This window comes from Quercus robur, chromosome 4 (assembly GCF_932294415.1).
Source record: "Quercus robur chromosome 4, dhQueRobu3.1, whole genome shotgun sequence".
NCBI lineage: Eukaryota > Viridiplantae > Streptophyta > Magnoliopsida > Fagales > Fagaceae > Quercus > Quercus robur.
The window spans coordinates 59,451,659-59,523,747 of record NC_065537.1 but is presented as its reverse complement, the minus strand read 5'-3'; the positions used below and the strand labels follow the sequence as shown (position 1 = coordinate 59,523,747).

At 36.5% G+C, this 72,089-nt stretch overlaps 3 protein-coding genes across 3 annotated transcripts; all 3 read left to right on the top strand.

Moving 5' to 3' along the window:
- Window positions 1–9,162: 9,162 nt before the first annotated feature.
- LOC126722280 (UPF0481 protein At3g47200-like) lies at window positions 9,163–9,750 on the top strand. Its single transcript, XM_050425438.1, has one exon. It carries the CDS (start codon window positions 9,163–9,165, stop codon window positions 9,748–9,750), a length of 588 nt encoding a protein of 195 aa, XP_050281395.1.
- Window positions 9,751–20,473: 10,723 nt separating this feature from the next.
- On the top strand, window positions 20,474–23,338 carry LOC126723166 (uncharacterized). Its single transcript, XM_050426459.1, has 2 exons — window positions 20,474–20,818; window positions 23,115–23,338. Exons 1-2 carry the CDS (start codon window positions 20,579–20,581, stop codon window positions 23,187–23,189), a joined length of 315 nt encoding a protein of 104 aa, XP_050282416.1. The 5' UTR covers window positions 20,474–20,578; the 3' UTR covers window positions 23,190–23,338.
- A 6,598-nt stretch (window positions 23,339–29,936) lies between these two features.
- On the top strand, window positions 29,937–40,847 carry LOC126723165 (UPF0481 protein At3g47200-like). Its single transcript, XM_050426458.1, has 2 exons — window positions 29,937–30,084; window positions 39,265–40,847. Exon 2 carries the CDS (start codon window positions 39,291–39,293, stop codon window positions 40,656–40,658), a length of 1,368 nt encoding a protein of 455 aa, XP_050282415.1. The 5' UTR covers window positions 29,937–30,084; window positions 39,265–39,290; the 3' UTR covers window positions 40,659–40,847.
- The last annotated feature ends 31,242 nt before the right edge of the window (window positions 40,848–72,089 follow it).

Below are 72,089 nucleotides of genomic sequence, written 5' to 3'. Positions count from 1 at the left end.
TCACCCTACACAGCGATAGTGGCCAGGCCATGGATCCACGCCTTGGAAGCCGTATCCTCCACACTTCACCAAAAAGTAAAATACCCATCTAGAGGCCAAGTAGAAGAGATTCGTGGAGATCAGGCCATGGCCAGGCAGTGTATGGTGGCCGCTATCTCACATCGGTCCCATGCCGAGTCCTCGGCCCCGGGGAACTTATAGCAACCAGCCACCTTGGCAGGACAAGACAATGAGCCAGCCGAGGAGATAAGGTGTGAAAGTTTAGAAAAATTCATTGTCGACAACGACCCGGAGAGATTTTTCCAGGTCGGCTCCGAGTTGCCTTCTCAAGAAAAAGAGGAACTGGTCGGATTTCTGAGAAGAAATGTCGATGTGTTTGCATGGGACGCTTACAACGTCTCGGGGGTTGATCTTGGCCTTATTTGTCACCACCTGAACGTCAACCCATCTTCCATTCCAAAGAAGCAACCACCCCGACGCCCCTCAAAGGAACATGCTAGTGCTGTTAGAGACGAAGTGGCAAAACTGAAAAGAGCAGGGGCTATTAAAGAGGTCTTTTACCCCGAATGGCTGGCAAACACGGTGGTGGTAAAAAAGAAAACAGGGAAATGGCGAGTCTGCGTAGATTTCACAGACCTAAATAAGGCGTGCCCGAAGGATCCATTCCCCTTACCGCGAATCGACCGATTGGTGGATGCAACCGTAGGTCACCCTCGAATGAGTTTCCTGGACACCTTCCAGGGCTATCATCAGATACCCCTTGCACTAGAGGACCAGGAGAAGACGGCGTTCATGACACCCATCGGAAACTATCACTATAAGGTGATGCCGTTCGGACTAAAGAACGCAGGGTCAACCTACCAAAGGATGATGACCAGGATGTTCGAGCCACAACTGGGCAAAGTCATTGAGGTTTACATAGACGATATGGTTGTAAAAAGTAAAATGGTGTCCGAGCACGTGAAAGACCTTGAAATCGTCTTTGCTATCTTAAGGGAGCACAAGTTGCGACTCAATGCTTCCAAGTGTTCATTCGGGGTCGGGTCTGGAAAATTCTTAGGTTATATGGTAACCCACAGGGGAATAGAAGTAAGTCCCGTTCAAATCAAAGCAATTAACAGCCTACAGGCTCCTCGGAATCCAAAAGAAGTACAGAAGCTCACTAGCATGATCGCAGCATTAAACCAGTTCATATCACGATCTGCAGATCAATGTCGACCTTTCTACCTCTTGATAAATAAGTGGAAAGGGTTTGAATGGTTGGAGGATTGTGTCCGGGCCTTCCAGCAACTTAAGGAATACTTGTTGTAACCACCCATCATGTCCAGCCTTGAGGCAGACGAGGTACTGTTTGCGTACATAGCTGTAACTCCCCATGCTGTAAGCTTGGTACTGGTACGGGATGATAATGGGGTGCAGCGACCGATTTACTACGTAAGCAAATCATTGCATGAGGCCGAAGTGCGATACTTACCTTTGGAAAAAGCAATCCTGGTGATAGTACATGCCACACAAAAGCTCCCTCACTACTTTTAGGCGCATACGGTCATCGTTTTAACCCAGCTTCCCCTTCGAGCGGTGCTTCGAAGCGCCGACTACACAGGAAGGATCGCCATGTGGAGTACGCTTTTGGGGGCCTTTGATATTAAATATATGCCCAGATCATCCATCAAAGGTCAAGTCCTCGCAGACTTAGTTGCGGAATTTGCTGAACCCTCTGTAGAAACAGTAACCGAGAAGAAAGACATGGATGGAAAATCGGTTGGTACAATTTCAGCAGGGGGGACCTCGCGTTGGAAGGTCTACGTGGATGGCGCGGCCAACCAGAGAGGATCTGGAGTTGGGATAGTTTTAATATCGCCAGACGGTGCTGCCATCGAGAAATCACTGAGACTCGGGTTCTCGACTACGAACAACGAAGCCGAGTACGAAGCCTTACTTCAAGGGATGGCGATGGTTCAAAAACTGGGCGGAAGGGTAATGGAAGCATTCTCGGACTCTAAATTGGTCGTTGGCCAAGTGATGGGTGAGTTGGAAGCTAGAGATACTAGAATGTAAGAATGCCTCGGACGAGTTAAACGCCTACAATCGAATTTTGAATCCTTCAATCTGACACACGTTTCCAGGAGTGCGAACACCCATGCAAACTCGCTGGCTACTCTCGCCACGTCTTCGGCGCACGATCTGCCTCAAATGATCATTGTCGAAGATCTAGTCCAGGCGAGTCCCATTATAAGAGACTCGGCTCAGGTCCATCAGATTAGAAGGAATCCCAGCTAGATGGATCCTATAAAGAACTTCCTCAAAGACAACACCCTACCAGAGGGAAAACTAGAGGCCGAGAAAATACGGAGGAATGCTCCTCGGTTCTGGTTATCGGAAGACCACAAACTATATCGGGGCTCCTACTTAGGGCCGTACCTTCTTTGTATACATCGAGAAGAGTCCGAGTCCTTACTTGAGGAGTTACATGAGAGGATTTGTGGAAGTCACACCGGAGGGAGGTTGCTAGCGCACCGGGCGCTCACCCAAGGATACTGGTGGCCGAACATGCAAAGAGAGGCCCAAGAATACGCCAAGAAGTGTGATCAGTGCCAGAGATTCGCTCCAAATATCCACCAACCCGAAGGGGTCCTCAACCCCCTCTCCAGCCCCTGGCCGTTCGCTCAGTGGGGTCTTGATATTGTCGGTCCTTTTCCTAAAGCTGCAGGGAACAAGCGATACATAATAGTTGGTACCGATTACTTAACCAAATGGGTGGAGGCTGAACCTTTGGCCAACATTAGGGACGTGGATGCCCAGAAATTCATCTGGAAGAACATTATTACCTGCTTCGGAACTCCACACACACTCATTTTGGACAACGGTCTTCAATTTGATAGCAAGAACTTTAGGGAGTATTGCCGCGAGTTTGGGATCATTAACCGATACTCCACTCTTGCCTATCCCCAAGAAAATGGACAAGTCGAGGCCGTGAACAAGGTCATAGTGAATGGACTGAAAAAGAGGCTGGATGAGGCAAAGGGGAGATGGGTGGAAGAGCTCCCACACGCCTTATGAACCTATCGGACAACGCCGCGACGGTCAACCGGTGAAACACCCTTTTCGATGATCTATGGGGCTGAGGCCGTGCTCCCAATCGAGAACAACTTTCCCACACTGAGGTCTAACTCCTTTACCCCAAATAATAACGACGAGTTATTGGGAAGAAATCTAGACTTAGCCGAGGAAAGAAGGGAAAAAGCAACGATCCATATGGCCTATTATCATCAGAAGCTGAGACAAGGATATGATGCTAATGTTAAACTGCGACCTTTAGGTCCGGGTGATCTCGTGATGAGAAAGATTCTCGGCAACGCAAAAAACCCCTCTTAGGGCAAGCTGGGGCCCAATTGGGAAGGACCGTATCGCATTACATCTGTGGCCGGGATAGGTGCTTATTATCCAGAAGATTTGGATGAAAAAACTGTACCTCGCCCGTGAAATGTAAATAACCTAAGAAAATACTATTATTAATGAAAATGGCTTTGCCCATGTTTTGTTCCATGACCATCCTGTACCCACCGGTCTATTTCCATCTAATCAAAGTTTAAACAGAACCTAAGTCCTGCATGGCTCCTCGGACCACAGACTTAGGGGAAATTATTATTTATGCAATTTATCAAAGTTTTAAACAGAACCTAAGTCCTGCATGGCTCCTCGGACCACAGACTTAGGGGAAATTATCACTTATGGCAACTGTTCAAAGTTTTAAACAAAACCTAAGTTCTGCATGGCTCCTCGGACCACAGACTTAGAGGAAATTATCACTTATGGCAACTGTTCAAAGTTTTAAACAGAACCTAAGTCCTACATGGCTCTTCGGACCACAGACTTAGAGGAAATTATCACTTATGGCAACTGTTCAAAGTTTTAAATAGAACCTAAGTCCTGCATGGCTCCTCGGACCACAGACTTAGGGGAAATTATCACTTATGGCAACTGTTCAAAGTTTTAAACAGAACCTAAGTCCTACATGGCTCCTCGGGCCACAGACTTAGGGGAAATTATCACTTATGACAACTGTTCAAAGTTTTAAACAGAACCTAAGTCCTGCATGGCTCATCGGACCACGGACTTAGGGGAAATTATCACTTATGGCAACTATTCAAAGTCTTAAACAGAACCTAAGTCCTACATGGCTCCTCGGACCACAGACTTAGGGGAAATTATCACTTATGCAATTTATACAATTTATCCAAGTTTTAAATAGAACCTAAGTCCTGCATGGCTCCTTGGACCACATGCTCAGGGGAAATTAATACTTAGGGGAAATTATTACTTAGAAGTCTTGTGCAATTTCAAGGTACGTGCGTAGTCAAGCGTCATTGCAACCCTTATTCAAATTCGCTGCCCGGCATCCTTCTTTCTCATCTGTTTATATTTATTTATATCATTGCGAACGTTAAATACAGGGATAGTATTAGTAAACATCCGTAGAAAACAAAGAGAACATTCTATATTAATATTCCAAAGTCAATACAAAGAGAGGTCCTTACAAAAGAACAAAAACAAGACAACTCTCATTCAAAAAAAAAAAAAAAAAAAAAAAAAAAAGAGTACAAAAATTAAAAACTTAAAAGCTAAGCCTTAGCAGGAGGATCCTTTTCCTGCTCTGGCTGAGGAGAAGGAGCCTTGGAGATAGAGTCCATGGCAGGATCCTTGGCTTTATCAAGCAGAAGGATGGCATCAGGCACAACCAAGCCCTGCTCAGAAGCTGCTTGGGCGCCATCAGGATTCTCTCGGATCTCCTGAGGATAGAAGATATTCTCAGGCAATCTCAGCGCCGAATCCACAGGAATTTCTGCAGCATCAAGGGCATGAGCCCATGAGATGCTGCAGTAGTCCCTACACACCTCGGGAATCTCCTCGGATAGCTTGGCCTCCGTTTCTTGAATCCCGAGTTGATGAGCAGCTTTCTTTTCAGCCTCTGCAGCCTCTCGGATCAGCTGGGCCTCTTCTTTAACCTGCCGTATCTCGTCCCCAGCTTTCTGCAGAGCGGCCTTAAGTTCCAGTACATTCTGCTTCTCAGTAGCAAGACTGGTTTCGGTTACGAACAATTTCTGGCACTGATCCTCCGCTTGGGTTTCAGCACTCTTCAGGCCAGCCTCCGCGCTCTTGCGCTGTTTCTCCGACTCTTTGAACTTCTTCGTAAGTTCAAAGTTCTCTTGCTTAAGGGACCCCACGGTCTTCTCCACCTCTGTCCGAGACTGGACCTCAGCTTCAGCCAAGCTGCGGTTACTGCGACAGAACTCTTCAGCCACAAACACCTGCTGAGTGATCTGCCAACAAAACAAAACCGAAATTAGGATAGAATGCAACAATGTTGATGGCTTAATAAAAGGGTACAAGAATGACTTACCATCGCAAGGTCCCTCTTAAGGGACAGAAAAAGCTCGGGCTAGGAGAATCGCCTGTCGGCCTCCATGTCCCGAGGAAGGAGCACTCGCTGCTCCAGGGCCTCAGCTATGTAACCTGCTCTGCCCCTGTTGTATTCCCGAACTGAGGCAGTATAGGGGATAGCGACCCCGTCTAGCTCCATCTTCGGACTCCATACACGTGGATTAACACGCACTTCAACCCGATTCTCCTCATCCCGGCTCTCCACAGAGTTAGCCCTTTTACTCCTCTGCCCTCGAGTGGCTTTTTGCTGCTTGGCCGGGCAGGGGGCCACTTCACCTTCCTCAGGAACGTCAACCAGCCTTTTCTTTTTTAGGTCCGGGTTAACCTTGAGGCCAGGGTCGGAAGGAACCTAAGGGGCGGTTGGGGGAGGGTCCTGGGCTTGTGACTTAGCAGGCGCTTTTGAAGATTGACCCTTTCCTCAGTTGGACATCAGTTCTCGTAAAGATTTTCCCTTGCCAGCCATGTTATCCACTTCCTCGTCTGAAGAGTCATCCGAGCAGGCTATAATAATTGGAGCGCCAGCCATGGAGTTTCAATCCTGCTCTCCTTCAAGGTCTGAGAGCTCAATTAAGGGGGCTTTATCAACCTCCTCTTCAAAATAAAACTCGTCTATTTCCTCCTCAAGGGAAAGATGAGATGATTCGGCCTCTCCTTCAATTGGCGCGGCGGCTTCAAGGTCATCTGGAGGCAGTTGCACGGCCGGTGGAGGATCCCGAACACCAGGTAGCACGACTGGCTTAAGATCTTCTTGGGCCAGAAACTTAGGCTTGGACACGTCAATCCTAGCCAATCGGGGACTACCAGCTCTGATGGCATGGCCAATGGCTTGGAAAGCACGGGTTAGTGGTCGATAGCCCAAAACCAAATGACACGCGCGTAGCTGCCCGTCCTCGGTGACGTAGATTTCTGATCTTACAAGATAATTCAGGGCCGGAACGTTCACGTGGCTCAGCCTGGGAGCAACTAAACCTCTATTTGCAATATAGCCGAGAAGGAAATTAGAATTAAACTACAAAATTTATGACAAGTAAAAAAGAGAGTAAATCCGAGGAGCTAAGCCCCTTCCCTAAAGGATTGGGCCTAAAGGCGCCGCACTTGGATTTCCTGCCCGAGTTGGACAATGAAAACCATCGTTCCATTCTCCTGAGGCAATGAGGAAGTCATCCTTCATAGTCTTATTGGATATGGGGAGACAGAAGATTAGCCTAACCACCTCGGATCGAGATTTAAGGTAATACCCTCCCTTCTCGACGTAGTGGCACTCGTACATGTGTACCACATCATGCCAGGTCAGGCCCAAACCCATTCGCTCGTTCAAGACATCTATGCAGCCTAATACCCTGAACATGTTTGGAGCGCACTGGTGTGGTGTCAACCTATGATGGAACAAGTAGTCCCAGGTAATCCTACGCATGGGAAGTGTCATTCCCCCTTGTATAAAGGCAATCATAGGAATGACCACTTCACCCCCGTCTCTATCTAACAGTACTCCTTCGGGGGGACAGTACCGCAGAACCACCCCCTGCGGGATATGGTATTTTGCCCTAAAGGCCTCCATGGCAGCCGGAGTGTCTACTAGGTCTTTGAATCTACCCATCTAAGCTGAACTGGAGGAATGGAAATAAAGACCGAGGAGAAAAGTAAAATCCGAGGAGAAATTCGAAGTGACGAAACGAACGGAACTTACGGGTATCTTCACAAATGACCGGTGAGGTGATCGAAAATCTCTTCTAGGAAGGACGCTTCGCGGAAACAATTATGGAGATGTGAAGAACGGAGGTGTTCGTGGACTTCTGGGCGCTGGAGTTCTCTGGAGTTCTCTGAACTTCTAATGTGCGGATAAAAAAGAAAAATGAGCCTCTCTGGCGCTTTATATAGCAGGAGGGAGAGAGAAAAAAATCCCTCCCGCTCAAAAATTCAAGGAACAATCCTGGCCGTCAGATCTACACCCCGTCGTTGGATGAAGGAGATATAAAGCTGCCTGGAGTAAATGGCTGCGCCTCGTAAATTGTGGCGCGTCAAAAGTAACCGCCCACACGCGCGGACCAAGATTTCATTAATTCCATCCTCTATAAATGTCAAAACCCCGCTTTTCTCCTCAGAAGGAGATCAAAACCGGAGTTTTGAGGGACTATTATGGGGACCGGCCCAGAATAACAAGTTGGCTGGGCCTTGGGCCCGTTCAAGGACCATTCTGTCCGAGGAGACGTCACGGCCCAGAATCCTTGCTCAGGCCCATTGGTGCGAAGAAAACACGTCCGAGGAGTAATTCCTCCTCGGACATTCCAAAGTCCAGGTCAATGATGCATCCCAGTTACTGTAGCCCTCACTCCAAACACGTAAAAAGAAAGAGGACTCAAAATATCCCAGCAAAGGCTGTCACCACCACATTAAATGCACCACAACTACTCTCCTGACCGCATTAATAAGGAGAAGACCCTTGAACAGTGCTACCTTGGTCACTGCAACTCACAAAGAACTGGTCAGGGCGTCTGATGGGATAGGTGCTCAAGTAGGGGTTTGGATGATCAACAAGTGTAAGATCCAGATGATAAAAGAGGGCCTATATAATATGTAAGAGTCCCTCAAGAGAAGGGGACGGAAAAAAAAGAGGAGAGAGGAGACAGAGGAGCAGGGGTTCATTGTATGAACGCATAACCATGAATAAAACTCCCACTTTCACATCCATTTTCTTCATTCAGATTTCTATATCTACTAAGGACATGCAACGAACTGTTTAAGCCAACTGGAACCAAGTTCTTCAGCCCATACTCTACAAAATTCATTGTGTGGGACCTTTTGGACCAAGGCCTGACCATCTAGGATCGGGTTAACTAAAATCGTGTCCCTACAATAATGATTTCCATTTGGGGAATTAAAAGAAAATATTGAAAGGAAAATTAATTTAAAAATATTAATTGATAATAATAAAAACAATAAAATTTATATGCTAATATATTTGTTATACACAAGCTAATAAATGTAAAATTTAATTTATTTCTTTCATAATTTCAATTATTAACTATATATATAATATCATTAAAATAAATAAATAAAAACATATAATAATCAATTTATGGTTCATGTATAACAATCAAATTAAGAAACTAGTGTAAATGCATAAAGTTTAAACATAAATTTTTTTCAAAATAAATTAAGAAAATAAAGCAATGTAAAAGTATTAAAATATAACATTATACTTGTAAAGTTGAATGCGTTATCTAAATGATTTTGAAAATTTTTGAAGCCTCCTTTTTGATAAGTTGATAATTATAATTATGGGCATTTAAACCTTAAATGTCTTATTAAAACACTTAAAAATGTCAAAAAATACTAATTGAAATACTATAATCCTAACAAATTAAATATAAAGTACTTATAATACATTATAAAAGGAATTAAAAATAACAATTTTCTACTATTATTATGAGATCCACCATTTTGGTCATTAATTGACTTGGGAAAGTTAAATTTTGTAGACCCACTAATTAACGGACCCATATGGGAAGTTTTTACAAACTCCTAATATGACTTTAGTATATTTCAAATAATTATTGATAAATAAAAATAAAATGTTAATGATAAATTCAAATTAAAACTAATAAAAATTTGATATATTAATAATTTGTAAAAATATTGTAAAATAATTTATGAACAAAGCATTTTATTTTTCTGATCCCGGCAGCCAAACACCAAGACTTTAAACTTTTATAGTTCTACATGGAGCCTGACAACCACTTGGAAGAGTTTACTATTATAGCCATTCCACAAGCCTGGGACCTGGAACCTGACAAACAACCCGAGTGTTGTATCTACAGGGTTCCCCGAAATCTCAGCAATGTAAATGAAGATGCCTACACTCCAAAAGAAATTTCAATAGGCCATTTCCATCATGGCAAAGAAAATTTGAAGAAAAAGGAAGAACTGAAATTGAGGTGTTTCCTGAACGCCTGTTATCGAACTAAAAAGACCCAGGGAGAACTTGCAAGATGCGTCCAAGAAAAAGAATTAAAGATCCGTCACTGTTATGCAGAGAAATTTCATGAAATCGTCAAGGAAGATTTCGTGAAGATGACTCTTTTGGATTCTATTTTTATCATTGAGCACTTGTGGTGGACTAAGCAATACCCAGAAGAAAACAACATCCACGAGAACGTCTCTGATATTTTACATGACTTGATACTACTGGAGAATCAGGTTCCATTTTCTGTCCTCGAGGAATTATATAATTTTGCCTACTTGGATCTCCCTAATCATCATAATGAGGATAAGTCCTTTCATAAGCTTGCCCTTGATTACTTTCTATGATTACCTAAAAAATGGCTCTTCTGATGATTACAACAATATATTGGATGTTACTAGGGTGAAGCAACCCAAACATTTGATTGATTTCCTAAGATATTTTCTCCTTCCGTTGAATCTGGAGAGTGGAGAAAGAATTAAACGTCGACTACCTTGTAGAACAAAGTTGGCTGAGGAATGAGTGGAATTCAGAGAAGACAAAAAGAAACGCTTACTTGACATTAAGTTTCAGAAGAGTCGGTTATTGGAATGCTTACCATTTTTAACTGTCATTGCTGGGAAAAAAAATCCAAATCCCCTCTATGTCTATATGTGAATTAAAATATATAATTACCAAGCAATAGTAATATTATGGAAACAAAAAAATTCCAACAAACATCACATAAATACAACCACACAAGAACACCAAATCTTACATGGAAAACCTTCCAGTGTAAAGGAAAAAACCACAGGGTAGCTTCGAAAAATATTCACTATGAAATAGAGATTACAACTATCAAGGTTATGCTAAACTTGAGTCCACAATAAATTGAATATACAATAAATAAATCTCAAAGAGTAAATACAATCTCGCTTTGAAATACAATCTCACCACAAAGCTAGTAGCAAAATCTTCCTCTGAATACTTTAACTCTCCATGGTTGTAGCACTCAAGAACTCCATGAGAACTCCACCAATTTATCTTCCTTGTGTGCAACTTGAGTAAAGAAAAATGTCTCATTTTTCTTTTTCACTCTCTCACACTCTCACTGTGTTTCTCTCTATCTCTTCAGACTGCACCTCTTGAAGCTCTCACTTGTGTTTTTCTCACAATGGCCGAATGGCTCTCTTTTTTCAACTCTTCACTCAATGTGTTTCTCTCTCAAATCTCACAGCATGGCCGAATGGCCTTTCTTTTCTTTTCCTTCTTTTCTCTCAATGTGTCTCACATGCTTGCTCAGCTTTGCATTAAACCAAAAGCTGACTTTGGAAGCTTGAGGAAGCAAGCTCATTAATTGAGCTTTGACTAATGTGGCAAGCAAGTGGACTAGACCCCCTAGGTGCCATGCACCCAACAATCTCCCCCTCTAGCCCACTACAAAGGAGATCTTCAACCCAACTCTTCAATTAGAATTCATGCCGGCCAACTCGGCACAAAGCTTTAGCATTTCTCTAGACATAACCTTGGTTAACATGTCATTTGGAATTTCATCTGTGTGAATCTTCTCTAATTCAAATGACTGTTGTTCAACAACTAGTCTCAACCAATGGTATTTCACTTCAATGTGCTTCGAGCATGAATGGTACATAGAATTCTTGCTCAAGTCTAAAGCACTCTGACTATCACAATTAACTACAAACCCATCTTGTTTCAAACCCAATTCTTGGAGAAACTATTTCAACTAGAGCATCTCTTTACTTGCTTCATTAGCTGTAATGTACTCAGCTTCAGTTGTAGATAAGGCAACACACTTCTGCAATCTTGACTAAAATGATACAGCTCCACCTACAAAAGTAAATAAATACCCCAATGTAGATTTCCTACCATCAAGGTCACCTACCCAATATACATCTACATAATCCTCCAAAATTGGTTTAGAATCATCAAAAGTCAAGCACAATTTAGAGCTACCTCTCAAATATCTAAAGATCTGCTTCACTGCTTCCTAGTGATCTTTACCAAGATTAATTATAAACCTACTAACAACACCAATTGCATGAGCAATTTCTGGTTGTGTGCAAACTATAGCATACATCAAACTCCCAACTACTAAGGAATAAATGGTTAATACTACATCTTTTTTCTCTTTCTTGGATGAAGAACAAGATTTCTTTCTTAGCTTGAAATGAGCACCAAGACGTGTACTAACTGGCTTGGCATGTTTCATATTGAACCTTTAAAGAACCCGCTCAATATATTTCTCTTATGATAACCATAGTTACTTAGCTTTCCTATCAAGTAGAATCTGCATACCCGAAATTTGTCTTGCTGAACTCAAGTCTTTCATATCAAATGACTTGAACAAGTCCTTCTTCAAATTTCCAATCACACCTACATCTTGTCCTACTATCAACATATCATCTACATATAGCAAAAAAATAACAAATTTATCAATGGGAAATTTTCTATCATACACACAATGATCTGCATTTGTCCTCATGTACCCATAACCCACCATGAATGAGTCAAACTTCTTGTATCACTGTCTTGGAGCTTGCTTCAAGCCATACAAACTAATCTTTAACTTGTAAACCATATGTTCTTTCCCTTCCACTTTGAATCCCTTTGGCTGATCCATGTAGATTTCTTCTTTCAAATCACCATAAAGAAATGCTATCTTCACATCAAGATGCTCAAGCTCAAGATCCAAGCTAGCTAGTAATCCTAGAACTACTCAAATGGAACTCATCTTGACTACTAGAGGAAATATCTCATCAAAGTCAATCCCTTGTTTTTTACTGAAACCCTTAACCACAAATCAAGCTTTATACTTTACGAACTTGTCACCATCTTTCTTTAGCTTGAACGCCTATTTGATTTTCAATGCCTTCTTGCCTTTAGGAAGTTCCACTAAGTCATAAGTCTTATTCTTGTTCAAAGAATTCATCTCTTCATGCATAGCCTTCAGCCGACTTTGCTTATCCTTATAAGACTGTACTTCCTAAAAACTTTCTGACTTCCCCTCTTCAGTAATCATAATATACTCAGAAGTGGGATATCTAGTCGATGGACGACGCTCTCTAGTAGACCTTCTCACTTGAGGTTCTACCATCTCTAGTGGAGGAGGCTGCTCTCCCTACTCAACACCATCTGTATATGTCACATCATCACCATCAACACCTGCTGGCTCATTAGCATCAAATTCAGTTGATTCATCACTATAATTCTCATCTTGTACCTCTTCCCTATTTGGGGCATTATCTAAGGAAGAAGAGGTAGGTCTAAAATCAAGAACACCTTCAACTGCAACTTTAGGTTTCTCAGTTTTCTTAAAGTCTGCTAAGTTTTCATTCTCTTGAAAAACTATATCTTGACTTTTGATCATATTTTTTTCTTTTGGATCCCATAACTTGTAGCCAAATTTTACATCTCCATATCCAACAAATATACAAGGAGTGGATTTGCTATCAAGCTTCAATCTTTGTTCCTTAGGCACATGTACAAATGCCTTGCACCCAAATACCTTCAAGTGAGAGTAAGAAACATCTTTTCTATCCGTACTCTTTCTGGAGTGTCAAAACCCAAAGGAACTAATGTAGATCTATTAATTAGGTAGCATGCAGTCACAACAGCTTCACACCAAAATGACTTAGGCAGATTAGTCATTCTTAATATACATATAATTTTCTCAACAATAGTGCGGTTCATCCTTTCTACCACACCATTTTGTGTGGGGTAACATGAACTGTCTTTTCATGTCTAAAACCTTTCTCGGAGCAGTAACTTTTGAATTCATTAGATATGTATTCACCTTCGTTATTATTACGGAGACACTTCAAAGGCTTCCCTTTCTCTCTTTCCACCATGGCATGGAATTTCTTGAAGTACTCAAATACCTGGTCTTTTATTTTCAAAACATAAACCCATACCTTTCGTGAAGTATCATCAATAAATGTAACAAAATATTTATAACCACCTAAAGTCTCAACATCAATGAGACCACATAAATCAGAATAAACAAGATCTAATACATTGGGTTTTCTAGTAGAGGGTATATTAAATGAAACTCTATGTTGTTTACCAAATAAACAAAAGTCACAAGGATTTAGTAACGTACCTTTGGCCAAGGGAATGAGAGATTTCTTTGCCAAAATCTACAACCCTTTTTCACTCATGTGAGCCAATCGCTTATGCCACAAGTTAGGCGAAGAATCCTCCTGAGTTTCACTAACAACATCCTTGCACAACTTTACTTGTGTCTTGTAAAGTGTACAACAAATCTTCCTAGCAAACATCAATGATCATTTGCTAAGCCTCCATTTTCCATAACAAAAATAATTGCCATAACCTTCTTTATCAAGAACATGAATGGAAATCAAATTCAAGCGAATATCCAAAACATGTCTCACATCCTTCAAAGTCAGGGTGTATCCAGTGTTAGCCTTAACACAAATATCGCCAATTCCCATAATGTCGGCATAACTATCATTACTCATCTTCACTTTCCCAAAGTTTCCCGCTTTGTATGAAGTGAATAACTCATTTCTAGGAGTGATATGGAAGGAAGCAGCTGAATCAATCACCCATTCAACATAAGGATTTGAAACTGTACAACAATCATCTTGTCCTATGGCTAGGACCTCATCTTCCAACACTATAACAACAACGGTATTCTCATCATCCGCCTTTTTCTGATTTTTATCCTTTTTCTGTTTGTTCTTCCAAGCCTTGCAATTCCTTTTTATGTGATCTTCTTTATCATAGTAAAAGCACTTGAATTTTCCATTTGATTCTGACCAACTTTTGGATTCACTTCGCCCTTTAGAACTTCTACTCTTACTTCTCCCCTTGTTCTTTGTGACAAGAGCATGTGCAATATCTTTGCCCATATCCTTTCTTCTAGTTTCTTCATTAAGCAAACTATCTTTAATCATGACAAGTTGTAACACACCATTTAGAGCAGAATTACTAAGTGACACTACCAAAGTCTCCCAACTGTCAGGTAAAGAACTCAGAAGTAATAAAGCTGGCAACTCATCATCTATTACTAGGTTTATTGTAACCATCTGATTAACTAAGTCTTGGAACTCACTAAGGTACTCGGCAATGGACTTACCCTCCTTAAGCTTCAAATTCACAAGTTTTATAGCAATAAAAGCTTTATTTTGAGCTGTCTTTCTTTCATAAAAAATCCTTAATTTTTCCCAAAGAGCCTCTGCATTTATTTCTTGAGACACATAGTGAAAAACACTGACATTGATGCATTGTCTAATACACTCGATAGTTTTTCTATTTAATTTATCCCAATCTTTATCTGGCATATCACTAGGCTTGGCACTATCACCCTTAATAGGGTCATGCAAATCCTTGCAATAAAGAACATCCTTCATCATCGGCCTCCATATCGAATAATTCGATGTCGAGGGTTTAACCATAGTATTCATAATCATATTCTCCATTTAATCCAACACAAGACTGTCAAACCTAAGCAACCAATAGCTTTAATACCACTTGTTGGGGAAAAATCCTAATCCCTTCTATGTCTATGTGTGAATTAAAATATATAACTACCAAGCAATAACAATATTATGGGGAAAAAAAAATTCAGCAAACACCACATAAATACAATCACAGAAGAACACCAAATCTTACATGGAAAACCCTTCAGTGTAGAGGGAAAAATCACGGGGCAGCTCCGAAAAATATACACTATGAAATAGAGATTACAACTATCAAATTTATGCTAAACTTGAGTCTACAATAAATTGAATATGCAATAAATAAAACTCAAGGAGTAAATACAATCTCACCACAAAGCCAGTAACAAAATATTTTTCTGAATACTCCACCTTTCCATGGTTGTAGTACTCAAAAACTCCATGAAAACTCCACCAATTTATCTTCCTTGTATATAACTTGAGTAAAGAAAAGTGTCTACTTTTTCTTTTTCACTCTCTCACACTCTCAGTGCATCTCCTAAAGCTCTCGCTTGTGTTTTTCTCACAATGGCCGAATGGCCCTCTTGTTTCAGCTCTTCACTCACTGTGTTTCTCTCTTAAATCACACGGCATGGCCAAATGGCCTTTCTTTTCTTTTCCTTCCTTTCTCCTCAGCATGTCTTACACGCTTGCTCAGCTTTGCATTAAACCAAAAGCTGACTTTGGAAGCTTGAGCAAGCAAGCTCATTAATTGAGCTTTTACTAATGTGACAAGCGAGTGGGCTGGACCCCTAGGTGCCACGCACCTAACAGTGTCATTATCCACATGAAACTTATATCTGTAATTACATTGTGTTATTAGATCATCTTATTAAAACTGAAAAAGATGTGGATCTGCTTGTTGAGAAAAAGGTCCTCGATAACTGGCTAGGCAGAGATGAGGCAGTGGTTAATCTGATCAACGAACTTTGCCATCAAATTGTGGAAGGTAATCGTTCTTGTTACCATGATATCAGTGAACGGATTAATGAGCACTATATGGGTTATTGGAGCAAACTCATGGCATCCCTTAAAAGTCAATATTTCCGCGATTTTTGGAGAGGCAGTATACCTGTTGCTGGAATTCTGGCCCTGTTTTTTGCTTTCTGGAGTTTCCTTAGGCCTTTAGTCTCTCTTCGCTGAACATCTGTGGTTCAGTGTGTGTTTGTTGGAGACTTGGTGTGCTTTGCTTTTGGTTGCTTTAGATCAGACGCATCTGAAGTTTGTAATAATATGCTTGGCTTCTAGTTTACCAAATGTATGCCATGTTGTAAGATTGTGATTGTTGTTTCAAAACATTATGGACTAGAGAATCTATATTTTCATTTTTCAGCAAATAAACCTCTATGCTCGTGAGTTATCACATGGAATCCTATGACATGTACGCTACTATCATTATTCTTGTCTGCTTCAAAAATCTTTCCATTTCATATATAGCTGTAAGGTTGAATTTATTCAACCATCTAATTGGCTTTATTCCGTGCCAAATTTTCTTGTAATTCAGCATTTAGTAACCCTGTATTTAGGTGGGATTGTTGTAAGGGTAGTGAGTGAGATAGTGTGAAGATTGCTCAAGAGTGTGCAAGAAAACAGAGTGTCGCGGCTGGGACTCGCGGGTGGACTCGCGGCTTCAACCCGCCAGAAGATGCACACGTGCCAAGCATGCTGGAAGATGAACAGTCATGCTAGCTGGAGCACTACAGGACAAAACAGGACAACTGGCCATACGGTTAACTCGCGACTGGAACTCGCGACTTAGTCAAGCCGCGAGGTCAAGCCGCGAGCCACCCCTGTTTTGGAAAAACCTGACGTTTCACATTCCTCTTCACTCCAGTATAAATACCCTTTTAACCCACGATTGAAAGAGAGCTTCCAGAGAGAATTTTGAGAGAGAAACCCTAAAGAAAAACAAGATTGTTTCACACACAATCCCTACCTTAGAGTCTCATCAAAATCCCTCACTCTCTTCCTCTCCATTGTCAAACCTTGAGAGGCATTATACCAAACTTGGTTTTCACCATTATCATCTCTGTGAGACAGTCGTTTGGAGTTCTGGGAAGCAGTTAGGAAGGAGCCAATCTTCATTGGTTGATGCTACGGTGTAGTAGCGGAATCCGGGAAGCTAGAAAAGAAAAAGGTTCGGCGCAACCTCGTTGGAGCAAGAAGCTTGGAGGGCTTAGGTGCACTGGGTAGATTAGGCTTGGAGGGTCTATTGCTGTCCTTGTATCCCAACTGTATTTTCTAGTGGATTGATTACCGCTTGGAGGGCGGCGGAGAGGTTTTTCGCCGAGGTCTTCGGTTTCCTCTTCGATAACACATCGGGTGTTATCTGTGTGTATGCATCTTCCTTCCTCTCTATCTCTGCCTTTATATTATCTGCTGTGATTTTATTATGTTATGGCTTAGATAGTTTTTATCCTATTTCACATTATAGCATATGTTAAGTTTCCGCACACTTGTTGTTTAACATATTGCTTGTGTTGGTTAAGATAATTTTTGGGGGTCTAAACGTTCAAAAGTGTATTGGTACACGTTTTTGAACTTTCAATAGCCAATTCGCTGGGCTGTTTGGTTCATGGAATGTTGTGAACATTACAACAAAGATTATGAAAATGTGGCATATTACTCCATTTAGTTTGTTCATTTGTGCATAACATTTCGGTAATATAAGATTATCTAGAGATTAACATTACTATGATTAGCTCATGGTGAAAATCCTATAGTACAATGTAATAATTTATCTAAATGACAAGAACGTTCATGCCATAGCTTGTAATTATATTATTAGATAAAATGACTGCATTACACTCGATACTTCAAAATATGATCAAAATATCATTAGATAAAATGACCAAAATATTACACCAAATATAAGAAAAATTATCAAAATATTCAAACCTTCAACACGATTGTAGTACCCCAATACCTCTTAGATGACAAAAAAATCCTGAAATCTCTGGAATGACAAAAAAAAAAAAAATAATAATAATAAATAAAATCTAAATTCTCCAAAATGATCAAATATCCAAATACTTCCAAAAATAGCATCAAAACCTCCAAAATACCCTTAAGACCTCTAAATTGATTGAATATCTCCAATACCTCCAAAAATGATTTAAATGCCCCTAAAATCTCCAAAATGACAAAATTGCCTCTAAAGTCTAAACTCTTCAAATTGACCAAATCTAAATTTAACCAAAATACCCTCAAAATCTCCAAAATGGCCAAAAGTACCATCTCTCCAAATCACCAAAATTAACCTGAAACTCCCAAATTGACTAAAGTTCCCACCCAAATGTCTCAAAAAAAAACCATTATACTCTCAAAACCTCCAAAATTATCAAAATATCACCCCCCCCCCACGTGTGAAACATCCAAAATGAACTAATAACCCTAAAAAAAAAAAAATAAATAAAAACCTTTAAAGTGACTGAAATCCACCTCCCATACCTCTAAAATAGCCAAGCACCTCGTAAATCTCTAATATGAAAGTAAGTACCCTTAAAATCTCCAAAATACCCATTGTACCTCGTTGTGTTTTAGCCTCATCAATTTCATGTTAGCCTTTAGCCTAAGCTTGTTGATTAGTGTGAATCTTTTGTTAGATTGAATTTAAGAGTTTAGGTGTGCAGTCTACATTATTATTAGATTAAGATTAAGGATAAATAATAGTAGGTCAACAATTTGGTAATCTAAATGTAAAAGGGTTGTCATCTCATTTTCTAATAATCACATTCAAGGCATGTGACTACTAAAGTTAACATCAAGATGAACTATGGGGTGCAAATAGTTAGGTTTGTTTCTACTAGGGAATTGATCATGAGCTTTTATAGCTTGTGTTGCAAACAAGTACCCCCAATGGTTTAGGGTGAATTTCTATAGTTAACCCAAATTTAAATTATATTCAACATTTAAAAAAACAATTCTATTAAATTCAAGTGTAAAATGCAATTAGACTTTCTAAACTTTTATAGGGCTGCACTTCTTGGGAAATTGCCTCAAATTCTTATTGTGACTTGGAAAATTAATTCGGTTTTCTACTTGAAAAAGGAAATATTAATTTGGTTATTTTTTGGGTTTCCTTTGTGTGGAAGGAAAGGCGGCTATTCCTTGGAATAGAATGTAAGCCTCTTCCTTGTCAAAGATATAATGTATTTTTGCTTGTCTACCATGTTTAGGAATTAAAGTCTTATAAATAGATAGTGTAGCAAATGATTTGATAACATTGGCCCAAGGACCCTCCCCTATGGGAAGAGGAGAAAATCTTTAAAATTGACCATGAAACCAAAAGAAAGGAAGATAAATTTTAGGTTTTCTTGAGGGAAATATTTTTGGGGTGCTACAACCATAAAAGTAGTTCTATCCAAGGTGAGTGAAAATCATAGGTGAGTTCTATTATTTTCTAAACAGAAGATGCATTGTATTTGGCGTAGATCTCAAGTTAGGCATAATCTTAAGAAGATATTATAATATATTTTATAATAGTAAATTTATTCAATGTTTGTCCTATGGTTTTTCCTTTAAAGAATAAATGCTTTTCCTAAATCTGTGATTATGTGTGTGATTAATATCTTGATACAGTAATTGTGTTGTGATAAAGTTTTTGATTGATTAAATTTGTTAGTTGAATTTATTATTTCAAGTAAGACTAGATTAGGATTCAACAAGTGGTATTAGAGCTTAGTTAATTTATTGGATTATTTTTTGTGTCAATTAGTCCTTATGGAATTTGAGAGAAGATTATATTCGGTACAAGTTTGCAGTCCAAGTGTGCACGAGTATGGGTTAAGCTACATAAGTAGTGATTTTTTTTTTTTTTTTTCCAAAAAAAAGTTGCTTTGATTAAGTTGGAGCTATCTCAAAAGGAAAAAAAATGGTGATAGAGTTTGAGTTAAAGTGGAGATTTTTGTGGAATGCCTTAAATTCCTATTGTGACTTGAAAAGTTAATTGGTTTTTTTTTTGTTAAAGAAAGAAAAACTAAATTGGTTTTTTTTTTTTTTTTTTTTTTTTTTTTTTTTTTTTTGTTTCCTAGATGTGGAAAAGGAAAAAAAAAAAAAAAAAAAAAAAAAAAAAAAAAAAAAAAAACTATTCCTTAGAGTGGAAGAAAAGATTATTCCATATCAAATAAGTAATGAAATGGGAAGTCTTACAAATAGACAATGATGCAAAGAATGTTTTGGCCTAGGAGTTCTTTCCTTAAAATTGAGGGTGAAATGAAGAGAGAGGGATAGGTGGAAAAAGAAAAACACAAGACTATATTGTTTTAGAGAGAGCTGACTGAATTAAACGAATTCGAAATTACACAACAGAATTGAAATTTAGGTAAAATTAGATAGTGCAATTTTTAATTGATGGGGTTTATGAGTTTTAGATACTTAAAGTCGCCGTAGAAGTACCTAATAAATATTATGCTTGAAGTTGGTTTTTGTGAGTTAATGGGCTGGTTGTTTTACAATGTTGATGGTATCATTATCATACCCACATATTAATTCATCTATGTAAAAAGCCCATTAACATCCGGTTGAAAACCCAACAAAAAGAGAGACCCCATCCCCCAACAGGTCTAAAGCCCAAGTTAAGCCCATACAAAGAAAGGGGAAATCAAAGAATGTACAACAAATTTTAGATAGACTGAAAAGAGAGTTGGGGGCAGAGCAAGACTCTGCAACTGTAAGAGCTAAAGCTGGAGAGGACAAAGTTGAAGTTGGATCGCAGATGGAGGAGAACGAAGGCGGCGGTGCCGGTGGTGGTGGGACTGGGACTAGGACCTACAGCCACATCTGGTGGGCCCTAGCTAGTGCTGCACAGTTGGGGTGGGCCATATCTTCCTTCAAAAGAGGCCACGCCGGCGACTCCCACTTCATGCCCTTCAAAGCCTTCTCCGTCGCCTCCCTCTTCGTCGGAGCCACCGCAACCGCCGCCGTTTCCGCCCTCCACGTCTCTGGCATCCACAAGGTCTGCTTCTCTCTCTCTCTCTGTGGCATTTTAGGGGCTTTTTAGTCTTTCCAATATCAAGTCAAGGCTGTGAAACAGTGTGGAACAACCTAAGTAAATAATTCATGTACTATTTATGAGGAAAAAAGAATCATAGGAAACTGCAACATAAACCATCTTCATTACGAAGAACTAAGGAGTTTTGGTCGATGCTTAAACTGTGTCTTTTTTTGTAGTTCATCTGACATGATTGAATATGTTATCTGTAGATTTACTTTACTACTTGTGTAAGATGGGTCTTAAACAATCTTCAATGTGTCTCCTTCAAAATTCATATGATAGAAACCCGATTTAGGATGCTTCGGAGTCTTTAGGTAATTCAATGATAGGTTTCGTAAAAGGGCGAAACTTGGGAACGGTTACTTATGTACACCACATTAGGTTCCTCAATTAAATTCAAACACAAGGCTGTACTGCATTTTAATTTAATTGGGAAACGTAATGCACCTAAGTTTTACCCTTCACAAAATCTTTTTATATCTATTTTGAAATGGGTTTAAATTGAACCAAAATGGTGATAGTCAATGTTCGTTTAAATGTTGCTGACGTGACGAAATGGATGGATAGGATTCCGGAAATTTTATGTTGGAGTTCCCTTAAGAACTCTAGAGGATGGATCCGTAGAAACACACCCTGAGAACAAAATTAAATGAACTTGTCTTTTCATTTGTCAACACTGTTTAATTTGAGTATGTTGTTCATTGAATAAATTGAAAGAGGAAAAAGAAAAACATTTGATGTGATTTTTGTCTTCTGTTAGTCGCAAAAAGTGTTTATTAATCACAGGTACTTCTAGGGTTCTAGTCCTATTTCAGGCTTTAATTAAAAAGGTTGGCAGTGCGTCCTGGTGGTAACTTGCCCATGTCATGATAAGCATTGAACAAAACAGATATTCTTTCCTCATATTTTCTGTAAATAGAATTTCTTTGTTTAGTGTCTGCCTATTGTTTGATCTATTTAGTTGTTAACCAGTTCTGGTGATGATGGTAACAGAATGAGTCATCTAATTTGTTATTTGAAGTTGAGTTGAGTCCTTTCCCCCAACTTGATTTTTTTCTATTATGAGTGATTTTAGCTGGGGTGTACTGAGAGCATTAATGCTTGAAAAGTTTTCCAACACATGTGAGCTCTATTTTACCTTTATTGGTTCTGAATTTTGAACCTCCTAACTGGAATTATGCCCTCTTGGCCATATATAAAAACTTAGCTATACTTCATTGTTGTGTCATTACTTGGAAGGGATTGTGTTTCAATTGTATCTTTGCTCCATTGCTTTGAGTTAAATTTTGGGTGTAAAAAGATGTTCTCTTTCTTTTGGCAGATGTTAGAGATAATCTTTTAAACTTTTATTTCTTTTTTCTCTTCTCTTTTTCTTCTTCCAACCTCCTGGCAGTTAGAGTCAAGTTCTTCTACCTCTTTTTTTCACCCTAAATTTCTACTTTTTCTATTCTCATCTCCAAACATACTTCAAACCCTCTATGATGTCACCTAAAATCCTAATTATTTATTCTATACTAAGCTGATTTTTTTTGGCAGACAAATTGCTACTATGAGTTCAACAATTTATCAGCTATGACAATTGATCAATAAATCATTGTGCATCTTTTCCACCTCATTATCACTAATTATATAGGGATTATGAAACTTACTTCACTTGTTGTTTGGCTGTTTGTAATGGATAATAATTTTTCATTTGATAATGTTTGAAGATCTTATTGCTAATCACTAGAAAAGAGTAAAAGGGAGGGGGGACTAACAATAACTCAAATGGAACCTCCTTGTAAGAGCAAGGTGGAGGGTAAACTTCTTGGTGTAGACCTACCAAGTGAGTATGTAACTTACCAATAAAAAAAAAATAATAATAACCAATATTTTATTATTATTATATCCATGTTTACTCCTGCACGCAGTGGGCTTTGAACCCAGTTACAGTTTGAACTAGAGCACATTGGCATAATAATCAATCTCTCACTATACCTAAAAGTGAAGAACTTTTCTCAAGCGATTGTCTGGTTTATTTATTAATTATTGTTTCCTTTGCCATCCTTTGTGTTTGTGTCAGCTGTCAGCTTGTGTCTATGCATGTCTAAAGTTTCTTCTTTTCATTTATGGGATGGAGAGTGGCATTTATAAAGAAATATAAGAGTTTCTATTCTCATATATGACCTTTTAAAGGTAGCAAAGTCAACATAATTATCCTTTTGAATTGTATTTTGAATCCTTTGAAAATGTGCTCAATGTTGCATATCTTATATAGGTGGAAGACCTCCTAGAAGTGGGTGCAAATATAAGAACTGGACTTGGAGTTCGTCCAAGGGCACGAGATAAATAAGTTACTTCTCGTATACATAAATTGGAATATTTTTGTTATTTTTTAGGCACTGAGTTTTATTTCTGAGAATGATTGTAGCTTTGTCCGACCGTCTTCTTCGACGATCATTGTCTATATTTTTTAATGAAAACAAATCCATTTACAGAGAATGGATATCATGCATGCGTAAAAGCACACTCATGGTTACACTTTTCTGTTTCTTTTCAAAGAGAAGCTAGCAGAAGATTTTTCTATTTTTAAGAACCGTCCTTGCTTCTCTCAAACCAGAAGTAATATGTTGTGTGCTCTTTGTCCATGATGAACAAATGGGTGAGAAATTTCCTATATGCTTGAGTTTCCTTTTCTTTTTCTTAGATAATCCATGATAAGAAGCTTGCTACCACTGATTACATTGAGTTAATATCTGAATTTAAATTCTATAAGGATTTAGTGTAAAACCATATGGTTACACCCTCCAATAATTTTTGTGCAGGATAAAAAAATTAGGATTTAGGTGACAGCGAGAGTAGAAGTATGTTTGGAGGTAGGTACATAAAAAGTAGATGTCGATTCAAATGAATCATCTTTTCTATGTGGGTAAATCTTTGCCTACTCGGAAAGAGGATAGCGAGTTACAATCAGCCTTCTACTTTTGTCTGCACAACACATGGGTTGGAAGTTGGGAAGGCCATCAGTGCAGGGTGGGACTCTTTGTATAGATTTGTTGGATATAAAGTGGGGATGGTTTTGGCATGATGCTTGGAATGGTATTGGTCATTTGGTTCCTTTATTTCTTATGCTATTCTAGCTAGTTGCAAATAAAGATGCTATGATGTTTGAAATTTGAATATATGGAGGTGATTTATGGTAGGGTGCATTGGAATCCATTTGAGGCCTGTTCAAAATTGGATTAATTTCTTTGTGGTGTTGTTCTCAGCTTGGATCAGTATGGGTATGGAGGACAAGGTGTTTCAGAAATTAAATAAAAATGGTTGTTTTAGTGCTCATTTGTATTATGAGGCATTATAAAGGAACTAATACGTTTTGGGAATGTACCAGTGCTCAGAAATGTTGGTTAGAATCAGGGGTGTTGAAAAAGCTCTTGTTGGTTCGGTATATGCCTTTCATTGAACTGGTGCGAAAAGTGTTGCAAACACTTAACACACTGGATGGATGTAATAGAAATGTTCAATGGAGAATAGAGACAAATCAGCGGGCACAAGCTCCGTTCCATTGAAATGGATGCCACCACCGCCTCATCATTTTAAGATGAACATGGCACTGACATCTTTCATTGCAACCAGCAGAGTGAGCTTTGGGATTGTTATTATAGACAGCAATGGAGCAGTTATGGTGGCTTGCAGAGACCAGCTTCCTCTCTGGGTGATCAACTACGGATGGCAGCCTACTTCTCACTAAAAGCCTTGATGGTTATTGAGTTTGCAAATAGCTCCTTGCACTGCTTAACACAAAGGAACCTTGCCTATTGGAGATTACAGATTTGGTGGAACCTATTCGATCTTTTTGTTGCATTGATCCTTACTCTAGCATAGTTGAATTCAACTGGGGAATCTAAAATAACTAATTTTGTCAGAGATAAAGAGCGCCTATGAGGATGATTTTATTTATGTGGACTTGTTCTTTTGGAAAGTTACGATAGAAAATTTTATGTAGTGAGTATGTTGATCCATCGTTGCTTCGAGAAAACACAGTGGTAGTATCCAACTGGTGACCCATTTGACAAGACTTCCCCCAAAATCATAGTTAACTATCAATGTAATAAGGCGAATAATAATTAAAAAAACAATATGTTAATTAGAATAGCAAATACGAAAATTTTAGCTAGAATTTTTACTAAGACATCGTTATGAGGCTGATGTTAATACTCTTGCATAGGTCCTACATATTCTTCTAACTATGGCAATGGTGCACATTCATTCACATTGGAATTTATCATGTGGTGCTGAATTTAAGTGTCAAGGGTATCTATCATGAGGCACTTGGTCCTGCTTTGGTGGATTTTGAGCGGATAAGTATCAAAATGTTTTCTGAGTAGAGGATAATAAGTACTTTAATATCTATTCGCAAGAACAAGGGAGATTCAAAACTGTACAAATTACTGTGAAATTAATCTTCTGGGCCACACTATAAAACTTTGGAAAAAAAGTGATCGAGTATAGGTTAAGACATGAAACAACAATATCGGAGAATCAATTTAGTTTTATGCCAAAACAAACTACCCATGAAGCTATTTTCTTATTTAGATGTTTAATGGAATATACACAGAGGCTTGTAAAAAATTTAATATGGTTTTCATTTATTTAGAGAAAGCAACAATAGGATCCTTAAAAGGGTTAAGTGGTGGGTTTTGGAAAAGAAAAGAGTTCATCTGAAGTATATTAAGTTGATTAAGGATATAAATGACGAAGTTGTAATTAGTGTGAGAAAAACTAGAAGAATCACAAGTGAATTTCCTATCACTATATGTTTGTATCAAGGATCAACATTAAGTCCATATCTCCTTTAATAGTGATGGATGAGCTCACTAAGTCAATTTAATAGGAAGCCCCTTGGTGTATGCCTTTTGCTTATGATATAGTTTTATTGAATAAAATTAGAAGTGAAGTTAATGCCACATTAGAATTTTGGTGAAGTGCTCTAGAATTTAAAGGCTTTCAATAAGACTTGATGGTTAAGAGATACTAAAGAGCAACAATATCTTAGATCAATAATTCATAAATATAGAAAGATTGATGAGGATTTGAATTATAGGATAAGAACAGGGTGGATGAAATGGAAAAATATCTCAAAAGTTTTGTACATTCGTAGAATACCTATTAAGCTAAAGGGAAATTTTTATAAGACCACTATATGACTAGCTTTGCTTTATGGTTTTGAATATTGGACTATTAAGAAGTAACGTATTCATAAAATTTACCTCTCCCCTTGTCATCTGGCCTTAGCTTATTTGACTTGATTTGTTTATTATTAGTTTTGACTTCACACTAACAAGTCAGTTAATCTTAGCAATGGCAAGATTTTGACTTGTGGCACTCTATCTAAGCATTATTCTCTACCCAGCTCATAAAATGTGAGTGACACCGTAAATTAATCTTTTCTTTGGTAAACAACAATTACAATGGTCCTTCTTATGACCAATCTATAGCAAGTCTTTGTCTTACAATGAAATGCCTACACCACACCAAATGGTGGTCGGATGGTAGGAATTCCTCACGACTTATCACATTGCAAGTTTGATGTTGTAGTTTCAATCAGTGGTATGTCTCACCTAGTGTTGGGTGTGGTCCAATGCCCTGCACAACAGGGTTTAAGTGGGCCGGAAATAAGGAAAACACCTACAAATTCCATTTTCAATAGAATAATAAAAATATATTAAAAATGTCATTAGTGAGGGAGATTCCATTGTACATCTTCATGGTTCTTGATAGTTGAGATGTACATAAAAATCTTATTTATTTGAAAAGGAAAGGGTTAGTTATTTAATTTAATTGTGACTTTTTTCTTTTTTGAAATATAGTTGGAACTTATGGTGTACACTCCTAATGATTGTTTGTTATCATCAGATAGTTTTTGGTGTTGGTAGATCACTTATTCTACCAAAATAAACTTTACCAAATGAGTTAATTAAAACCCACAATTGTTTTATTTTATTTTTTTGATAAGAACTGTAACTCACATTTAATTGTGACTTATGTTCACGAAAACAAGATGCCAATCCTAGCAATTGCATAATATTGACACGTGGCACCTTATCTTATCTCTTTTTATTTTTTTTGTGGCTAGCTCATAGAATGCACAAATTTATTTTCATGTAAAAGATGAAGCGCTCCTTTCATAAAACTTGATTCATGTTTTGTGAGTGGTGCATTTCATTGTTTCCCGTTTGTAGAATTGAGTGAGTATAGTGACACCACAATATAAATCTCAGTCTTCTATCAAAAGACAATGACATAGGACCTTTGTCATTGTCTTTTTTTTTTTTTTTTGTTTTTTTTTGTTTTGCAACTACTAAATGTCTAAGATAGTGAGAAGTGAGTTGTGAATAAAGTTATAACACAGAGAGAGAGAGAGAGAGAGAGAGAGAGAATATTTGCTGGTAGTAGGGCAATAATAGGGAGAGAGAGAGAATATTTGCTGGTAGTAGGGCAATAATAGGGAAAAAACAACGGGTGCCCAAAAATAAAGGTAAAGCTAGAAAAGTAGAAAAGTAGTGCATTATAATTTCATAGTAGTGGGGTACGTAATAGTGACAATTTGACAGAGATAGAGAGACGAAGAAAAAAATACACAATATAAAAAAAATGTTACACAAATTTAACAAAATTAAATTGCGACTTGCCCACATTGCTAACTCATAATTTTATAACTAATATTTTTAAATTAGATAAATGGAAAATGATTTTTTTACAAACTCTTTGATGTTATACACTGAAAGGGACATAACTTTCACATTTAGTTTGGATTTAATTATAGATGATTTCGAAGATTTAAAAGATTGTCAAATTCCCTTTTTCATAGATAATGTATTAAGAAATAACAGTGTTTTGTGTCTTTTGTCTTTGTTTGTAGATGATTGTATCTTAATATATTAAGAAACATTGATTTGTGTATTTGTCTTGGTTGATAGTTTTGTTAATACTATATGGATGCTTATTTAAGTATTTTTTATTTTATTTTTTTATTATTATTTTTTTTTCACTTATCGCCGGTCCCCTAGCTTGAAATTTGGGGTCTGTCCCTACTTGAAAACACAAAGGAAGAACTTTATTATAAAATCTATCCTATGAAAAGAAAAGAAAAATAGTTGGAATTTTTATTGATACAAAAATTTCAGTTTTCATTTGTAAGCTTAGGACCAACTTATAGGTTATACAAACTTGCTTCATAAGTGAAAATATTCTTAAGAATATATATCCTAAATAAACTAACCTTATTTTGAGTTAAAAGAAATTTCAGTTTTCTTTTGTAGGCTTAGGACCAACTTATAGGTTATACAAACTGGCTTCATAAGTAAAAATATTCTTAAGAATATATATCCTAAATATACTAACCTTATTTTGACTTTAAAAAAAAACTAAATACAATTTAAAATGAGTAAACCAAACCCTAAATATCCATAAAGTGTATATAAATATCAAATATTAATAAATAATAAAAATTTTGTATCTATTTCTCAAACATTGGTTATTCAATGAATAGGGAACCACACCATAGCAAGGTTATCGATTCCGTACCGTACCGACCGGTACGGCTAGAATATATCGTACCGGTCAGCATTCTGGTACGCTCGACCCCCCTGTTTCGTACCAAAAAAAATACCGGCCGTACCGGCATCGTACTAGCGAAATTCGGCTGTACCGGCCGGATTTACCGACTATACTGGAGAAACACCTTTTTTTTTTTAATTTTTTTTTTCTTTCTTTTAGTTGATGTTAAAGTTTAAAACTATGAATTATTTGTTCTTAATTGAAGTAATGTTTTATGGTAAACATGAATTTTTGAGGTATTGTTTTATGGTAAATAGAGATTTTGTGTGTGTATGTGTGTGTGTGTGTGTGTATACATATATTAAATATATAAAATAGTGGTAAACCTAAAACAGAACACTGGTATTGACCAGTATCCGAAATATATCGTATCGGTGGCCAAACCAGTACGGCCCCCGGTACGGTATTGACATCCTTGCACCATAGTCACACCCCATTAATAAGATAGTCATGATTGAATTTTGTAACCAAACTTAGTCCAGCCAAGTATAAAAGTTCAAAATTGTTCATTTCATTCTATTTTGAACATAATTCAAGTTTATGCTTATCACCAAACTATTCTCAAATTGAAATAGAGTGCCAACCACAATTGATAATAAATTATAAAATTAGTTTTCAAGATTGTAAATATCTTACATGTTTTTATTCTTTGTAAAATTAGTTATCCAATATGGCATTTGTAATTTTCTTTTATGCTTTGGGATGTTGATATTGTGTAGAAATGAAATTTATGTATTTGTTATACTTATCCTTTGTGTTATATTGTTTTGGTTAGTAATGTTGGGATTTGTATAATTTTATAATTATTAAATAACTATTAATTTGTTTAGCTAAGCTCATTCTTGATATGAATGGTGAATTCATAGTAATTTATTTTTACATCAAGTAATTTGTTGCGTGACTTTCCAAATGGCAAACACATATTATTTTCTTAAATAAAAAGAATTTTATGTGAAAAATACAGGTCAACCCGACTCGATCTAACCTGTAACCCGATTGACCCGACCCATTAATAGGAGCATAATGTGTTTCATGCTTTTCATATATTTTATGGTTCATATTAAAATTTTCAAATTTAAAGATATATAGACTCTTAACAATATTGAAAATTTTAATCGACATGATAGTTTGTACATTTTTAGATTTAGAAAATGAATTCTTTTAGAGTCACACAGTTTGTCACACCTTTTGTTACAACTTGCTGAATTAGTCGATTCTAATTTTTTTTTTAATAAAAAAAATGCTTAAATAGTCGACTATGAGTGGTTGACAATTATTCATAGAAGAACTCACCACTTTTTCTGCATCACTCACAATGCATTAGATCATAGTTATGTCACAAAAGTTGTGTCCTTAGACTATCTCTTAGAAAATAAATTCTCAACCACTCGAAATGGACAAGGAGAGGGGGTACTGTTACACTATATATAGGACAACAAGATTTAGAATCAATAGCCATCTATCGTACAATAAATTTTTTTATGATTGAGTTTTAACTATATGAGCGGAGAGAGAATGAAAGATCCAAATTTGTAAGCTTGCTTCACCGGGCACGATCTCTAGCCAACTGTGCTGTCACTTGGAAGACTTGAACTGTACAAGCATTCTCATTAAAAGAAAATTTGCAGGTTCTTTAGTCCATCCTTTCACTTTATTTTTGTTCTTCAATATAAAGTTTGCCAAAATTTGACCATTTAATAATTTAATTCACTTAATATTGGGTAGCGTGTCCTTTGGAATTTTATTTAAAACTTTTCTATTTAAGGTGGTTCTCTAAATTTTTTTTATACTCAAATAATTTCTTTTAACAACTAAAGGAAATTCAAATTCAAGTTCTCTTTTTAAGAGAATTGAGCAATTCCACTGAACTATAAGAATCTTAGTGCAATAAAAGAAGGGATTCCAAGAAACCAAAACTCTGGTTATTTGTTTTTTCATATTCAATCCATTTAAAAATTTACCTTTGTAAGGTTGATCTCTAAATGTACTCAATTAATTTCTGTAGAGAAGTAAGAGGGGTTTGAATTCAAATTCTCTTTTATAGAAGAATTTGCAAATTCCATTGAGTTACTAGACTCTTCTTGCAATGAAAGAAAGGTTTCCGAACTACCAACTATTGTTAATCGTTTCTTCATATTCTATCCTAGTCACCTCACTCATTCTCCTCCTCTCTTGACAAAATTCCCTTTCTATTTCATTACAGCATTGTCGACCACCATAGTAGAACTTCACCCAAGACCCATAAACCAACGCACAATGATGCCAAATAGGTCAAGGCGTACTCTTCTCTCTTATGAGCCCAAATGTAGACCTAGGAAAATAGGACTTGGCACAATAACTTGCCTAAACCCAAACGACAAAATATGGTATGGGTCATATTTATTTCAATTAGTTTTGGACCTAACCCGATCTAACCTAAACTTGGTTAGATCGAGCCTTTAGTATTTAAATATAAATTTAAGTTTTAATTAACTCATTTTCAATGTACATTTGTATACTAAAATTATATTATAAATTTTATATTATAAATGAAAATATTAATGACATTAATCTCCAGGTTTAAGCTATTGGAACTATTATTGGATTCTAATTTTATTTGCTCATAATGTATGTTAAAGTTTTGTGTGTGAAAAAATATGGGTTATTTTGGGTTGACCTAACCTATCAAAGTCTAGACAAGGGTCTTAGGATCAACAACTCGTTTTAGACCAATAAGTTTTTTACTTGAATCCATCCAGGTAAAACCTAAACCCAATTAGTCTGACCATTTGCAAAGTCTACCTAGGTGTATGCCAAACTCAATAAAGAGAACTCCCTTGAGTACGAAGATAGTTCCAAGGTTTGGAGTTTGAAATTGGAGGCCTTTGATTTTATTTAGATTCATTTAATTAGATTACTCAATGGGTCTTTACCTATTTAATCCAAATGTTTAATTAGGTTAGGTCAAGTCCTACCAAAATTAAGTGGGTCGTGGATGGGTTAATGAGTTTGGGTAAAAATTGTCACCCCAAGCTAAGTGTGAGATATCATGCATGTTGAGTATGGTGTTCCTCTCTCTTTTGGAAGAAAAACAAATTGTGACTGAATTTATATATAGACCAAGAAGGATGTCTTGAACTTTTTTTTCTTTACCTAATATGTTCTTAACCTAACATGTTCTATTTTATTCTAAAAGTTTTATATATTGTATAAGTTTGGATTAGCTTTTTTCCTTTTAACCTTTTTAACTTATTTGCTTATGTACAACTTCATAAAATTTTCAATTTTTTGAAGTACAACTATTATAATTTGGCAACTTTCAACAAAAAGCTAATTGAAAAACTCACTTAATTTGTAGGTGATTTTAACCTCTCTCTTTTTTTTTTTTTTTTTTTTTTCAAGTTTGATGTATAACATTGTATACACATTTTTTATTTATTTAATCGAATTAATTGTTATTGTAACAGACTACTGGAACTATTATTGGATTCTAATTTTATTTTCTTATAAAGTATGTTAAAGTTTTGTGTGTGAAAAAATACGGGTTATTTTGGGTTGACCTGACCTATCAAAGTCTAGACAAGCGTCTTAGGATCAACAACTCATTTTAGACCAATAAGTTTTTTACTTGAATCCATCCAGGTAAAACCTAAACCCAATTAGTCTGACCATTTGCAAAGTCTACCTAGGTGTATGCCAAACTTAATAAGGAGAACTCCCTTGAGTAGGAAGACAGTTCCAAGGTTTAGGGTTTGAAATTGGAGGCTTTGATTTAATTTGGACTCATTTAATTAGATTACTCAATGGCTCTTTACCCATTTAATCCAAATGTTTAATTAGGTTAGGTCAAGTTCTACCAAAATTAAGTGGGTTGTGGATGAGTCAATGAGTTTGGGTAAAAATTGCCACCTCTAAGTGTGAGATATCAAGCATGTTGAGTACGGTGTTCCTTTCTCTTTTGGAAGAAAAAAAAATTGACTGATTTTATATGTAGACCGAGAAGGATGTCTTGCGGTTGGTTTGATTAGCTTGTTTAGTCTTTATTGTAATTTGTGCTCAATTGCACTTTACTCTACCGTTTGTATCAAGATTCAATTGCAGGCTGCAGCATCTTTGTAGTAAAAAAAATATTTAATTATAGTAGAATTCAAAAGTTTATTCCAAAAAGTTTTTTTCTTTTCTAATTTAATTCTACAAAAAAATATATTAAATTAAATTCTAAATTATTTTGATGAAGTTTCTTTAATATTATTATTTTTTTTTTAAGTAAGAGTGGTCACATGCACTGAGGGATCAAAAATGCTAAATTCAATATGTAATTTGTTTGGAATTCAGTCTTTTCTTTTTTCTTTTTTCTTTTTCTTTTTTTTTTGCATTTTTTTTTTTGACCAAAAATAAAAATTTTTCTATTTCATGGTAAAAAAAAAAATGTTACACAGTTTCTTGTAAATCTAGATACAAAGAAGTGGTGTTCCAACAATTTTTCATTATTATTTTTTTCATTTTGCTTTTAATATAGATTTATTCATTCAACCCAGTATAATTGACTTGTGAATTTTGTGACATACCTAAACAAGATTCAAGTGACGCAACTTGACTCGATCAATTTTAAAACACTTGTTTAATTACATCCATAACATTGAAAATATTGGTACATCTTTTGAATGTAATGCATCATGAATGCCCATTTGTAAACACAAAGAATTCCAATTAACTCAAATGTACATATCAAGTATTTTCTAATCAAATAAAAGATATAGTTTGAAATTCATCTTTACAAAAATCTAATTGATATTTTGATCTAATAGTCAAAAGTGATTGGTATCCCTCCCAATGTTAATTGAAATCATATCATATCTAACAAATATAAAAAGTTTCACTAAATATTAAATGATATCTTAGTTTAATGATAAGGATAAATCACCACTAAGTCTATAGGTTCAAGTCCAATTATGTGTATATATATAAAAAAATTCACAAAGAATATCAATTAAACTTTTATAGATGTACATATCTGGTCCGTTGGATTCTAAACTTTCCTATTCAGGCCATCAGGTGAAATGTAGAGTTTTTATTTTTATTTATTTATTTATTTTTTTTTTTTGAGAAAGAGGTGATATGTATCGTTTGTTTGTATATATATATTTTTCATAAGCCTCGTATTTGCTTACATATTTTGGGATTTAAAACTTTGTAAAATTTATATTTAAATTTAAGATATTAGAAAAGGGGATTAAACCTCCTTGCCCTTTCTTCTTTTTTATTCTTAAAAAAAAGAAGAAAAAGGAAGGAGGTGCCAGTAAACAGATCAAAGAGAGAAATAGAGAAACCCAAAAGAAAATATGAATTAGAATTCAAGGTCATTAGCCAAAACTAAAAAAGGAATTTAGAGGAAAAATATGTATAATTAATTCCCAACAAGATAGAAAATTAGAAGTATATTGATTTTTACTTAGTAACCAAATACTTTTGTTTGTAAATATTGCGCGCGCACACGCACACATATATGATAAAAATGCGTAACTTTATTAAGACAAAGATAAAAAAAATATCTCTTGAGTTAAAACTGACTCAATCATACTAAGATTTTCTTCTATCCAAATTACATAACTAACAACATTCTTAACATATTGAGTCAAGATGTGTGCTAGCCGGTTGCCTAGTCTTTTGACATGAGATATTTGTACCCATCTAAACTCTTGAAACTTATGGCAAATTCCCTTAATAATATTACTTATTATAGTTAGTGCTCACTCACACCATTCAAAGCATCAGCCACAATCTGGGAGTCACACTCTACAATTACTTCCTGTATACCAACATCCAAAGCAAAAATAACACTTTCTTCTACTGCTTTAGCTTCTGCTTCCAGTGGTCCCAATAGGAGAGGCAGGTACTTGCTTAAAGTTACCATTACTCTTCCCTCATTGCCTCAAATAACAGCCCCCACAGCGGCAGACTGAGAGCTAGAAAAGATCGCTCCATCAACATTAATCTTATACCATGGAGATTGTGGAGCTTCCCATTGGGCACAGACCGGGTCCACAGGCAGAGCGAAACTGAAGTTGGCTATCTAAAATTCGTCAAGCAGAAATCTAGCCTTGTGAAGAATTGCCCCATTGACTTGACTCAGTTTACATGAACTTCATTGCAATTATACCATATACTCCATGCCACCATGACCACGAGCTCTAAAATTTCTTCCCCTAGTTGTTGCTCAAATTTTAAGTGCCACGAGGTCGATAAACTTAGGGAATATCCTCCCGTGAGTATCAAACGGAATTCCAGTGAGTATCCACACTTCTCAAGCTTTTTTACAATGACCACTACTCTCTGGCTCACAACCACACACTACACATAGAGGATCCTCAGTAATCCTCCTTCGGTATAAGTTATCCTTTGTCGAAAGTATGTTTTTACGAGCTCTCCAAGCAAATGACCTGACCTTATTTGGAATATGAAGCTACCACAAATTTTTTTTTTTTTTTTTTTTTTTTTTTTTTGATTTTACACATTGGATGAACTCCTAGCAGATCCGACACCCCTGATGCCACCGCCAATCTATATGCACTCTTGACCAGGAAATTCCCCTTTAGTGAGTACATCCATACCATCCGGTCAGTAGGCAATCTCGTACTTAAGGGAATATTCAATATGGCCAAAGCATCACCTGGTGAAAAAATTTCTATGATCATTGCTGAATTCTAGGCTTGAGTATAAGGGTTAATGAGAAGTGATACCATCCCATCCAATGGAACATCCACAAGCCTGGAGGTAACTGTGAAGGTAGATGGTTTATGTAACCACTTACCCTTCAAGATATTAAGAGAAAGCCCATTATCCACTTGCCATCTTTATCCCTTCTGAACAAGAGATTGTGCTGCCATGATACTTCTCCGTACATAGGAGGAGTGGCTTCCCATCTCTACAAATAAAAGATCACCATCTGAGAAATAATGAGCCTTGAAGACTTTATAAACCAGTGAATTTATAGCTGTTTGTAGGCACCAGCCTTGTTTAGCCAACAACGCTAAATTGAAGGCCTTTAAATCGAGAAAACCCAAACCACCTTCCTCCTTGGGTATACACATCTTCTCCTAACTAAGCCATGCCATTTTATTCTTGTCATTAGTTTATCCCCACCAAAATGTATGCACCATACTAGTCATCTCATCACAAAGATTGTTAGGAAGCTTAATCACACTCATGGTATATGCTAGCACCGCTTGAGCAATAGTTTTAATCAAAATTTCCTTCCAAGCATTGGAAAGCAATTTTTCTTTCCATTATGTTAATTTATTATTCAACATCTCAAGCAATTGGTGAAAAATATTTTGCTTATTTTTCCACACTAAAAGATGGTAAACCCAATTTTTCCTCGTGTTCCTTTATGATATCAGCCCCTAAATGATTCTTAATCACAGATGTGAAATTTTTGGCCCACGTGTACAGATGGTAAACCCAATTTCTTTCCATTACTACTACTTTACTACTACTACTTTCCTTATTTATTTTGCTTACTTTACTTTAAGTAATGCAGATAGTCCTGCACATATTAAAAACAACAAAGGCGACAAAGGTACCCCTGACGTAAACCTCTAGTAGAAAATATGAATATTTTATTGTGTAAGAATTTTTTTGCAAATGTTGCTTCACATATGTACACTACGTTATTGATTTATTCTTCTTCTAAAAAAAATCCGTTATTGATTTATTCTCAAAAAAAAAAAAAAAAAAAAAAAGGTTTTGATAGGCGAATACATAATTCTCTTACAATAACGTGATCTTGTAACATCCTAATGCCAAAGTGACTTATTATTATTATTATTAAACAAAATTACTTTAATCATGGAAGATTTTTAGACTCCTTTACATTTGTGGGATCCAGATAATGCACATGTCATCATGTTGTAATTATTACTAAATTTCTCATGAAATACTCTTTGTGAGTTCTAAGTGTTGGTATTTCATGCATGGTTTTAAAAATCGGTACGGTTAATGAACTGAAAAAGGGAGTGATTATCGGTTTTTTGGTCCGAATGGTGGTCAAACCGACGACATCATAAATAAATAAATAATAATTTTAAAATTAAAAAAATAATAAAAAATATATATAATAAATTTATAACTAATAATATTTAGTTTATATATGTGTGTATTTAGTTTTCACGTACTATATTTAGAAAATTATTCTACAACTTATATATAAGAAGTTATTTTTTGTTTTTTGAGGGGGATATATATAAGAAGTTATATAAGTATCACATCAACTCCAATAAAAAAATATCAAATTAACAATAAATAATAACAGAGTAGTAGTAAGGTTGGTTTATTATTTAATTTATATATTTAGTAATTATATATATAATTATTTGGATACTCCCATTGTTTTGTTTTTGGACTGAAGACGATAGAAAATCGGGTGTTGTAGTGTTGTTATTTGGGAGCAGCATGCAAATAATGAGCTGTAAAGTAATGTGGGTATCTAGGTCCAGGAAGTATAAAGAAAAAAAAGTATTAATAAATAACTAGACACTACCGCCGTGTACTCTTAAAGCGGCAGTCACCCTATAAATATAAATGCTTGTGAGGTGTGGGGGGGCAAGGGTCGGGGTTCAAGTCTCCAAGAGGAAGCTTCACACACATATACACTTAGATTAGGCTAGAATAGAAATTCTATCTTGTATAAAAAAAAAAAATCAAATAAAAAAATAAAAAAGAAAAAAGAAAAAAAAGGAGTAAGTACTATTGGAGTATAGAGAATGGTGATCTATCCTCTCACATTCATAGTGGAGTCCACTCATTGAAGTCATGGTGGAGTCCATCATAAATATAAGAGAAGGGAAGACCATTTCTCCATACTCCAAGAGTACTTAAGAATTTTTCCTAATTTAGACTTCATATTTCTCATTTTATTTAGTCTCCAAAGTTCAAACTGCTTCTTCTATGCTCCAGTCTTAAGTTTATCTCTTAGTCTCTCTCGTTGTAGCAAAATTCAAGATAAAATATCAGTGAGTTGAAGAAGCTAAAGGTTATCCACCTCAAGAAATAATCAAGGATCACACTCTCTCTTCATAAAACATGTATCATGGTTCTAAAATTTTTTAAACCTATATTTCATCTTTTTTTTTTTTTTTTTTTTTTGTGTTCAAAATGATTGTATTGATCTATCATCAAACATTTTAAAACCAGTTTAACCGCACCAGTTTTTGGTTTTGCTGGTTGAACTGGCGATTTTCGGTTTTTTTATACCTTTTTCTTAATTTTCGGTTTTTAATGATAACCAGATTGGATTGGTGTTTGGTTCCCGGTTGAGCTGGTCGGTTCGGTTCGGTTTTTAAAACCATGGTTTCATGAGTATCACGTTCAACACATGTTGATTTCCTTTTCATTTCTTTTTTTGAGAAAAAACACATGATGATTTCTTTTGTTGACTTTGTGTTTCAGCGATAATATTTTCTAAAAAGTATTTTTAATAAAACTATCTCATTTTCCAATGTTTGGTAGCAACCTTAAATGAGTTAAAAAAAATCTCATAGCTTCATTTATTTAACTTGTTGTGAGATAGAGTCATTTTCCAAAAAAAATAGTGGAAAACAATCTCTAAAAATAAGCCACTCTTTTTTTATTTACCAAGGATAAATTTTCTTTAACTATTTTTTTTTTTACTCTACCAAATACTGGAAAATATGGAAAATTGTCTTTACACAAGATTTTTTATTGAAACAAAGTTAATTGATTTTGAAAGATTTTTGGACTCGGTTACATTAGTGGGCTCAATATAATTCACATATCATCATGTCATAATTATTACTAAATTGGACAAAATCAAGATACAAACCAATTTGTAGCAAAAGACTACAACTCCATTAAATATATTTTTATTATCTGTAAATTTTGACAAATTCAAATTTGAATTATATTTTCTTCTTATATTCTCTATCATTACAAAATTTTAGAAGATCAATAATTATGTCATCAATCAAATGTTGAAAATTTAACTTTTGCTAAAGAACATGCATGCAATCTAACAGTTTGATTTTCAAATTATGTAGCCTATGCTAATATTTTTAGTGGGAATTGTAATCATTGATTATAACTAAGTTTCTAGCAAAATTTTCTCATGAAATACTCTATTCACAATTGTGATGCCTAAGTATTAGTGTTTAATGAATATCACATTCAACACATGTCGATTTCTTTGGTTGACAAAAATCAATGAATATTAATCGTCCTTGAATTTATTCTTATCAAAGGATTCCCCTAATAAGTTAACTTTAGTTCCAATATACATTATATTTAAGGTTCATTGTAAAATAACAATTCAAAAAAAAAATGTAGCTACTAAGATTAGGGTTTTTTTTTTTTAGACATAAATCACAGAGGCCGAATGATGTAAATCTTTCCCCTTCTCTCTCAAAATCCTTTTATCTTTATATATATATATATATATATATACACACACACACACAATAAGCACAATTAATCAAATCAACTAAAAATTTACACTTTTTTTAAGAAGGATTCATTATCCACTTAATCTTGATTGTTAAAATAAATTGTTTTAAGGTTAGGTTTAAGACATTAAATTTTTGTTTATTGTTTTCTTAAAAAATATTCAATTGTATAATTATTTATCTTTCAATTTTGGCCCCAGTGTTCGGATGATTATGCGATAATTTCAAAAGAAAAAACCTAATAAAAGTCCTGACGAAGATATGTACATAGGGTTGGGTTGGGGCCTGGAGCCTAGAGCAAGTAATGCCTCGTGGATTAAAATCTGGAATGATTGTATTCTAGTGCTAATGATTGTTGTTTATCTATCACAGGAAAAAGGAAGCTAACGATTGAAAACATGGCCATGCCTATTTGGGGAAAAAAAGATACTATCATTGACGTTACACAAGCCAGGGAGCCTAACTGGGACCCCAAGTGTTGCATCTATAGGGTCCCCCAAAGACTTCGTAATGTAAATAAAAATGCCTACACTCCAAAGTTAATTTCAATAGGCCCTGTTCATCGCAACAATGGCGAACTAAAGGACATGCAAATGTGGAAAGAAAGTTATTTAAAGGAGTTCTTTTCTCGGATTAGCAAAGCCCAGAAGGAGTTTGCATGCATCATTGAAAAAAATGAAGATGAGATCCGCCGTTGTTATGCAGTAGAGATTTCTCTACCGGAAAAGAAAGATTTCGTGAGAATGATTCTATTGGATTCCATCTTTATCATTGAGCTCTTCTTGAGGAATGAGGATCAAAAATATGGAAAGGATTATATTTTAAGTAAACAATGCCTGAAGGATGGCATAATGCAAGACTTGATATTACTTGAGAATCAGCTTCCATTTTTTATTCTCGACCGCTTATATGATCAAAGTGGGATTACAGGCTGTCATAAATGCTTTCTTACGCTTGCCTGTAAATACTTTTTTGATCGCAAGAAATTGCCCACTGACAAGGAATTATCCACTGATGAGATGAAAGGCGTAAAACATTTCACTGATTTGTACAGACAATTCTACCATCCACCCAAACATGGAATTATTGGAGATCAAAATACTGATCAGCAACCACATAGTGCAACAAAGCTGGACAACGCAGGACTGAAGTTAGAGAAGTGGGAACCTAATGATCAGAAGCAGAAGAAATATTCATTAGAAGAAAAAAGATGTTTACTAGACATACAATTCAAGCCTAGCTCGGCCTGTTGTCCACGTATCAATTGCCCATGGCCCACAGTTTGCTTGAAAAAATTTCCAAGCTTAAAGCATTTTCAAATTCGCTTGGTAATCCCAGAGTTTGTGGTACATGACCGAATTGAAGAAATTTTCCGAAACCTCATGGCCCTAGAGCAGTGTCATTATCCAGATGAAGCTTACATATGCAATTATATCGAACTATTGGATTTTCTTATCAACAGGGAGGAAGACGTGGAGTTGCTTGTTGACAAAAAGATTATTGTTAACTCATTGGGCAGCAACCGTGCAGTTGCCAAAATGATTAACAACCTTTGCCGTGAAATTGTGGGAACAAAATCCTATTACAGTGAAGTCACTGAAAAACTTGATAAGTACTACAATAGCAGTTGGAACAAAAATATGGCATCCTTGAGAAATGTATATTTCCGGGATATTTGGAGAAGCACGGCAACTGTTGTTGGGTTCGTGGTCGTGCTCGTCACTATCTTGAATTTCCTTAGGCCTTTTGTGTTCACGAATACCTAACTTTCTTTTCATTGTGATATTTTAGTATGTATTGGAAGTTTGGCATTGCTAGTAGTTGTATTCGAAATCCAGCTTGTTATATCCTCTCCTTTTCTAAAACATATGAAGCATATTTGTATCCTCTGTTCCCTAATAAAAGAGTGACATCCATTTCCGTTTCAATTTATAAAACACCATGTTGTATTATTACATTATTATTTGCATTCTTTCTAGTGCTAGTAATAAATAAATTTAATATAGACTCGGTATAAAGGCCTTTGTATTTCACCCTACCATAATTCAATGTCACGCCAGAGTTTTTTCAAACACATAAATCACAATCCATTAAAACCATTTTTTTATTTTTTGAGAAGAAAAAACCATGCTCTTGAAGCCATGTATTCCGAAGGGTAATGCCTTAGGTGCAGTACATTAGGAGCAATATATTATATTTTTTAATTAAATTCAAACACTTGGTTGTATTGACCAATAAAATACAAACAGTGTTATTATTTCAAAGAGTTATTAAATTCAAAGGTAAAATGCAATTAGACTCCCTAAACTTTTATAGGGCTGCACTTGTTGGGAAATTGTCTCAGATTCTTATTGTGACTTGGAAAACTAATTGGGTTTTCTATTTGAAAAAAGAAATATTAATTTTGTTATTTTTTGGATTTTCTTTGTGTGGAAGGAAAGACTATTCCTCGAAATAGAACTAAAGGTTATGTTTTGTAACAATTTTTGTTTTCTATTTTCAAAAACTTATTTTTGGGAATATAAAGAAAAAACAATTTTCTTGTATTTTTAAAATCAAAAACATGTTTGGTTAGTTGAAATTAAAAAATAGTTTTTAAAAAAAAAATAGAAAATACTAAAATAAGTTATTGTTAGGATTTGAATTTTAATGCTAACTCATTAAATGAGACAGATTCATTAAAGTAAATGCATATTTTCATTGACTTTTGAAAATTAGAAACTGAAAACAGCCTAGTTTCCTTCACAAATTGGATTTTGAAAACAGTTTTTATTTTTTGTCCATTTTTTATTGCCAAACAAGTTTTTTAGTTTCAAAAATAGAAAATTGTTTTTGAAAACAAAAAATAAGGGGAAAAAACAATTATCAAACATACCCTAAACTTTTTCCTTGTCAAAGATATAATGTATTTCTGCTTGTCTACCATGTTTAGGAATTAAAGTCTTATAAATAGATAGTGTAGCAAATGATTTGACAACTTTGGTCCAAGGGACCTCCCCTTTAGGGAGAGGAGACAATCTTAAAATTGAGCATGAAATCTGAAAGTTCAAAAAACGTGTATAAACACCTTTGAACGTTTAGACCCCCAAATTACAACTTAACCAATTCAAGCAATATGTCAAACAACTAGTGTGCGGAAACTTAACATAAGTTATAATATGGAATTGGTAAAAACTATCTAAGCCGAAATAAAACACAATCCACAGCAGATAATAAAAAGGCAAAGATAGAGAGGAAGGAAGATGCAAACACAAAGACAACACGCGATGTGTTATCGAAGAGGAAACCGAAGCCCTTGGCGTAAAACCTCTCCGCCGCCCTCCAAGCGATAAACAATCCACTAGAAAATACAGTTGGGATACATGGAGAGCAATAAACCCTCCAAGCCTAATCTACCCAGTGCACCTAAGCCCTCCAAGCTTCTTGCTCCAACGAGGTTGCGCCGAACCTTTTTCTTTTCTAGCTTTCCGGATTCCGCTACTAGACCGTAGCATCAACCAATGAAGATTGGTTCCTTCCTAACTGCTTCCTAGAAATCCAAACAGCTCTCTCACAGTAATAATAATGGTGAGAACCAGGTTTGGTATAATGCCTTTCAAGGATTTGACAATGGAGAGGAAGAGAGTTGAGGAATTTGAAGAGATTCTAATGTATAGATTGTGGGTGAATCAATCTTGTTTTTCTTTAGGGTTTCTCTCTCAAAATTCTCTCTGGAAGCTCTCTTACAATCGTGGGTAAAAGGGGTATTTATACTGGAGTGTGAGAGGAATGTGAAACGTCAGGTTTTACAAAACAGGGGTGGCTCGCGGCTTGACCTCGCGGCTTGAATAAGTCGCGAGATCCAATCGCAAGATAACCGCATGGCCAGTTGTCCTGTTTTGTCCTGTAGTGCTCCAGCTTGCATGACTGTTCACCTTCCAGCATGCTTGGCACGTGTGCTGCGTCTGGCGGCTTGCAGCCGTGAGTCACCCGCGAGGCCAAGCTGCGAGTCTCTGTTTTTTTGCACACTCTTGAGCAAACTTCACTCTATCTCACTCACTACCCTTACATCAAACCCACCTAAATACAGGGTTACTAAATGCTGAATTACAAGCAAATTTGGCACGAAATAAAGCCAATTAGATGGTTGAATAAATTCAACCTTACAATCTTCCCCTTTGGCTATTCCGTGACAAAACCCTAAAACAGACTCTAGACTTAACATGTGAGTTGAGAACAGTTGAACAAAACTCACTCACACCTAACTCTAGAAGCTGTGAAGCACTTGAATCATATGAACATAAAACTCCTGAAACACAACAATACACCATGATCATTGTAAGCAGAAAATCATAAAATGCATATGAAACAGGTAATATGTGATCAAGCAAAAAATGGAGTTAAGAAACAAATCATGGCTTGATCAACCAAGTGAACACCACAAGGTAGTGATCAGTGCTCATTCACACTTGGAATGAACACAAGGACATACAAGTTAACAAGCACAAGGCAAGATACTTGTATGATCAACACTCAACCAATGCATAATACACAAGGTATATGCATCTAGGAACAATCTTACAAGGGCACAAAAGTGACAGTACATAAATCAAAATGCAAGACATTTAGATTAAAGTACTGATTTCAACATAGCATAAAGGCTGCATTAAGCAAGGTACATACCATAAAGCCTACAAATATGCATAAAACATTAACCCTGAAAGCTTACAAAAGCACATGGGTACAAACCACAATATCCTGAATAACATCATCAAAATATATAAAAGATTAAACCAAGAGAATAAGTTATGAGTTAGAAACAACTATACACCAAAACCACAGTGTATCTAAACCATATAAACATCAAATACCCAAAACATAAACATATAAAAAACAAAGTCTCTGATTTTGACAACTTTGACAACTCCCCCTCAACACATTACTCCCCCTTAAGAGCTGTTTTTCTGCTTCTCATCATCAATGTCATCAACAACAGAAAAGAAACATCTCCCCCTTTTTAACCGGAATGGCCAAAGGGTCACTGTCCATGCTGGGTGGTGAAGCTGTCAAGTTTTGCAGACAAAACATCAATCTGGTCCTGCATGGCTCTCATCCTCTCAGAGTGCTCAGTCTGGACTCCTCTGATCCCATCAAGTCGTTCTAGAATGATTTGGAAAGCATCTGGAGGTGTATCTGAAGAAGTTGATGCTCTAGACCTTTTGCCACTCCTCCTGGGTGTTGAGGTTGATGCATGCCCTGCTGCCTCTGCCTCAGTCTCCATTGGGACACCCTCCCCTTCATCACCTTCATCTTCTTCTCCTGGAAGTCTAACACTTATCCTTTTGCAGGTGAGCTTGTTAATTGCAGAGGGTGTGGACATGGGACTGATATCTTGAGGGATTGGAACACCCTTCCTTCTAAAAATCCTCATTAGCAAACTAGGAAAGATCAATTTTGGCCTAGAGGTTGTTCTTGTCTCATCCACAATGGTGTCATATATGTGGGAACTTATGTCAATGAAATTCTTTTCTTTGAGATCCATCAGAAAAATTGCTCTTGCACAGTTGATTGTAGTCAACTTCTTTATGGGATAGAGGTTAAATATCATGATTATTGTCAGACACCTCATGTCCACTGGAAAGGCAGTGGTATTCAAACATTTCCCTTCTTTCTGCCCACCTATCATTTGTTGAACTGTTTCAATAGAAACACTCCTATCCTTGTAATTGATAAATTCCTGATCTTCTAATCCTTTAAGCCCTAGCACATCATCAATGACATGTGCATCCAAAATGAATTTTTTACCTCTAACCCAGCAACTTAACTCATTCTCCCTTATCACAGCATTTGAGTAAAACTCCTTAATCAGGGGTTCACACACTACAGGGAGATCACTCAGAAGCTTTTCCCATCCTCTCCCTTCAAAACAGCTGGGGATAAAGGATTTTCTTAAATCCTCCAAATCTACAAATCTTTCTTGAATAATTCCTGCTTTCAAGAAGATATCCTTGTATCTCTCAAAGTGTTGAACTGACCTAAACAGTTTAGAATCCATTTTCAATCTTTTGTCAGCCTTCTTTGCAGGAGTTTTCTTCTTTGGAGGTGAGGGAGCCATCTGTGAACAATCAGAAGAGGCCACAACAGCATAGAACAATATATGTGTAGAACTAGTCAGTACCATGTAATTAACAAAGAAATTGCAGCCACACAGATGAACTAGAACACTTAAACAATAAGCTACTTAGATCAACCACATGGATAAACAAGCCTAAAATAGGACACACAAGAACAACAGGGAGAATGCAGGGGAGAATTAAATTAGCAGATAAAGAAACTATCCTAAAGGCAGATATATGTCAATGAGACATACAATGGAAAGAAAATGATATGACACATAATCAGCATTATGAAACTATCAGATGCTCCCAATGTATTCATACAATAGAACATGCACATTAACCAACACAACCACAATGGAGAATTTTGAAACAGCTCAACAGCACAAGTTTAAACCAAATGAGTAACAAAAAAAAATCAGCTAAGCACATGATGAAGTCTAAACACAAAAAGAATTCCAAACTCAAGCAGCAGCAACCACAAGCTAAGCATAAACATAGAGCAATAGCCGAAACACAAACCCATCTCTAAAACATAAATAAATGCGTAAAATCAAGGGGGAAAAACACAAAATCAAGTAGAAAGGAGTTCAAGAATGAAAACTCATACCTGTTACTTGAAGATTTTGAGATGAAAAAGAGCAACAAAGGAGTTTGGAAATGGGAGCGCGGAGTGTTTGGGAAGGAGATAGTTTAGAGAGAAGATGAACAGTCACAAAAGTTCGAGGGAAAAACTGAAAAAGATTTAAAAACTGCCCCTATTTTTGCCAAACACGCGTTTTTCGCGACTTGATTGAGTTGCCACAAAGTCGCTAGTTCAAGCCGCCAAAACACTCGAGGACAAAAATTTGAAAAATTTTTCTAAGTGTTTTTCGCGACTGGAAGGTCTACCCGCGAGTGAGTCGCGAGCTGAGCCGCGAAAATCTCTGTGTAACCCTCGCGACTGGACCTTCCACTCACGAACAAGTCGCCAAAAATGACCCGCGAAGACGCGACTGAGGCTCGCGACTTGACATACCCGCGACTGAGCCACCAAAACAGGGCAAAACTGGATTTTAGAAATTTTCAGATTTTTCAAACAAAATACTTTCCAAAAACACCTAAAACACTCAAAAATCTTTTTGTGCTTGAATTAACAAAGATTGAGCATGTGAAAACACATTTCATCAAGTACAATCACACAAATGAATATGGCATTTATTGAACATAAACTTGTGTGTTGTGTGTGGATATCAACAATGAGATAGTCCTTAGTCTAATGTGAAGCTTCAATGATCAATTCAACTAAGGCATACACAATTAGCACTAGATCATGTGGCCCATCTCAATTATAGAAATATGTATATATGACCTCCCACAAAACTTGATAACATAACTTGGAGCTTTACATTTGACTCCACTTTTAATCATAACATTTGATCTTTTTGATCTTTTGAGGCAATCACCTCTCATTGTGAGAGTGATATTTGATATTTCACTTTAATGAATAAGCCTTTGGCTTTTTGAATAAACATTTTCTTTAATATAAAGTCGCTTACCCTTTTTCCTAGTCGAATACTAGAATGTGCGACAGGTTTTTGCAGCTCAATATCTCTTTTCATTTGGAGATTTACATTTGGTGAGCTCTTTTTAGTAAAAACAAAAATAAATAGTGGGAAGATATATAGACATAAGTCTATGCATGTCTCAAGATCAACATAACCATTCACTAATCATTCATGTCAAGTTTGAAGATCTATTTACAACAATCACATAGATTTCAAGATTTTTCCCACAGTGATATGAGTGCAAGAAAACAAGCAATGCTCGAAAATGCACAAAGCCATTAGCACAAAGGTACAAGGCAAAACAAGTTTTGAGACAAAAGCTCAACAAAGTCAATCAAGCTTTTTGATTTTCTAATTTTTATGTGATTTTTTGGATTTTTGACACTAGAAGCAAAAAGATTGATAAAACAAAATTAAAAATATGCACAAGTAGACAAGCAAACAACCAACAGCAAAAACAGCAAGCAAACAAACAAACATCGTCACAAAGCATAGGAAGTATTAATGCATGGACATGTTGTAATGCTTATGCATGAGTACCCTTCTTCATCCACATGTCACTTACGTTTGGGGTGATTTCCTTATAGGATTGGGTACGGGAGTTAGGGCTTTCAAACCTTCGTGAGAAGCTTTCCAAACAGTTGGTGAATGCACCAATCATCTTCATCACGTTCATCATTCCGGGATCACCATTTTGATCTCTAGATTGATCACCTGCCCAATTTCTTCTATCATTTCTAGGTCCTCCTGACCTTTGAGGAGTTGCACTATTCTTTGCTCTCAGCTTTTGGCAATTTGGTCGAGTATGCCCTTGAAGTCCGCAATAATGACACACATAAGTTGCTCTAGGACCTCTTTGTGGTCGTGGGCGTGACTTGGCACGAGATTCAGACCTGCCCACAGATTGATTACGGGGATTCAACATCCGTTGGTTCACCACATTCTTCTTCTCCTCCATCTTGAGCTTCTCTTCATTAAGATCAACTACAACTGGATCTTTGGCCTTTACAAACTTCACTTCTTTAGTGACATTTCCAGATAAGCTACTTCATCCGGTATATCCCAATCCGGATTTGTCTGAAAAGCTCTTTTGAGATGAAATAACATCATCTAGCTTCTTGGTGGTGACCCTCTCTATTTTAGCATTTGCTTGCACAACCTCATGCTCAAGAAATCTCACTTTTGTGTAAGCTTCGGACAGCTCACCATTCAGTATTTCTATCTCACATTTGGCCTCCCTATATCGGATTAGGAGACTTTTGTAGTCCCCCTCTGCCTTCTTCATTTTTCTCACAGTAGCCTTGGCCACCCTTGTGTACTCACCCGACTTCTCCAAGAGTGAGTTATAATTCTCTTAAAGATTTATTGTGCTTTCATCTTCTTCAGCATCTGATTCTTCAACAATTCCCAGTGATTCATCATCACTATGTTCTCCAAGGTCTCGTACAAGCAGATTCAACTCATCTGAAGACTCAACATGAGCAATAGTCATAAAAGCTGAATAGTTCCCCTCTCCATCACAGCTTTCTTCAGATTCTGAGTCAGATGAATCCGAGTCACTCAATGTCGTGGCATACACTTTGCCTTTCGATTTCAAATAATTCGGACATTCCTTCTTAAAATGTCCATGCCCGTTACATTCGAAGCAAGTGACACCTTGTGTAGGTTGGGATTCTTTTCCATCTTTCTTTTTGAATTCCTTTTTCTCCCTTCCAGAACTTTGGAATTTTCTTTTATCATCAAATTTGCCATTATTTTTGAATTTCAAGAACTTTCTGAAATTTTTGACAAGGTATGCAACATCTTTGTCAACCACATCTTCTCCCGATGAGTCTTGATCTTCCACCTTCTCATTAATGGTCTTAAGAGCAAGAGATTTACTCTTCCGTTGATTGGGCAGCGACATCTCATAAGTCTGGAGAGAACCAACCAGCTCCTGGACTTTGATGTCATCAAGGTCCTTGCTCTCTTCAATCGCCGTCACTTTAGCACGAAAACTTTCCGGCAATGATCGAAGGATCTTCCTTACTATTTTTGAATCTTCCGTTTTCTCCCCTAAGTTGAACTTGCTGACAACCACCTCATTTAGCTTCCTATAGAAAGAGTCAAAAGACTCATCCTCACTCATTTTGAGCTCCTCAAACCGAGTGGTCAGCATTTGCAACTTGGTGTCTTTCACTTTCTTTGTGCCTTCGTAGGTGGTTTCCAAAATCTCCCATGCTTCTTTGGCAACGGTAATGTGAGAAATCCTGTGAAATTCATTTGGAGACACACCACAGAAAATAGCATTGAGTGCTTTATTGTTAGCATTAGATGCAGCAAGTGCTGCCTTATCCCATGTGGATTTGGCTGCCTCAGGTCTGGTCCAACCAATCTCAACAGCATCCCAAACAGATTCATCAATAGAACATAGAAAAGCTCTCATGTGAACCTTCCAAAAAGTATAATTACTACCATCAAAATATGGAGGTGCATTTAGGGATTGAGACGGATCCATCTCAAAAGGGAGTCAAGGATCACACAATGGTAATGAAACCAATAACAGTGTACCCGCTCTGATACCAATTGAAAGTTCAAAAAACGTGTATAAACACCTTTGAACGTTTAGACCCCCAAATTACAACTTAACCAATTCAAGCAATATGTCAAACAACTAGTGTGCGGAAACTTAACATAAGCTATAATATGGAATTAGTAAAAACTATCTAAGCCGAAATAAAACATAATCCACAGCAGATAATAAAAAGACAAAGATAGAGAGGAAGGAAGATGCAAACACAAAGACAACACGCGATATGTTATCGAAGAGGAAACCGAAGCCCTCGGCATAAAACCTCTTCGCCGCCCTCCAAGCGGTAAACAATCCACTAGAAAATACAGTTGGGATACATGGACAGCAATAGACCCTCCAAGCCTAATCTACCCAGTGCACCTAAGCCCTCCAAGCTTCTTGCTCCAACGAGGTTGCGCCGAACCTTTTTCTTTTCTAGCTTCCCGGATTCCGCTACTAGACCGTAGCATCAACCAATGAAGATTGGTTCCTTCCTAATTGCTTCCCAGAAATCCAAACAGCTCTCTCACAGTAATGATAATGGTGAGAACTAGGTTTGGTATAATGCCTCTCAAGGATTTGACAATGGAAAGGAAGAGAGTTGAGGAATTTGAAGAGACTCTAATGTATAGATTGTGGGTGAATCAATCTTGTTTTTCTTTAGGGTTTCTCTCTCAAAATTCTCTCTGGAAGCTCTCTTACAATCGTGGGTAAAAGGGGTATTTATACTGGAGTGTGAGAGGAATGTGAAACGTTAGGTTTTACAAAACAGGGGTGGCTCGCGGCTTGACTAAGTCGCGAGATTCAGTCGCGAGATAACCGCATGGCCAGTTGTCCTGTTTTGTCCTGTAGTGCTCCAGCTTGCATGACTGTTCACCTTTCAGCATGCTTGGCACGTGTGCTGCGTCTGGCGGCTTGCAGCCGCGAGTCACCCGTGAGGCCAAGCCACGAGTCTCTGTTTTCTTGCACACTCTTGAGCAAACTTCACTCTATCTCACTCACTACCCTTACATCAAACCCACCTAAATACAGGGTTACTAAATGCTGAATTACAAGCAAATTTGGCACGGAATAAAGCCAATTAGATGGTTGAATAAATTCAACCTTACAAAATCAAAAGAAAAGTAGATAAATTTTAGGTTTTCTCTAGGGAAATATTTTTGGGGTGCTACAACCATAAAAATTATTGTATCCAAGGTGAGTGATTCTTAAGTGAGTTCTATTATTTTCTAAAGAGAAGGTGCATTGTATTTGGCATAGATCTAAAGTTAGGCATAATCTTGAGAAGATATTGTAATTTATTTTATAATAGTGAATTTATTTGGAATTTGTTCCATGATTTTTCTTTTTTGAGAATAAATGATTTTCCTAATTCTATGATTATGTGTGTGATTGACATCTTGACATGGTAATTGTTGTGATAAAGTTTTTGATTGATTAAAATTGTTAGTTGATTTTCTTAATTCAAGTAAGACTAAATTAGGATTCAACTAGTGGTCTCTGAGCTTAGTTGATTTATTGGATTATTTCTTGTATGAATTATGAGATATATATGACCGGTAGGTCCTGATGGAATTTGAGAGAAGATTATATTTGGTACAAGTTTGTAGTCCAAGTGTGCATGAGTATGGGTTAAGTTGGAGCAATCTCAAAAAAAAAAAAAAAAAAAAAAAAAAAAAAAAAAAAAAAAAAAAAAAAAAAACGGTGATAGAATTTGAGATAAAGTGGAGATTTTTGTGAAATGCCTTAAATTCCTATCATAACTTGAAAAGTTAATTGGTTTTTTTGTTAAAGAAAGAAAAACTAAATTGGTTTTTTTTTTTTTTTTTTTTGTGTGAAAAAAAAGGCTATTCCTTTGAGTGGAAGAAAAGAATTTCCTTATCAAATAAGTAATGAAATAGGAAGTCTTACAAATAGACAATGATGCAAAGAATGTTTTGGCCTAGGAGTTCTTTCTTTAAAATTAAGGGTGAAATAAAGAGAAGGAAATGTGGAAAAAGAAAAACATAGGACTACGTTGTTTTAGAGAGAGCTGACTGAATTAAACGAATTTGAAATTACACAACAGAATTGAAATTTACGTAAAATTAGATAGTGCAATTTTAAATCGATGGGGTTGATGGGTTTTAGATACTTTTGTGAGTTAAGGGGCTGGTTGTTTTACAATGCAGATGGTTTCATTATCATACGCATTAATTCATCTATGTAAAGCCCATTCACAAAAAAGAAAGACCCCATCCCCCAAGTTAAGCCCATGCAGAGAAAGGGAAAGCAAAGAGTGTACAACAAATTTTAGATAGACTGAAAAGGGAGTTGGGGGCAGAGCAAGATTCTGCAACTGCAAGAGCTAAAGCTGGAGAGGCCAAAGCTGAAGTTGGATCGCAGATGGAGGAGAACGAAGGCGGTGGTGGTGGGACTTGGACTGAGACCTACAGCAACATCTGGCAATGTCTTCCTTCAGAAGAGGCCACGCCGGCGACTCCCACTTCATGCCTTTCAAAGCCTTCTCCGTCGCCTCCCTCTTCGTCGGCGCCACTGCCACCGCCGCCTTTTCCGTCCTCCACCTCTCCGGCATCCACAAGGTCCGCTTCTCTCTCTCACTGGCATTTTAGGGGCTTTTTAGTCTTTCCAGTATCAAGTCAAGGCTGTGAAACAGTGTGGAACAACTTAAGTAAATAATTCATGTACTATTTATGAGAAAAAAAGAATCATATGTTGAAGTGGGCCGTGTGGCTTGAATTGCCACAAGCCCACGTCGGTCCTTAGTTGCCAAATCCTATTTGTAATAGGAAACCTTTTTCTTTTTGTCTCTACCGACTTTAACATATACATATATATATATTGTATTAAGTGCAAGTAGATGCAGCCGTGAGAACATAGAGATTTAAAAAGAGTAATTCCAATTAACCTAGTGAGCAAGCCACATGAGAGAAAATAGAGAAAAGAGAGGCAGTCAGCTTCTATTCTTATTTTTTATGTGAGAGAGTGCTAGGGTGTAATTGGGATTTGGGTTTCTTGAGAGTGTTCTTGTGCACTATTGTATTTTCCCTGATAATAGTGAAATCCCTGCAACTCCGTGGACGTAGGCAAATTACCGAACCACGTAAAAATATTGTCTTGTGCGTGTGATTATTTTTCTTTGACGTGTGTTTTCTCTATTTGTTTTGTTTCTCACAGGTTGGAATTTTTGGTTAAATTCCCTACAACTGGTATCAGAGCCAGGTTAGGTTTGAGTGGGAGCAATGGCAGAGGAAGCAGGAAAGGCGTCTGGAATAGAAAAGTTTGATGGCACAGACTTCGCGTATTGGAGGATGCAGATTGAAGATTATCTCTATGGGAGGAAATTGCATCTGCCTCTTTTGGGGACAAAACCTGAGGCTATGAAGGCTGAGGAATGGGCTCTTCTTGACAGACAGGTACTAGGAGTTATCAGGTTAACTCTGTCTAGGTCTGTTGCACACAATGTTGTAAAGGAGAAGACCACAGCAGATCTGATGAAGGCTTTGTCTGGTATGTATGAAAAGCCGTCAGCAAACAATAAGGTGCACTTGATGAAGAAACTGTTTAATCTGAAGATGGCAGAGAATGCATCAGTAGCACAACATCTGAATGAATTTAATACTATCACAAATCAATTGTCGTCTGTAGAAATTGATTTTGATGATGAGATTCGTGCTCTGATCGTCTTGGCTTCTTTGCCAAACAGTTGGGAGGCAATGAGGATGGCAGTAAGCAATTCTACAGGAAAGGAAAAACTCAAGTACAATGATATACGAGATTTAATTCTGGCTGAGGAGATTCGCAGAAGAGATGCAGGTGAATCCTCAGGATCTGGTTCTGCCCTAAACCTTGAGACAAGAGGCAGAGGTAATAACAGAAATTCAAATCGGGGCAGATCAAAATCCAGAAATTCTAATAGGAACAGAAGTAAATCTAGATCAGGCCAACAAGTACAATGCTGGAATTGTGGGAAAACAGGTCACTTTAGGAATCAATGCAAAAGTCCTAAGAAGAAGAATGAAGATGATTCTGCTAATGCTGTAACAGAAGAGGTACAGGATGCATTACTTCTTGCAGTAGACAGTCCACTTGATGATTGGGTTTTGGATTCAGGAGCTTCGTTTCATACCACTCCACACCGAGAAATCATACAGAATTATGTTGCAGGTGATTTTGGTAAGGTGTATTTGGCTGATGGTTCAGCCTTGGATGTTGTGGGTATGGGAGATGTTCGAATATTGTTGCCCAATGGGTCTGTTTGGTTACTGGAGAAGATTCGACATATTCCTGACCTGAGGAGGAATCTGATTTCTGTTGGACAACTTGATGATGAAGGACATGCAATACTATTTGTTGGTGGTACTTGGAAGGTTACAAAGGGAGCTAGGGTATTGGCTCGTGGAAAGAAAACTGGTACTCTGTACATGACCTCAAGTCCAAGAGACACAATTGCAGTTGCTGATGCAAGTACTGATACAAGCCTATGGCACCGAAGACTTGGTCACATGAGTGAGAAAGGGATGAAGATGCTGCTGTCAAAAGGAAAATTACCAGAATTGAAGTCCATTGATTTTGACATGTGTGAAAGTTGCATCTTAGGAAAGCAGAAAAAGGTGAGCTTCTTGAAAACTGGCAGAACACCGAAGGCTGAAAAATTGGAGTTAGTACACACTGATTTGTGGGGGCCTTCTCCGGTTGCATCCCTTGGAGGTTCAAGGTACTACATCACTTTTATTGATGACTCAAGCAGAAAGGTATGGGTTTATTTTCTGAAAAATAAATCAGATGTATTTGAAACTTTTAAGAAGTGGAAGGCCATGGTTGAGACAGAAACAGGTTTGAAAGTAAAATGTTTGAGGTCAGATAATGGAGGAGAGTACATAGATGGAGGGTTCAGTGAGTATTGTGCTGCACAGGGAATTAGGATGGAGAAGACCATTCCTGGGACACCACAGCAGAATGGTGTGGCTGAGCGCATGAATAGAACTCTCAATGAGCGTGCTAGGAGTATGAGGTTGCATGCTGGACTACCAAAAACTTTTTGGGCTGATGCTGTTAGTACTGCAGCTTACCTGATAAACCGAGGACCTTCAGTTCCCATGGAGTTCAGACTTCCTGAGGAGGTTTGGAGCGGTAAAGAGGTAAAGTTTTCACACTTAAAAGTTTTTGGTTGTGTTTCCTATGTTCATATTGATTCTGATGCTCGTAGTAAACTTGATGCAAAGTCTAAAATATGTTTTTTCATTGGCTATGGTGATGAGAAATTTGGCTATAGGTTTTGGGATGAACAAAACAGGAAAATCATCAGAAGTAGAAATGTGATATTTAATGAACAGGTTATGTACAAGGACAGGTCAACTGTAGTGTCAGATGTTACAGAGATAGATCAAAAGAAATCTGAGTTTGTCAACTTAGATGAATTGACTGAAGGTACTGTCCAGAAAAGGGGTGAAGAAGATAAGGAGAATGTAAATTCACAGGTAGATCTGAGTACACCTGTAGCTGAAGTCCGCAGATCTTCCAGAAACATTAGACCTCCACAGCGTTATTCACCCACTTTAAATTATCTCCTGTTGACTGAAGGTGGTGAGCCAGAATGTTATGATGAAGCCTTGCAAGATGAGAATTCAAGCAAGTGGGAGATAGCCATGAAGGATGAGATGGATTCCTTGTTGGGGAATCAAACATGGGAACTGACTGAATTGCCAGTAGGAAAGAAGGCTTTGCACAACAAGTGGGTATACAGAATAAAGAATGAGCATGATGGTAGCAAACGTTACAAGGCCAGATTAGTTGTTAAAGGGTTCCAGCAGAAGGAAGGCATTGACTACACAGAGATATTTTCTCCAGTTGTGAAGATGTCAACAATCAGACTAGTACTGGGAATGGTGGCTGCAGAAAACTTACATCTTGAGCAGTTAGATGTGAAGACAGCATTCCTTCATGGTGACTTGGAGGAAGACCTTTACATGATTCAGCCAGAAGGGTTCATTGCTCAAGGACAAGAGAATTTAGTTTGCAAACTGAGAAAGAGCTTGTATGGCCTAAAACAAGCTCCTAGACAGTGGTACAAGAAATTTGACAGTTTTATGCATAGAATTGGGTTCAAGAGATGTGAAGCTGATCACTGTTGCTATGTTAAATCTTTTGACAATTCTTACATCATATTACTGTTATATGTGGATGATATGCTTATTGCAGGGTCTAGCATTGAGGAGATTAATAATCTGAAGAAGCAATTGTCCAAACAGTTTGCAATGAAGGATTTGGGAGCTGCAAAGCAAATCCTTGGTATGAGAATCATTAGAGACAAGGCTAATGGTACATTGAAGCTTTCACAGTCAGAGTATGTGAAGAAAGTTCTCAGCAGGTTCAACATGAATGAAGCTAAACCAGTGAGCACACCCTTGGGTAGTCATTTCAAACTAAGCAAAGAACAATCACCGAAGACAGAAGAAGAAAGGGACCACATGAGCAAGGTGCCCTATGCCTCAGCTATTGGCAGCTTGATGTATGCTATGGTGTGTACAAGGCCAGACATTGCACATGCAGTGGGAGTTGTGAGCAGATTCATGAGTAGGCCTGGAAAGCAGCATTGGGAGGCAGTCAAGTGGATTCTGAGATATCTGAAGGGTTCATCAGATACATGTCTTTGCTTCACAGGTGCAAGTTTGAAACTGCAAGGTTATGTAGATGCTGATTTTGCTGGTGATATTGATAGTAGAAAGAGTACTACAGGGTTTGTTTTCACTCTAGGTGGTACAGCTATATCATGGGCTTCAAATCTACAGAAGATTGTTACTTTGTCTAGTACAGAAGCTGAGTATGTTGCAGCAACTGAAGCTGGAAAGGAGATGATTTGGCTACATGGTTTCTTAGATGAATTGGGTAAGAAGCAGGAGATGGGCATTCTACACAGTGACAGTCAGAGTGCAATCTTTCTTGCCAAAAATTCGGCTTTTCATTCAAAGTCGAAGCACATACAGACAAAATACCACTTTATCCGTTACCTTGTTGAAGATAAACTGGTAATACTTGAGAAGATTTGTGGATCTAAGAACCCGGCAGACATGTTGACTAAGGGTGTCACTATTGAGAAGTTGAAGCTGTGCGCAGCTTCAATTGGTCTTCTAGCTTGAGGACAGGAGGATGAGTTGCAGGGATGAGGGATTGTGTTATGGAGGATTGTGGCTGATGTTTGCAGCTTGTGAGCCCTTAAGGGCTAAGGTGGAGCTGATGGAGGAGTTTGCTCATGTAGCTTGATCAATTCAAGTCAAGGTGGAGATTTGTTGAAGTGGGCCGTGTGGCTTGAATTGCCACAAGCCCACGTCGGTCCTTAGTTGCCAAATCCTATTTGTAATAGGAAACCTTTTTCTTTTTGTCTCTACCGACTTTAACATATACATATATATATATATTGTATTAAGTGCAAGTAGATGCAGCCGTGAGAACATAGAGATTTAAAAAGAGTAATTCCAATTAACCTAGTGAGCAAGCCACATGAGAGAAAATAGAGAAAAGAGAGGCAGTCAGCTTCTATTCTTATTTTTTATGTGAGAGAGTGCTAGGGTGTAATTGGGATTTGGGTTTCTTGAGAGTGTTCTTGTGCACTATTGTATTTTCCCTGATAATAGTGAAATCCCTGCAACTCCGTGGACGTAGGCAAATTGCCGAACCACGTAAAAATATTGTCTTGTGCGTGTGATTATTTTTCTTTGACGTGTGTTTTCTCTATTTGTTTTGTTTCTCACAGGTTGGAATTTTTGGTTAAATTCCCTACATCATAGGAAACTGCAACATAAACCATTTTCATTACGAAAAACTAAGGAGTCTTAGTCGTTGCTTAAACTGTGTGTCTTTTTTTGTAGTTCATCTGACATGATTGAATATGTTGTCTGCAGATTTACTTTACTACTTGTGTAAGATGGGTCTTAAACAGTCTTCAAAATTCGTATGATAGAAACACGGATTAGGATGCCTCAAGAGTCCTTAGGTAATTCAATGATAGGTTTTGTAAAGGAGCAAAACATAGGTTCAGTTACTTCTACATTAGATTCCTCAATTAAATTCAAACACAAGGCTGTATTGACTAATGAAGCATAACTAGTGTAATATGTTTTAATTTAATTGGGAAATGTAATGTACTTATGTTTTACCCCTCACAAAACCTTTTTATATCTATTTTGAAATGGGCAGGTTAGATTTTTTTTGCCACATCATGAATAATTTAAATTGAACCAAAATGGTGATAGTCAATGTTTGTTTAAATGTTGTTGACGTGACGAAATTTAGTTCACTTATTTCAATATGGATGGATAGGATTTCAGAAATTTTATGGTGGAGTTCCCTTCAGAACTCTGGAGGGTGGATTCATAGAAACACAGCCTGAGAACAAAAGCAAATGAACTTGTCTGTTCATTTGTCAACACTGTTTAATTTGAGTATGTTGATCATTGGATATATTGAAAGAGGAAAAAGAAAAACATTTGATGTGATTTTGGTCTTCTGTTAGTTGCAAAAAGTGTTTATCAATCACAGGTAACTTCTAGGGTTCTAGTCCTATTACAGGCTTTAGTTAAAAAAGGTTGGCAGTGCTTCCTGGTGGTAACTTGCCCATGCCATGATAAGCATTGAACAAAACAGATATTCTTTCCTCATATTTTCTGAAAATAGAATTTCTTTGTTTAGTGTCTACCTATTGTTTGATATATTTAGTTGTTAACCAGTATTTGGTGATGATGGTAACAGAATGAGTCATCTAATTTTTCGTGGCTATATTGATGTAATAGAAATGCTCAATGGAGAATAGAGACAAATCAGCAGGCACAAGCTCCGTTCCATTGAAATGGAAGCCACCACCGCCTCATCATTTTAAGATGAACATGGCACTGACATCTTTCATTGCAACCAACAGAGTGAGCTTTGGGATTGTTATTATAGACAGCAATGGAGCAGTTATGGTGGTTTGCAGAGACCAGCTTCCTTTCTGGGTGATCAACTACGGATGGCAGCCTACTTATCGCTGAAAGCCTTGATGGTTATCGAGTTTACAAATAGCTCCTTGCAATGCTTAACTCAAAGGAACCTAGCCTATTGGAGATTTCGGATTTGGTGGAACCTACTCGATCTGTTTGTTGCATTGATCAATACTCTAGCATAGTTGAATTCAATTGGGGAATCTAAAATAACTAATTTTGTCAGAGATAAAGAGCGCCTATGAGGGTGATTTTATTTATGTGGACTTGTTCTTTTGGAAAGTTACAATAGAAAATTTTATGAAGTATGTTGATCCATCGTTGCCTCGAGAAAACACAGTGGTAGCATCCAACTAGTGACCCATTTGACAAGAGTTCTGAACTTGACTTCCCCCAAAATCATAGTTAACCATCAATGTAATAAGGCGAATAATAATTAAAAAAAACAAACAATATGTTAATTAGAATAGCAAATACGAAAATTTTAGCTAGAATTTTTACTAAGACATCGTTATAAGGCTGATGTTAATGCTCTTGCATAGGTCCTACATCTTCTTCTAACTATTGCAATGGTGCACATTCATTCACATTGGAATTTATCATGTGGTGCTGAATTTAAGTGTCAAGGGTATCTCTCATGAGGCACTTGGTCCTGCTTTGGTAGATTTTGAGCGGATAAGTATCAAAATGCTTTCTGAGTGGAGGATAATAAGTACTTTAATATCTATTTACGAGAACAAGGGAGATTCAAAACTGTACAAATTACTGTGAAATTAAACTTCTGAGCCACACTATAAAACTTTGGAAAAAAAAAAAGTGATCGAGTATAGGTTAAGACATGAAACAACAATATCGGAGAATCAATTTAGTTTTATGCCAAAACAAACTACCCATGAAGCTATTTTCTTATTTAGATGTTTAATGGAAATATACATAGAGGCTTGTAAAAATTTTAATATGGTTTTCATTGATTTAGAGAAAGCAACGATATGATCCTTAAAAGGGTTAAGTGGTGGGTTTTGGAAAAGAAAGGAATTCATCTAAAGTATATTAAGTTGATTAAGGATATAAATGACGAAGTTGTAATTAGTGTGAGAACAACTGGAAGAATCACAAGTGAATTCCCTATCATTATATGTTTGTATCAAGGATCAACATTAAGACCATATCTCTTTTAATAGTGATGGATGAGCTCACTAAGTCAATTTAATAGGAAGCCCCTTGGTGTATGCCTTTTGCTTATGATATAGTTTTATTGGATAAAATTAGAAGTGAAGTTAATGCCATATTAGAATTTTGGCGAAGTGCTCTAGAATTTAAAGGTTTTCGATAAGACTTGATGGTTAAGAGATACTAAAGAGCGACAAAATCTTAGATCAATAATTCATAAATATAGAAAGATTGATGAGGATTTGAATTATAGGATAAGGACAGGGTGGATGAAATGTAGAAATATCTCAAAAGTTTTGTACAATCATAGAATACCTATTAAGCTCAAGGGAAATTTTTATAAGAATACTATATGACTAGCTTTACTTTATGGTTATGAATATTGGACTATTAAGAAGTAATGTATTCAAAAAATTTACCTATGCCCTTGTCGTCTGGCTTTAGCTTATTTGACTTGATTTGTTTGTTATTAGTTTTGACTTCACAATAACAAGTTAGTCAATCTTAGCAATGGCAAGATTTTGACTTATGGCACTTTATCTAAGCATTGTTCTCTACCCAGCTCATAAGATGTGAGTGACACCATAAATTAATCTTTTCTTTGGTAAACAACAATTACAATGGTCCTTCTTATGACCAATCTATTGCAAGTCTTCATCTTACAATGAAATGCCAAAACCACACCAAACGGTGGTCTGATGGTAGGAATTCCTCACGACTTATCACATTGCAAGTTTGACGCTGTAGGTTCAATTAGTGGTATATCTCACCTAGTGTTGGGGTGGTCCAATGGCATGCACAACAGGGTTTAAGTGGGCCGGAAATAAGAAAAACACCTACAGATTCCATTTTCAATAGAATAATAAAAATATATTAAAAATTGCATTAGTGAGGGAGATTCCATTGTACATCTTCATGGTTCTAATTAATAGTTGAGATGTACATAAAAATCTTATCTATTTGAAAATGAAAGGTTCAGTTATTTAATTGTGACTTTTTTTTTTTTTTGAAATATAGTTTTAACTTATAGCGTACACTCCTAATAATTGTTTGTTATCATCAAATAATTTTTAGTATTGGTAGATCACTTATTCTACGAAAAGAGACTACCAAATGAGTTAATTAAAACCCACAATTGTTTTATTTTTATTTTTTTATAAGAACTATAACTCACATTTAATTGTGACTTATGTTCACAAAAACAAGATGCCAATCCTAGCAATTGCATAATATTGATGCGTGGCACCTTATCTTATCTCTTTTCTTTCTTTCTTTTGTGTGTGTGTGTGTGTGTTGTTTTGGGGGGGGGGGGGGGGGGGGGGGGGGGTCATAGAATGCACAAATTTATTTTCATGTAAAAGATGAAGCGCTCCTTTCATAGAACTTGATTAATATTTTGTGAGTGAAGCGTTTCGCTGTTTCCCCTTCATAGAATTGAGTGAGTATAGTGACACCACAATATAAATCTTTAGTCTTCTATCAAAAGACAATGACATAGGACCTTTGTCATTGTCTTTTATTTTATTATTTTTTTTTTGGCCAAAAAAAAATGACAATGGTCCTATAATCGATGACCAAATCAACAGGAAGTTTTCGTTTCACATGGTTGCAGTTGCAACTTGCAAGTGTAGCCAGTAGTTAGTAGGATCGAGTAAGTTTAGTATCACAACTATTTTCACAATTTTACTATAATTTGTTCATATGATAACTTGTTAGCAGTAAAATTGTGGATCTGCATGAATTTTTTTTTTTTTTTTTCACTTTTTACAACTCGCCACATATACGAATTGTGGTCAAAATTGTCAAAATTATTATGGTAATAGACTGACTCAAGTAGGAAAAGTCTTTGTTTCTTCACATGTTAGTGTTTAATGAAACAAACCGAGACAAAGTGGTGGGAGCAAATTTCATTTGTGAGGGATACTACATGGTACATATAAAAAAGTTTTACATACGTATTTGAAAATGTGATCTACCATTTTAGTTTAGCACAGAATGGAAATTGTGAAATAATTATATTTAAATAGGAAAAATTAACAAACAAATTGGATTGGAGGAAAGTTCCTCTGGTAGTTTATTTATTCATTTATTTATTTTAGGAATGCTACATGGTAATTGAAAAGACAATCCGCGAGTACTTTTATTTGCATGATATTTTCGAATGATACATGATTTATTTAAATAATACACATGATTAATCTTAAAAATCTTCATTTAAATGGGTTTAAGGGGATTTCTCAAAACCAATTTGAAGTCTATTTAAAAAGGCCAACTAGAGAACCATAAAGGATTCTCTTGAATTGTGGTGCTTGACCTACCCACCACTCCTCTGATGTCGGCAATTGTAGACTCCGACCTCCATCCTAAATCCCGATCTGGTCTAAGTATTTTTTTCTCTCCTTCAACTTCAAAACTTAACATTGATTTTGATATGATTTTTCTCTCTCCACTATTACAAGGCTGTTTGATACTAGTGTTTAAACAACAGTTTTTAGTGCTTAAATAACAATAGTACTTCTGACACGTATTTCTATAACACTCAAATACGTATTTTCATAATACTAAAAATTGAACAACGATACTAGAAATCTCTAACCAAAATTTGTGAATTTGTCATATGTGACTGTGGTGTTTTTTTTTTTTTTTTTTTTTTTTTTCTTAGGGTGATTGTGAATTAAATTTAAATATGTGGATCTGTGTGTTTAGGAGTCTTTGTGTTATTTTTTATTTATTTTTTGCAGCTACTAAATGTCAGAGATAGTGAGAAGTGAGTTGTAAATAAAGTTATAATATATAGAGAGAGAGTTTGTAGAGAATATTTGTTGGTAGTAGGGCAATAATAGGAAACAAACGACAGGTCCCCCAAAAAAAAGGTAAAGCTAGAAAAGTAGAAAAGTAGTGCATTATAGTTTTATAGTAGTGGGGTATGTAATAGTGACAATTTGACAAAGACACAAATTTAAAAAAATTAAATTGTGACTTGCCAACATAGCTAACTCATAATTTTATAAGTAATATTTTAAAATTAGATAAATGGAAAATGATTTTTTGACGGACTCTTTGATGTTATACACTAAAAGGGACATAGCTTTAATATTTAGTTTGGATTCAATTATAGATGATTTCGAAGATTTAAAAGAGCGTCAAATTCCCTTTTTCATAGATAATGTATTAAGAAACAATAGTGTTTTGTGTCTTTTTTCTTTGTTTGTAGATGATTGCATCTTAATATATTAAGAAACATTGATTTGTGTTTTGTTAATACTATATGGATGCTTATTTATGTTTTTTTTTTTTTTTTTTTTTTTTTCACTTATTGCCGGCCCCCTAGCTTGAAATTTTGGATCCGTCCCTACTTGAATACACAAAGGAAGAACTTTATTATAAAATCTATCCTATGAAAAGAAAAGAAAAATAGTTGGAATTTTTATTGATACAAAAAGTTCAGTTTTCTTTTGTAAGCTTAGGACCAACTTATAGGTTATACAAACTGGCTTTATAAGTGAAAAAATTCTTAAGAATATATATCCTAAATATACTAACCTTATTTTGACTTAAAAGAAAAACTAAATACAATTAAAAATGAGTAAACCAAACCCTAAATATCCATAAAGTGTATATAATTATCAAATATTAATAAATAATAAAAAAATTGTATATATTTCTCAAACATTGGTTATTCAATGAATAGGGAACCACACCATAGTCACACCCCATTAATAAGATAGCCATGATTGAATTCTGTAACCAAACTTAGTCCAGCTAAGTATAAAAGTTCAAAATTGTTCTTTTCATTCTATTTTGAACATGATTCAAGTTTATGCTTGTCACCAAACTTTAATGTATATTCTCAAATCAAAATAGAATGCCAACCACAATTGATAATAGATTTTAAAATTAGTTTTCAAGATTGTAAATATCTTACATGTTTTTATTCTTTGTCAAATTAGTTATCCAATATGGCATTTGTAATTTTGTTTTATGTTTTGGGATGTTGATATTGTGTAGAAATGAAACTTGTGTATTTGTTTTACTTCTCCTTTGTGCTATTTTGTTTTGGTTAGTAATGTTGGGATTTGTATAATTTTAAAATTATTGAATAAGTATTAATTTGTTTAGCTAAGCTCATTTTTGATATGAATGGTGAATTAAAAGTAATGTATTTTTACATCAAGCAATTTGTTGCGTGACTTTCCAAATGGCAAACACATATTGTTTTCTTAAATAAAAAGAATTTTATGTGAAAAATACAGGTCAACCCGACCCGACCCATTTCTAACTCGCTTAAAATGACATTTTTTACCCACAACTCAATTGACTTAACCCGAACCCAACCCGACTTGCCCATTTGTCACATCTATTAGTTGTGAAGAGCGGCCCAACTCGGCCAAGCCCATCGAATCCAAAATCAAGCTAAGAGTCAATGCGCATATGTGCATTTGCCAAGGAGAATATCAAATAATTTGTTGTCCGTTTAGGAATAGCTTATTTAGTTAAAATGTAAAATTTTTTGCTAAAAGTACTATAGATAAAAGTAAAAGTTAGCTAAAATAATACAGTGGGATCCATGAATAGTACCAAAAAGTGTAATGAGACTCATGAATAATAGCAAAAATAAGTTAAATAGTAAAATAAGCTGGCAAAAATAATCAATGCTAAACGCACACTTGATCTGCTATGGTGGATATGTCTAAGGTATTCGGGCGAAGAGCTAGTGCACCTAGGGAAGCATGTATGCAGAACATGTCACCCAATACATAACACTAATCACAAGGAAATAACCTTAGTAACTACTTCAGAAGGAAGAAACATGGGTCCATATGTCGATTATCAGATAACGTTTTAATGTGTCAGAAGGAAGAAACATGGGTCCATTTTTCAGATTATCTGATAACATGCCTAAACAATAGACCATTGACATATCTCCAATATGATTCTAAAAAGGTAATTGAACTCGTGGCAAAGCAGGGCCCATCCCTATCATTAGGATAAAATAGAAACAACCCCATTGTTTGAGTGGTTCAAAAAAATTATTGAGAGAGATATATACACAAAGAGAAAGAAATAGTGTATTAGAGACAATTTTGGGTCCTCCATTGTTGCATGTGTGTATTAGGAGAAGAATGTTGTTGGGTTTATGCATGTTGAACCATTGTTCTCAACTAATCCTCTACCCCCAATCGTCATTATTAGTCACGCAATCACCATCCCCACGAACATGCTTGGAAGATGAGACAATACGAAAAAGTAGTAAAAAATATGTTTTTTTATAACATTTTTAAGAACTCAACCAAACTAATAAAAATATTTTTCGGAGCATTTTCAAAACCGCACAAAATATTTTCTTTAAAAAAAAAAAAATTAACATGTTTTCTATCCAACCAAACAAAGTTTTATGTTCACAAAAGCAAAGAAGTCAATCTGTTAGGAGTCTTAGTTAGGATGATTGCTGAATGTAATTGCTATTTTAATTGGTTAAGTGCTTGGCTGCCTGCTAAGGTACCTAATTAGCTAAAATGGCAATGGTGAGTATGTAGGAACTACAATAAGGCTAGAAGGATGCTTGTACCCGAATCAGGTGTGAAGGTTAGTGAAGTTAGTTGTGACAGCTAGGACAGCTGGAGTATGAGTTAGTTACACAGCTGTAAGCACAGCCATGTGCAGTCACTTACCACAGAGAATTGGGGTATAAGGATGAGAGGATGTAACCATAAGGGATCATCAATACAGAACAGCTCAATATTCTTCTGTTATTCTATTTCTCCTTCTGTTACTCTATTCTTCTTCTCCATTCTTTCATTCATCCCAGGAGGCTTAGCTAACCTCGAAATATAGCTATTATCACCTCATCAACTCAGCACTTAACAATTGGTATCAGAGCAGAGATTCTGTGACTAATGGCTGAGACACGATCAACAGCTGCCATGGCAGCCACTAATGAAGCTATTTCTTCTCTTCGAGCTACTTCTGATCATCATGGCAAAAGCATCCAGGAAATGCAAAAGATTCAGGAGATTCATACCAGAACAATGAATGAGATGAACCAACATCTTATTTCAATTCTTCAAAAGTTAAACACGGATGACAATAGATCACAGGAACCTTCATCTACAATTCCTAATTCTTCAACAATGACCCTTGGTAAACCTGTTAGGCTTGATTTTCCTCGCTTATCAGGTGATGATCCTGCTAGCTGGGTTTATAAAGCTAATCAGTATTTTGCCTATTACCAAACTCCAGCTATGGAGAAACTTTTGGTGGCTTCATTTCACATGGACCAAGAAGCTCTGGTGTGGTACCAGGATGCAGAGGATGCTAGAATTTTCTGTAATTGGGAGGGTATGGTACAAGCCTTGTATGTCAGATTTGGATCAACACCATATGATGATCCAATGGAGGCCCTTACCAGGTTGAAACAGACTTCATCAGTAGCTGTTTACAAAGCTGAATTTGAGGCCTTATCAAATCGAATCAAAGGCTTATCATCAACACACAAGATGAGTTGCTTCTTAAGTGGTTTGAGAGATGAAATCCGTTTGCCTGTGAGAATGTTAAATCCACCATCATTGAATGCAGCCTTTGGTTTGGCTAAGATTCAAGAGGAGTATTGGAGCAGTTGCAAAAAGAATTCTAGAATCCAACAAGAATCGGGTAAGCCATCTATTTTGGGTCCTCCTAGAGTCAACACATTTTTAGAGGCCAAGTCTAGAATTCCAATTAAAAGAATCTCTCCTGCTCAAATGGAAGATAGGAAAAAGAAAGGATTATGTTATAACTGTGATGATAAATGGAGTCCTGGTCATAAATGTAAAAGTGCCAAGATATTTCTGCTTGAGGGAATTGATTTGGGACTTGATCCACAGTCGGGTGTCAAGATTACTGAGTTGGAAGAAGACCTGGAAGGTTCAAGGGCTGAGAAAGAAGACACCAATACCAATCCTGAGGAGGTAGAGATAACCTTATATGCTTTAATTGGCAACCCCACGCCTGGTACTATGAGGATTAGGGGTAAAATCAATGGAGTAAGTATGGTAGTGTTGCTTGACACAGGCAGCACCCACAACTTCATTGATGCAGCCTTAGTCCCTGGACTGAAATTAGCAGTGGACCAATCACAGACACTGGAGGTCAAGGTAGCCAATGGTGCCTTGATTAGGACTAAGGGATTTTGTGATCAAGTACCAGTCTGCTTGCAGGGAAGGGAGTTTTCTATTCAATTCCATGTGTTACCACTTGGAGGCTGTGATGTAGTGCTAGGAACACAATGGCTAACTACATTGGGGGATATTCAATGGAATTTCCAATTCTTAACTATGGAATTCTGTCATCAGGGGCACAACATCAAGCTGCAAGGATTGAAGCAAACTGATTCACATCTCATTAATGGTGATCAATTTCTTAAAACCCCAATCAAAAAGGGTCTGTTAGTTCATATTTCAAACACTTCATCACTGGAGAAACAGGCTGCATTACCTGTGGCAGTAACTGATCTACTGCAAGATTTTTCTCATGTTTTTGATACTCCAGTAGGTCTGCCTCCTCTCAGGGGTCATGAACACCATATTACCCTTAAAGATGGAGTTCAACCAGTCTGCCAGAGGCCATACAGGTATCATTTTTATCAAAAGAATGAGATAGAAAAAATAGTTAAGGAATTGTTGAATGCTGGTTCTATAAGGAATAGTTGCAGCCCCTTTTCATCTCCTGTTTTGTTGGTGAGGAAGGCAGATAGTTCTTGGCGTATGTGCATTGATTATAGACAGCTTAACTTGAATACCATTAAGGATAAGTTTCCAATACCTGTTATTGATGAATTGCTTGATGAGCTGAATGGTGCTTGCATTTTTTCTAAACTTGACTTAAGGTCGGGCTATCATCAGATTAGGATAAGTGAGGAAGACATTCCTAAGACAGCCTTTAGGACTCATGAAGGGCATTATGAATTTCTGGTTATGCCCTTTGGACTCACTAATGCTCCTTCAACATTCCAGTCCCTAATGAATCAAGTGTTTCGACCCTACCTTAGAAGGTTTGTTCTTGTATTTTTTGATGACATTCTGGTGTACAGCAAGTCCCTGGTTGAACATATTTCCCATCTCAAAACTGTATTGGAGGTGTTAACCAAGGAGAAGTTATTTGCAAAGAAATCCAAGTGTGTCTTTGCTTGTGAAGAGGTGGAGTACTTGGGCCACTTGATTTCTGGTGAGGGAGTAAGGACAGATCCTAGGAAAACAATGGCAATGCAACAATGGCCTACTCCAAAGGATGTTAAGGCCTTGAGGGGGTTCCTAGGTCTCACAGGGTATTACAGGAAGTTTGTGAGAGGGTATGGGCAGATTGCAGCACCACTGACAGCCCTTTTGAAAAAAGATTCTTTTGCTTGGACTGAAGAAGCTGAGATGGCCTTCCAAAATCTCAAGTCTGCTATGTCCAATCCACCTGTCTTAGCTCTTCCAAACTTTGATAAACTATTTGTGGTGGAGTGTGATGCTTCAGGTGTTGGATTGGGAGCTGTGTTAATGCAGGAAGGGAGAGCTATAGCATTTCACAGCCAGGCTCTTAAAGGCAGGAGTTTAGCCTTATCAACTTATGAAAAGGAACTGCTAGCCTTGGTCACTGCTGTGCAAAGGTGGAGGCCATACCTGGTTGGAAACTCCTTTCTGGTAAGGACAGACCAGCAGAGCCTCAAGTATATTCTGGAACAGAAAATTGGTACACCAGCCCAACAAAAGTGGATCACCAAGCTGCTAGGGTATGCCTTTATTGTGGAATATAAGAAGGGAAAAGAAAATGTAGTAGCTGATGCTTTGTCCAGACAGGTCCCTAGTGATGAAATCTCATCTCAAAATGGGGTTTTGTGTATGATTTCTTTCCCTACTCCTGACTGGTTAGCTCAACTTAAGTCCAGTTATGCTACTGATGCCCATGTTAAGAGTATTTTGGAAGCTTTTCAATCAGGTAAGGAGGGTCCTAAGGGATTTAGTATGCACAATGGGCTGCTGTTGTACAAGGGCAGGATGTATGTGGGGTCATGTGAAGCCTTAAAAACAGCTATTCTACAGCAAGTACATGATGGGCCATGGGGGGGACATTCTGGGGTCCTTAAAACCTTGCACAGGGTTCAAAGGGACTTCTATTGGCCTGGATTGAAGTCAGATGTGAGGAAATATGTTAGGGAGTGTGACACTTGCCAAAGACTCAAGCATGAAACATGTCATCCAGCAGGCCTACTACAGCCCTTGCCTATTCCAGAGAGACCTTGGGTGGCTGTGAGCATGGATTTTGTTGAAGGCTTGCCAAAATCTCAGATGAAGGAAGTAGTGATGGTAGTGGTAGACAGGTTCACAAAGTTTGTTCACTTCATAGCCTTGTCACATCCCTACACTGCTTCTAAAGTGGCAAACTTGTATCTGCAACATGTGTTTAAACTGCATGGGATGCCTACTTCAATTGTGAGTGACAGGGACCCTGTTTTCACTTCTCACTTTTGGCAAGAACTGATGAAACTTCAGGGCATTCAATTGGCAATGTCCTCAGCATATCATCCCCAGACAGATGGCCAAACAGAGGTTGTGAACAAGAGTCTTGAACACTATCTGAGAGCTTTTGCAGCTGACAGACCAGCCACTTGGGTGGAGTGGTTGCCACTTGCTGAGTATTGGTTTAATACCAACTTCCACACCTCACTCAAGCTCACTCCCTTTGAAGCAGTGTATGGCTACCCTCCTCCACGATTGATGGACTACATTGCTGGTACAACAAAAATTGAAGGAGTGGATGCTCATTTAAGGACTAGACAGCAACTGACTTCCTTACTAAGGCAGAATTTAGTAGCAGCACTAAACAGAATGAAGCTATATTCTGACAAGCAGAGGACTGAGAGAAGCTTCTCTGTGGGGGATTGGGTGTTCCTGAGGCTCCAACCTTACAAACAGAAGTCCCTTAAGCACCATCAGTTGAAGAAATTAGCTCCTAAGTTCTATGGACCATTCCAGATTTTGCAGAAGGTTGGGGAGGTGTCATATAAATTGGATTTACCTCCAAATTCTAAAATTCATCCCACCTTCCATGTATCTTGCTTGAAAGCTAAGTTGGGTCAACATGTGGTCTCAATTCCCACTCTACCACCTACTGATATGGAAGGGGCAGTCATCACAGAGCCTGTAGCTGTGCTGCAGGAAAAGTCACACCAGCTTCGAAATAGGACCATCACTCAAGTCCTAGTTCAGTGGCAAGGAGAAGGGGTTGATGATGCTACTTGGGAGAGCTTATATGTGATGCAGCAGAGGTTCCCTCACCTTGTGGGCAAGGTCTTTTAAAGAGGGAGGTATTGTTAGGAGTCTTAGTTAGGATGATTGCTGAATGTAATTGCTATTTTAATTGGTTAAGTGCTTGGCTGCCTGCTAAGGTACCTAATTAGCTAAAATGGCAATGGTGAGTATGTAGGAACTACAATAAGGCTAGAAGGATGCTTGTACCCGAATCAGGTGTGAAGGTTAGTGAAGTTAGTTGTGACAGCTAGGACAGCTGGAGTATGAGTTAGTTACACAGCTGTAAGCACAGCCATGTGCAGTCACTTACCACAGAGAATTGGGGTATAAGGATGAGAGGATGTAACCATAAGGGATCATCAATACAGAACAGCTCAATATTCTTCTGTTATTCTATTTCTCCTTCTGTTACTCTATTCTTCTTCTCCATTCTTTCATTCATCCCAGGAGGCTTAGCTAACCTCGAAATATAGCTATTATCACCTCATCAACTCAGCACTTAACACAATCCTTGCAATTGCAAAATATTGACGCGTGGCCCTTTATCTTATCTCTTTTAAGACATGAATCGCTCCTTTCATAGAACGTAAGTCACATTTTGTGAAAGGAGCGTTTCCCCTTCGATCAAATGACAATGACAAAGGTCCCTTAATTCATGACCAAAACTGGAAGTCTTCATTTTACATTGTTGCAGTTGTAGTCAGTAGGACCAAGTCTTTGTTTCTTCATATGTATTTGAAAATGTGATCTATCATTTTTCAATTATTGTTCAGGCTAGAATGAAATGTGTGAAATCGGTTGGCAGGAAAATTCCTTCAACCAAATAAAGGTTTTATTTTTTATTTCTTTTTTCTTTTTTTAACAGATAAGATAGAATTTCAACTTATAATGCTCGTTCCATGATGATTGTTCTCTATCATTAGGTCAAGAAAGCGGGATTTGAAACATAGATCTCTTATTTGATAACAAAAGGTTTTATCAGTTAAACAAAATAGAGTCCACCCCTCTATGTGGTGGTTGAAAAGACAATCTATGTGTTCTTTTAGTCATATGACATTTTTTTAATATTCATGTGACTTGTTTAAATAATACATGTAAAAGAATTTTAATATTTTTTTGATATTCATATGACTTGTTTAATACTCACGTGAAGGAAAGATTTAATCTAGAGTCATGAAGGATTCTCTCGAATACACAAAAGAAGAATTTAACTATAAAATCTATCATATGAAAAGAAAAAAAAAAGTTGAAAATTTGATTGATATGAAAATTTCAATTTTCGTTTTTAAGATTATGACCAACTTATATGTTATATAAACTTAATTCATAAGTAAAACTATTCCTAAGAATATATATCTTAAATATAATACAATATAAGAACCTTATTTTAACTTAAATAAAAACTAAAAAACAATTAAAAATGGGTAAACAAAACCTAAAAATTCATAAAATTTTTAGTAAAAATATGTTTTCTATAACATTTTTAGGAACTCAATCAATCAAATGAAAATATTTTTCAGAGCTTTTTCAGAAACACACAAAATATTTTCTTTAAAAAAATATTTTTACATGCTTTCCGTCCAACCAAACAAAGTTTTATGTTCACAAAAACAAAGAAGTCAATCTTTGCAATTGTAAAATATTGACACGTGGCACCTTATCTTATCTCTTTCAAGATCAGATGAAGCCTCCTTTCATAGAAAGTATAAAAAGTCACGTTTTGTGAAAGGAGCATTTCCCCATCGTTCCAACAAAAATGACAAAAGGTCCCTTAATTGATGAAACAAATTGTGACATGCTAGCATTTAATGAAACAAATTGACACAGGGAGGTGTGAGCAAATTTCATTAATTTGTGAGGGAGACTACATGGTACATAACTACATGTATAAAAGTTTTACATATGTATTTGAAAATGTGACCTACCATTTTACTATTTTAGTTCAGCTCAAAAAGAAATGTGTGAAATTGGTTAGCAAGAAAGTTTCTCCAACCAGATAGAGGGTTTTTTTTTTTTTTTTTTTTTTTTAATAAAAATTAACAGATAAGATAAAGTTTCAACCTATAATGCATGTTTTTTTATCATGAGGTCAAGAAGGTGGAATTTGAACCCTATATCTCATATTTGATCACAAGAGGCTTTACTAATTGAAAATGGAGCCTACCCGTCTATCTATGTGGTGGTTGAAAAGAGAATTTGCGTGTGCTTTTAGTCATATAACATTTTTTTAATATTCATGTGACTTGTTTAAATAATACACATAGAAGAATTTTAATATTTTTTTAATATTCATATCACTTGTTTAATATTCATGTGAAGGAAAATTTTGACCTAGAGTCATGAAGGATTCTCTTGAATACTCAAAAGAAGAATTTTACTATAAAATCTATCTTATGAAAGGAAAAAAAAAATAGTTGAAAAATTTTATTGATACAAAAATATGAATTTTCGTTTTTAAGCTTATGACCAACTTATATATTATATAAACTTAATGGGTAAACTATGTATTTTGTTCCTATCGTTTACACCATATTTGAATTTGGTCCTTAACCTTTCAATTATATTAATTTGGTCCCTAAACTTTCAAT

Excerpts from the sequence above, each read along its gene's own strand:
- LOC126722280 (XM_050425438.1), top strand. The coding sequence starts at position 9,163 with ATGGAGCCTGACAACCACTTGGAAGAGTTTACTATTATAGCCATTCCA.
- LOC126723166 (XM_050426459.1), top strand. The coding sequence starts at position 20,579 with ATGGAGGAGAACGAAGGCGGCGGTGCCGGTGGTGGTGGGACTGGGACT. Across the intron at positions 20,819-23,114 it reads ACGTCTCTGGCATCCACAAG|GTGGAAGACCTCCTAGAAGT; the intron begins GTCTGCTTCTCT and ends TATCTTATATAG.
- LOC126723165 (XM_050426458.1), top strand. The coding sequence starts at position 39,291 with ATGGCCATGCCTATTTGGGGAAAAAAAGATACTATCATTGACGTTACA.